At 36.3% G+C, this 63,495-nt stretch overlaps 2 protein-coding genes across 2 annotated transcripts; both read left to right on the forward strand.

Moving 5' to 3' along the window:
• The first annotated feature begins 15,551 nt into the window (after window positions 1-15,551).
• Window positions 15,552-22,567, forward strand: LOC108368973 (WD repeat-containing protein 78-like). The gene is made up of 5 exons (XM_017623943.1): window positions 15,552-15,566; window positions 15,641-15,994; window positions 18,516-19,903; window positions 21,967-22,179; window positions 22,348-22,567. The coding sequence occupies exons 1-5, from the start codon at window positions 15,552-15,554 to the stop codon at window positions 22,565-22,567; spliced, it is 2,190 nt and encodes a 729-aa protein (XP_017479432.1).
• Window positions 22,568-49,808: 27,241 nt separating this feature from the next.
• Window positions 49,809-50,657, forward strand: LOC108368974 (zinc metalloproteinase nas-4-like). The gene is made up of 2 exons (XM_017623944.1): window positions 49,809-50,022; window positions 50,110-50,657. Exons 1-2 carry the CDS (start codon window positions 49,809-49,811, stop codon window positions 50,655-50,657), a joined length of 762 nt encoding a protein of 253 aa, XP_017479433.1.
• Window positions 50,658-63,495: the final 12,838 nt, after the last annotated feature.

Raw genomic sequence — 63,495 nt, forward strand, 5'->3', positions numbered from 1 at the left:
TAATGTTCGGCTCCGCCCGAACTTAGACTTTCTTACTTGTTATTTGTTCGCTTGAATGCAACAAAACACAACTGATAAATAAATAGAAGTTTGTGTAGTTGTAGAAGGAATCAAATTCCCCAGCAGCCAAGTCTATCCAGCAGTTTCTAAGAAATTTAATATAACTCTATGGCGGTGAAGTTATTTGTATGTATAGTTTTTTTTTGTATTTCCTTGTTGCTATTTTACTGTACCTATTTATTTACCCCGGCTTATATTCGTTGTGAGAAACTAATTACAATTCCGGGTGTGTTGCATTCTTGAGTTACGCTTGTTATTTCATTGGCAGCATGTTATAGTTGTTTTTTTTTATTATTGTTGTTATTACTGTTTTTATACTTCGCCTTAGGACGTTTTTTGTTTTGTTTTCTCACTATTAAGTTTACAATGTGCCATTTGTTGGCGCGCACACATACAACTAAACATACAAATTTATATTCGCACACAATACAGCACAGCTTTTCCTGGGTTGAAATTTCTGATGCCTTGGAATTTTCACCCAATTTCAAAAGCTCGTCTTCTCTTTTACTACATACACTCATCGGCTCAACGCCAACAAGTGCTCAGCACAGTAATTAAATCATACGCCAAACAAGTAACCGAGCACGAGCAATGAATGAATTCGCTCCATGTGCACCTAAATATTCGTTGTAGTTGTGTGGTGTAGAGAAGGAGTTGTAGTGTTTTCTTACTTTCATGAAGTTAAGTGTTGAATTGTTTTCAACAAATTGCCATTTGAGTTAGTTTAAACTGTCTTTATTTCAGTTACAAAGGAAAAATAATAGATTTTATTCACTGAGACATAAATTGGTTGAAACTAGGGAGGAAATTCGAGAGTACTTAGTTGAAAGAGTTATTTGAGGAAAAAACTGCATGTACACTTTAAACTTTTAGCGGCTTTGTCTGACATCAGATTAATGGAAAAGTCAATAAAAGCATTTTAGTACATCATTCAATTCAACCTTGTTTCCGTTTCGGTGGCCTTGTGTGGCGCAGCGCAAGTTTTTATTGTAAAACTGCGTCCGCTGTGATCTAGTGGTTAGCAGTGCGCACTATCTTTCCACAGCACTGGATTCTAGCCTAATTACCGACCAACATCAAATATAAATAAAAAATAAAAAAGTGTTTTCTAATAGCGGTCGCCCCCGGCTAGTGGACCGTCTATATTTTTGGTTTGTTCGTTTTCTGCATAAACATAAATATCAGAGTGGTATTCATGGAAGTACGTCCTGCCAGGAGGTTATGAGGTCGAATTAGAATTGTCGCTTAAATTAGATTGTTATACATATATCGACCACAGCAGTACCTATAAAAAAAAAAAAATCCTGCGATTTTCTTTAAATTTATTTGAAGACAAACTTGTCCTGCGGGTTTCAGCTACTTTTGAGTTCATCAATAAAAAACATACCCGGAAAAACAGGTAAATTTTTAAATGGGTCATTCCATGTAAAATAAAAAAATACAGACATTTTAAAATGCCTTAATTCTCTTTATTTCCGTAGTAACCTCTTCTTAAATGACTACATTTCATTTCCTTTTCTAAAAATACTAAAAAAATTAAAATAAGCTGTAATTTTTAACCGACTTCACAAAAAGGAGAAGGCTATCAATTCGTCGGAATTTTTTTAATTTATATTTTTATGTTTGTTACGACATAACTTTGGACCACGTTAACCAATTTCTATAATTTTTTTAAAGGAAAGGTGTTACCTCACAGTTGATCCCATACTAATTTTATTTAAATCCGATCATTGGATCATGAAGAAATTAACGATAATTTTAAATTTTTATATGAGAATTGAAGTCGGTTTTATTGTTTGCTTAATAATTTCTCGTTGTATATTGAAACTTTTACTTCTCAATTTGAAATAGTTTTAAATATTTCTATGGAGACTTTATCAGCCCAAACTTTAATAAAAACGAAAGAAATTTTACACAATATTTATCTATCTATTTTGAAAAATATCGTTGACTGTTGTTTTAGTGTCGACGACATAGTTGCAATTCACACTTGATCACATTCTTGAGTAAAATGTCCTACTAGTCACAATTGAACAGATTAAGTACTTGTAATATTAATTTTCGTACAAATCTGTTAAGCATATTTGTTTTTTCTTTTCATAATTTGTGCCTTGTTTGATAATATTTTTTTTTTTAATAAACTTGTTTGTTTTTGGAAATTTTTTCTTCTTGATTGGCACTGTAGGGGATCTAAGCGATTTCGGCCGAGTAGAACAAAGTACGCCAGTCGTTTCTGACGCCAATTGGATCAAAAGAAGAGAGTCTCATCCCAGGCAGTCAAAAACTTTCCACATTTTCGTGGACTTCTGCGCACTCAAGAATTCTCTTTTTGCGAATTACCGTTATGTGAAAAATTCCCGCAGTTGTTAATAAATTTTAATATTAAGCATTCTTATATCTGCTGAGTTTCATTGAAATATTCTGACTTTTAATTATAATAATAACAATATTTTGGCGCTTTCACATTTTCATATAGTTTTTCTCGAATTCCGAAATAGGGTAGGGGCAGGAAGGGTTTTCCGCGAATGCTGAAGAGTATCCAACAATGATCCAACATGCATGTTTCATTGCATACTATCCATTGATCGACGGCAATATCATCCGTTGTTAGGGTTAAGTCCAGTACCTCTTCTCATCCCGCAAATCTTTCGGAGCTGGGAAATACATATAAAGGTCGGACTCACTCCTTTATTGCATACACTCCGGTTAGTATTAAATATGAAGTATAAGAGAGACTCACCTCTGTTGTTTATTGTGGAACTACTCCTGTAGGCCGCTCTCTGGTAGAAGCTTTTCATAATTTCGTTCAGGCAATTTTTACGCTTCGTTTTCATCTCTGTCCCACCGTCGTTGTACCATAGTTGGTACTACCGGCAGCTTTGCAGGAAGACAGAAGTTCCTGGCTGGTATGAGTGCCTGGCTTGGCATTCTTAATTATATTTTGTTGTGTTTTTTGTGCTCCCGGTGTACTATATGGTTGGTACTACCGTGAACACTTCTGATTGTCTTCTGGCTGGAGATTTGCTGAAGGCAAGAAGGGTGTCCTCATCAGACACCGTAAAGACGGAGCCTGGGTTCCGATAAGGAAGTGTCGGAAGTCATTTGTCCAGTGTTCGTTGTAGTGTTCGTCATCAGTTAAGGTTCTGTTGGTATTTGTTTCTTGTTTTTGTCATTCATATTTTGGTCCCACGAGTATGCACGAAAAGGGTTCGTCACTGGTCTGTAGAGCCGGCATACGTAGAGAAGGCAATTATACCCGTTCGCGTTCTATATACTCCCGCTGACCATTCAGCCATCAGCTTGGGTACTTCAATATCTTTTTTTTTACTTTTAGTACATCACGATGTGGGCGCTCACTTTGCGGAATTTCCATGTCGTCATATAAGCCCCTTCGCCACGGCAAGATGATCAGCATTGAAAGAACCGACCACTCCTATTTTTGTCCATTGTTTATATGAGATCGGTGCAGTGTGACACGAAATTAATTGTTAACGCAGAGTCAAAAGAGTGGTCTTACCGACTTTCTTTTTGCAGTAAGAAAAGTACACTATGTTAGAGAGGTTAGAATAACTGAAATTATTTTATCCTTTCATTTTAATAACCTCAAACATATCTCAAATGAGACAACTTTTCTATGTATCTCTTCATAAACAGCTCTATGTACCAAACGAAGACTACGAAAAAACGATTTATGTATATTATTTATTGCATGTCCCGTCGTGACAAAACATGTCTGCGACAAGACGACAAACCGTTTGACATTTGCCAGTTATAAGCCTAACAAAATAATACCTGAATATGCTGGTATTTATATTTGTCCTGAGATGCATATGTGGCACATACATACATAAGTACGTATGCACAAACTTATTTTAGTATTATGACATTTCAGTTGTTTTCTTCTTATTTATTTGAACTTTTTTCTAAGCTCAATGATCAAAAGCTATTTAACATAAACTGCGCCTGGGGATTGCATAAACTGCTGCAGGGAATGGCAGTGGCAAGACGTGCAAAAGTACATCAAGCACACAACACTTCAAGCGCACCGCACGACGAATAACTAGCAATCCCTTAACAGTGGCAGCAACGAGAATTGACTTTAGTCGGTTTCAAATGTGATGCCATGGCAAGTGCATGACATGTCAACTTTGGTTCAATTTTTTATTTTTATTTTTTTATTTTAAGCATACTTTTTCTTTTCATTTTGTCACAGCAGGATATGTCATTTGTACACACATGCATACATACATACATACATACATATGTATGAGGAAGGACACTGTGGTAACTGCTTGATTTTTATGTGTGTCGTGCTGTCGTGTGTTTTTGTAAGTTAACGTAAAAGTGCGTTGTAAATGACTTTATTGTCTGTCTTAGTTGTAGCTTTTGGGGTTTTTACACTGCTTTAAGTGTTAGCTGGAGGATTTCGAAAATCCTTTTTCATAGCCAATTTTCACTTACACATAAAATTAGATGAACTGATATACATACATACATACATATATGAATAAGGTCAGTTTGCGAAATGCTTTTAAACTTACCAATCGTCGGTGGCTGCAATATCGTATTGACCTTTTGCTTGCGTTGAGATTTTTTTTAAAGCCTTTACTGCAAAGTGAATTTTTATTTTATTACTGCGCTACTAAGTCTAGTGATGGGATTATATGGTTGTTGAAATTGCATACTTGCAGTAGTCTTATATCCATTTTACTTAAAGGGTCAAACATTTTACAAAATCGATTGTAATTTTTCTTATGTTTTTTAAAGTACTTTCCCCTGACTGTTGAAAAAAAAATTGTTATGAGATGGGTCAAATACATATTTTTTAAATTTATAGACATAAATACAAATGTTTAAAACTTTATAAAGCTCATTAAGTATACTATTCAATAGTTTTGAAAGAAAAAAATGTTTGGCTGCTGAGCACAAGTTCTTCTCCACCTTCAGAGCTGATGTTATAACTATAACAGTGATGTGTGATTCGAGACGAATATGCTCTGGCTATTTGTCTGATGACAGGAGATGTTTCGCTTTGTCCTTATTCACCAGCAGCCCACGCGCTTTGCTTCACTATTTCATTTCGAAAAAAAAAAATTAGCCCTAGTGTCAGTTATGCGACTCTAATTATAATTAATTAATTAAAAATAATTATCTTTTCCACCATTAAAATAAAGAGATCGTTTTTCATCAAACGGCTCGGCGAGACCCTTCCCAATTCTGAAGCAGCTGGTGGTATTCCTTAACGCCATTTCCGCGGGCAATTTCTTTTCGTACTGTCGAAAGCGGTTTTGAACTGGAAAAATAGAGTATTTTCCAATATTTGGCGTAGGGTGCATGCCTGGTCTATGATTGATTTCCTAGGACTAAAGCCGCCTTGTATCTGATACTTTGAAGGGTGATCTTACGTTAGGCGGCGCGTATGGCGGTGTCACCTTTCTTGTGAATTGTGGAGGTAAAGCAGCAGTGTTGTTTTTCGAAACTCGTCTTAGTCAGATGGTTGGGCATCGCTTTCGTCATCATAGGCTAGAGGTTCAGGTTCATATACTCCACTACTTTCAGTGCTGCTACCATTCAATAGGGTGGAAAAGTATTCCCTACACAATTTAAGCACGCTCTGGACATCGGTCACTTATTCGCCATGAGCGTTATTACTGGTATTTAAACCTTCTCTAAGTCGCGGACGTTCATGAAAGGTATGAAGCCTTCGGCATAGCCGCAGACAGCGCTGCTCTTACTTGTTTTTTATGTATGATGCCGCAAGACTTTTGGACCATGTTAACCCATTTCTATAATTCTTATTTAGTTTAGATCCGAACATTGAATAATGAAGAAATTAACGGTACACTTGAATTTTTATATGAGAATTGAAGTCGGTTTTGTTTTTGCTTAAAAATTACTTGTTATCACATAAAACGTTTAGCTTCATTTGTAAAGTTTTAAGTTTGTAATTTAGATTATTTTGCTTTAGTGCCGTCTGGTAGCTAAGTTGAGCACCTCGACATTATTTCGTTCCTACACTCAGTCACTTAGTTAATTTATCTAAAAGCTTTCTGCAGCATTTATTTTTTCGCTTCACTGCAAGACCAACAAATGCACAAATTAAAATGGAAACAAAAACTGCAACTTTAACTGAGGAAAGATAAGCAACAAAAAATTACGTTTTTGTCTCGACTTTTCGTTGCAGAAACCTTGAAAAACTGTGAATTTGGAACATAATTTCACTGTTGGTAAATAAGTACTACTGGTGCATACCTTTAGTTCTTTTAGATAATAAATTTAAATGGAATAAAATTGAAGTGGTATGTTGCTATAATTAAATGAGAAGCGCTCAAAAGTAAAATTTAGCCTACCAACTCAAGGAAGATTTGGGGAAAAAAACAATAATGCAGGGATTAATACTCAATAAATAGACTCAATAATAGAATAAAGTGCATATGTATATGTTGAAAAGAGAAAGAATTTGGGGTGCTCCAGATTATTGCATCTTATTTCTAGCTGCATCAAAACCTGCCTTCTTTGGTGACAGTTAGGATACTGGCAAGGCTCTGGGACTACGGGAACGCTCAGCTAAACAATATTTTCGGAAGCATGTACTGGGTTCCACTAGTGTGTCCCGGCATCGCAATGGGTCCTTGCGGCCTTCGAGTATGCTTTCATAATAATATTTAGAGTTACTTTTCTGACTTAACCTAGAAAGAGCTATACCTCGGAACAGCAAATCTCTGCCTGTACGGACAGTTCCGTCTCTCCGCCACTTGTGGTACTAATTATGAATACAAACTGGAGAGCTTCAACCTCAATACTTCTAAAATGGATGGTTGGCGGTCAACAGTAGAGGCCGGCAGGAGTACGCACTTCACCGCACTCAGATATTGTACCAAGGTACCCCCTGATATGAGAAGTCCAAAGGCTACTTGCTTTGGTACAAGCCGAGAAGCGAATACTGCGCACTCAGGAGATAAGTTCAGCGCCCAATGAAAAGCACTTGATGAACTAGCTTCGGATGGGCACAGGGCCGGTAGCATCAAGCACTTCATCAGAGCACGCTTCATAGGGCGATACGATCAATAAGATCTCGGAAGTCTATTCAGGAGCTCATTTTAAAGTTCATGAAGCCTTAAAAATCCCATACCGGTCACACTTTCGGGTCCAGTGAAAATCTAGAAAATTGTACAAGGTTTTGGGCGATTGGAGAATCATCAATAATATCACCAAATCGAAAAAATAAGGCGAGTAGGCCTATCGAATTTCACGAAAAAGATGGCCAAGATGTGTACATATGTATGTATGTATGTATGAGTGTATTTTAAAGAAGCTCTCGTCGAACGTTCAATTAAAATTTTTTCATTGAGCATCGTGTATAATGGCAAATAATTTGGAAGAATAACAATTTACGTACGTATGTTAAGTAAGAATACTTCTGCACAGATATACTACAATGCAATTCACTTGCTGTCCAATGTATTTACTTTGACATGCATTTCTTTGCTAACAATAACACCAAAAAAACGCCGAGCTGTCACTTCGTTTTCTGATTAAAATCAATCAGCGCGCAACTCAACAAGTCAAAAGGCGATGAAAGTTGTAGTCTGCTATGTATGTTTTATGGCAGTGAGCATGCAGCTTGAATGTTTGTGTGAGTGTATGTAAAAGCCAATGAATTGAAGCTGGAAAATCGCATTTGCTTCACCCACATATGACAAACACATACACATATTTATGTATGTACCTTTATTTACCGAAAAGCTACTGTACCTCACTCAACAGAACAGCAAGTCATTTAAAATGACAGGGGCGTGAATACGATGTTCTTCTATGAACATATGTACATTAGAGTGGTCCAATTTTTGTATGGGGAAAAAATTTCATCCCAGAAAACGGGGTACACCCTTAGTTTTTTTCTTTTTTATATTTGTTATATCTATACCAGCTTTAAATTTTCTACTGTAACTAATACAGAGCGCTCAATGATCTTGAAATGTGCTACTGGATCGCTGTGAAACTGGCTAAAATATTGGTGATTTTTATAAAAGGCTACTGTTACCATGACAACTGAAGCTTGTGATATTTTTTTAGATAATTTAAATTTGAAATGCTCATAGATTTCTTAACCAATACTTCTAGAGTAAAATATGATCATCATAAGCACCCTCTAAATTTATACTTAGAAACGTAAAATTTGGTACCAGCACCTCTTTCGACAAGAGCAACAATTTTGGAAGGTGCCCAAACTCTAACTCGGAAAACATTTTATTTGGACCACCCCCTAATGTTCATACTTATATGTATGTATATTTCCGCATGACTGTAGGAATCTATGTGTATTTGCTGTGTCGAAAAGATAAAATGAAGCTCGAAAGTGAACATTAATTTTTGTGGTTTGCAACGTCTAAGCGAAATGGTCCAAAGTAAGAGGTAGCACTTACTGCGGCAATGGAATGTCTGTCAGCTAGCAAGAAAGAAAGTAACCAGGTGTAAAAGACGCAAATACACGCATACATATGTACATGCATACATTCTATATACATATATGAATCACACATACGATAGCCTTACATCCATTTCTATTTGTGCTTTTAAGTGGAAATGCTACATCCATTTGCTACCTCACGGAGCTGTGTATTTTGCCCTAAGGTTTGCTTTCGAAAAGGCCATGTGTGCGTGCGCTTGTATGTTTGCTTAAAAGTGTGAACGTGTTTACACAAAAATAAGATAAATGTCAGCGATGTTAAGATAAGTGGGAATTCCCTTTTGTATTCATGAGATACTCCTAGCAACAAAGTGAAAATGTTTAACAGTTGATAGTACTTCCTTAGTACTGCAAAGTGGTGTATCCATTCAATAAAGAAGCATTGTAGATGGGTAGGTATAAACATCTGTATGTATGTAAATATGCATGTATGTGTATATTTGGTGAGTAAGAAATATATAAAAAGAAATAATAAGCATTGGCGCTAACAGAAATAACAATCAGACGCGGAGAGAATATTGATTTTTTTTTTCAACCAACAAATGAAGTAAAATAGAACTTGAATGTTTCAGTTGAGTGGGAGTAGTACCTTGTCAGAAGGGATTTAATTTAAGGCCAAGTATTAGGCAAATTTGTGGAAAAGCAATATATGTAGTTGAATGCGAGTATTTAGGCAATAATTCGGTGGATGTTTCCTGATATAGGCAGAGATAGGTATGATGGGGGATAGCATGATTGAAAGAGTCACCATCAGTGTGGTATTTTCTTGCCTGTTTTGATGACTTTAAGACAAATTATTCGTTCTTTAGAATCTATCCGGCGTATGGCTATTTTTCCGCTCTTTGGGAACAAGTTATGATGATACGCGCTGGCAAAAAGATACAGGCCTATCAACATAATATACTCGTACTTCATGTTGAAGAGCATTAAGTGCACGGTCGCACTGTATATATCACGTCACCAGATATACCCTTTCTACGTAAGCAGCGGTATTCAACCAAATTAGGTTAGATGATCTTGGTTCATCCAGCACCGGAACAAGAAACAAAACCAATTCGAAGCTCTGATGAAGCTTTCAAATTCATAGATACTGACTGAATCCAGCTCAGCCAGACCTGTAAAATAATTGTGGAGGAACGAGTGTCGACGAACCCTACGACAATAATCATTTGACTGCATACCTATTCTAATAGCGTGGATTCCCATTTAGCAGTTCTCGCAGTAGTCGCTTTATGCGGAAGAGATGGCAAAATCCACGCTTCGCTCTGGCTGCTGGTCGGACTTCTTTATTTGTTCCTGAACCATTGGAAAGTAGGACGAGTTTGCGTGTAGCCGACTTTGTACCCGTAAAGGGCTTGTGGTCGGTGGTGTTATCCGCGCAGGTCTTCCGAGGGCCAGTATCGCCTCCACCCGGAACCTCTTCAGATCTGCCCTTAAGGGGTTTTCTCGTAGCTTCGTTGCCCGTGCTTGGGACCCAAAACTCCGCTTGACACTGGACGCAACATCTGCAGTTGTAAGCCGTTTAGGCTCCTGCTGGGCTGATTCAGCGGCTACCGAAGATGTAATTTAAGACTGACTTTACCGGTACTCTCTACTTTGCCTTAAGTCACCGAACGGTCCACAATTATATCTACCGGCTCCCCACGATGCTTCGACTGCTGCTTCAAGCCACAGAATGATCCACAAGTCACAGATTCTCCACCGACAACTGTCAGCGGTACTAACCGTCTCGCTCCTGTCGCTTGCGAGCTAGCTCTTCTACAGTCTCTTTATAGCGTGTTCGACGATAATACACTGCAATTCAGTGCTTTGTTTGGTCATAATTTTTGTTACCTAAATCCCCTTAACATGAACAGTGACATTTAAATACACTGCAATAAAATCTTGAGGCTTTAAGTAATCTACTTTCAGCAGCAACTTCCCTCCTTTCAAGAACAAAAAAAAAAAAACATTAAAAGTCAAATGAAAATCCGAATGCGGGAAAAGTAAGCAAATGCAACGACTAAGTTAAATAATTGCATCACTTAAAAGTAAATCAACAAGATATGAGAGTTGTTAGCCGAGATGGCAAACGACAAACGCGCCAATGCAAATGCCAGACGATAGTCGGTAGACATGCTAAGGCAGGTAACTGGAGGCTTTTGAAATGAGTGTTGCAAGTACCATAGAGAAGATCCTTGGCTGAAGGTAAGCTGTTGCCTACAAAGCCACCGCAAACCAAACCAAAGTCACTTAAAACGATGCAGAAATTGCTTTTTGTGCCAACACACGAACACGCACACACACACACACACACACAGCTATAAGCAAATGAACGAAAAAGTGACATTTTAGTCACCTGGAACATTGCTTGCAAGAAGCCCGCATGCAAGCAAACAAGCAGACGACTTTACCGGCGGTGGCGGTGGAAAAGTGAAACCAAATTCTCAGCAAATAACTTCAAGTACCTGAGCACGGAAATCCCTACAAAGGCTTGTTTGTCTGGCTACGTTTTCGCGTATATGTGTTTGTATGTATGTATGGAAATATGCAACAGAGTTAGCTGGATATGCAATTGAGGCTTTGACGCTGCCTGCAACACCGTACAGTACAGGCATTTAGCTGTGGCGACAACTCGGTGTCACGAGACATTTTATACACGCGCGCATCGCTAAGAAGGTAGGTGCCAAGAAGCAGCCATTTATTGTTGCATGCAACAAATAGCTAAACAAGCGCAAAGTGCCGGTGTAGCAGTTTTCACATTCTACACTTGGCGAATATTACAACGTGACAAATATTCGTGATAGTTGGTAAATGTGCAAGTTTATAAATATGTATGTAGTACATCGTGTATTTGCATGTTCATGGCGGTACATAGGTGTATTGAAATGCGCGCAAGGCGAGATGACGCGTTAAAATGTGTTTTGTAATGTGTTGCAAGTTGGTTGCAAGTATTCGTCCGCTTGTCTGTACTTGCTGCTAAAGCATATGTTTGCTTTACGATTTGAAGGAGTACATATGATTATGTGTATAGTGTTTCCATATTTGCGACAAATTGTCACCTCGAAATGGTATAAACGCTTTTAAAGTGGAGGATTCATGTAGAAAATACGAGCGCGTTTGAATTGATTGTCGTCGTGATTTCTTTGAATATCATGCGGCTTTCTCCTGTTTCTCCCACTTTGCATAGATAGTATGATTGCTTGAACATCGAAGGTTTGAGGTCGGGTTTGTATGTATGTACAGACATATATTAGGGTAGGCCTTAAATGTATGTATATTAGGGTGGTCCTTAAATGATTTCCTAACCTCAACCCCTACGCCTATGCTACTATAGTCGAAGATATCTATATACATATATAATACGCGAAGGCATTTTTTCTCCAAGATAAAAGATCTGTACCGTTCGCCAGATTTTCAAAAATGAGATGTTAAATTAAAACGCTTGGCCTGCAGATGTGCAAACTGGTTTTAGTTTTTCGAAAAGAGCTGCCACCTGTTAAAAAAATTAAATTATTTAATAGTCTGGGCCATCAAATCCGCACCGTTCGTTTAAATTTTTTGAAAAGAGTTGCCACCTTTTAAAAAATTATATTCAAATTATTTGAAAAGCTTTGTTTCTTAGCTGAACTATAGGAGGGTTGCCACCTGTTAAAAAATCATATTAGGTAAGTGAAATATGTATCACCATGTGGGTGGCACACGAAAGGTGCTTCAGACAGTAGTAGTTTGAAAATATTTTGAAGAGGATTGCCACCTGTTTGAAATGTCGAATTTAGTTTAGTTATTCACAAGTTATACGAAATATCAAAATTTGGATGTCAAACGAAGGAGTCTTAAAAAATCTTTAGTTGGAACCCTACGAATATTTTCGAGGTGTTGGAAGAGGGTTGCCACCTGTTTAAAAAGTTAAATTCAAATTATTTTATATATTAAAGGAATTATTAAAATATGGGTATCAATCGAAGGGGGTTTGAAAGATTTTTATTTCTGTAGCTCGTTTATGTAACTCTTCTCTACCGATTATTTCTCTACTGGTAGAGAATATACGTCATTCTCTACTACTCTTTAGCAGTAGAGAACAGAGCGGCGAATTCATATCTCAATTCGCCTTGGTAGAGAATTGTTATAGAAACGAGCTATTGAACTGTATTTAGCGGGGTTGCCACATGTTCGAAAGTTAAAATTCCACTTAATTCATCAGTTAATAAAAATACTGACTAACATTTGGAATATTTTTTAAGTTTTTGAAAAAAAGTTCTGATTACCCTATGACGACGTCTTAACCGACTCCAATCGGGACCAAAATATGTATGTCATTTCTACGACTTTAATAGTATCGATTTTGAGTATTAAATGAAAAATATAAATATTAATTGTTTGAGTCTCCATAGAAGCATCTGGCCTTTGGTCTCCAATCGGGACCAAAATTTATATGTGATATCTGTGACCGTGATATTACCGATTAAGGGTGTGAGACTGAAAAAAATCGTTCAGATTTTTTAAGGACCACTCTAATGTATATGTTCCCCTGTTCGTACTCGTTGCGTCCACGTTTTTGCGCCACATAGGAAGTGTGTTTAGGGTTTTATAGAGTCCGATTGTTGCATGCTAGAAGAGGGTGATACTTTTCCACGGGTGTAGTTTCACGGTGCTAAACCGAAACAGAAACCGTAACACTTATTTTGACATGACAAGAACGAAACCGAACCCGTTTCAAGTACAGGAACCGGTTCCAATCGAAAAAAAACTATAAAAATGAGCTGCAGGATCTGGAAGTTATAAGCTTGTTTTTCTTCAGCAGCAAAACTGTGCCGTTACACGATCAAGAATTGGCTTTCAAGTTGATCACACATACTGCTTGTCAAAATTCATTTGAATTAACAGCTGTGACGTAAGCTGCACGCAACTTGATAGTAAATTTTTGTTTCAAGATGTCGTCATCAAGGAAGCAACTTAAACTTCTCGCCTCGTTCCCGTACACAGATTTTACTGACTGAGCACTGGAACACAATAAATAGGATCAGATGTTTGACTTGACTATCAAGTTGTAGAAGTGCGAGTGTGTATTGTTAAAAGAGTGTGAGTATATTGCAACTTGGAAACAAGTACAGAAACAATATTTTAGTACAGAAATTGTGTATGTAAAGCTTTGGTTTTGCCATATTTTATGCCACGCAATTTTAAGCTTTGTCGCGTCTTTGAAAAAAAAAGAATTTAAGTAAGCTTTCCACCCGATAACGCGAAAATCCGCTACGCTTTACCAGCGCGAAATTGTGTTTACTTTAGCTGGGTGAATTGCTTAAAGTGCATTTTGGCAGCTCAGTTTCTGGCTTAACTATACTAAGCTGATTGTTGACGTTTGCTGTTACTGTTTGCTGGTTGCTTATTGCAACGCTTATCTACTAAGATTTTTTTTTGTAGTATTTCAGCTTGAAACTGCCGCACAGTACACTGCCAAGCTATTCGTAGACAAAAAACCCAAAGCTGTGGGGCAGAAGGGTGAGCGAAATAAACTTTAAGGAAATCAATGAAAAATTGGAAATATTTAAATATATGTTAATGTTAAGAGCCAGAGGTTGCCACCGACGAAAAAGAAATACAACCATGGCGCCTAGACATTTGCAGTAGCTCCGACTAGCGATCAGAAGGACTGACGCTGAGTTTAACTCTAGTCCAGTAGCAGTTAACAGGTTACTACAGGCATTCCTATGTCCGCCCTCTCAGTAGAAATACCTCAAGGGTCCCCTGCATAACGAATTCATCAATTATACGTGAATGTGGTTTGAGACCTAAATCACTGGTCAGAGTGCACTGCTGGCATTCTACGGCCGATATCGAACATACCATAAGCATTCTCAGTGCCCTGATTTTCGCTTGTCTATCAGAGTTGATATTTACCATGTTGCGTAGCCCCCTTAATAGCAGCCATCTCTGCCAAGAATACGCTGCAGAATTCCTGCAAATGCTGAGTGTTCGTTAGGCGTGTGGTTGAAGGGTAAACCAGCGGACAGCCTCATATGGAATGTTTATGGGTACGACGCTAAAAATAGCGTTAGGCTATTTTTGCAACGTTTCGTCCTAGAAGACGCTCCTCTATGCTCAAGGGTTCAATATGGGGAAAATGCGAAACACGTCATGTTTGTTTGCCCACGTTTTGAACAGAAAAAAAAAAAATAGATCCAGCGTTTATTGATGATCCACTCCGACCAGACAACCTACATGGCATCATGTTCCGCTTAAAATATGCTTGCAATGCATCAATTATGGCCCTTGTATAGATACACGAGCGGTAAAGACGGGGAGAAGCTCACCGCAGAGCACCCGAACGGAACTTTTACGGGTGGGTACAAACGGACCCGGCTAAGGTGGGTTTTCTTATCAGGACTGCAAACTAGCTCCCGACAATATACCTAACCGCAGTGTTGAGGGATTTATTTATACTTACACGGTAGGATTTTCAGTTCGGGTTAAAATCCCATGCTGACAGGATTAGGCATTCGATGCTTCCTTGGTTGTTCTGATGGTTGAGTTCGTATCTTTTTGGGAACACTGCATTTCTGCCCTAAAGCAAAGATGAGCAAAATCGATGTGGGTGGTTACCAATGATTTTAAAGTATTTAACTCAAATGCTATACTAATGATAACACGAGTACGCAATTAACGCAACATTTTACTTTCTGCTAAATAGTTGATTTCTTGAAGAACTTTCTACCAATTCCCTGGCGATAGATTTTGTCATTCATACCCAAAAAGAAAAACACGCACGCGCTATCGAACCCAAGACTAACCAATTCATCAATGTTCAGACAAACAAACGAAAAAACCACCGAGGCGAAAAGTCAACTGATCTGGTAACACCACCTTATATGAATTCGGCTTGCTTGCTAGTTTCCAATATTTCGAAAATATTGGAATATTTTTTGCGCTTACAAAAACTTCAAAGGCATTCAAACAAACGTTTGTATATTTAATAAATTTAAAGAAAACGTCTTTCTTCTTTGATTGCACATTTTTTTTCCAACGAAACGCAAGATTAACAATGTCACGCAGAGTTGTATGTATAGAATTACCTATGGCGCAAACTTGTTTCTACATAAAGGATATGCTCTTACATACTTATGTCCATAGATGGGGAATAAGAAGAAAAGTGCCCACATTTCACGGATCACCTACATCATCACGTTCAACAAAGAGATCGACTATGCAATTCATCAGCGCAATTCTTTGTCTATATTCGACTTTGTTGATGGCAAAAGTAAGGACGTGACGCCAAAGTTTATGGAAAATGAGTCGTTTGAGCTGGAAAAAGTCCGCTATCTACATCGCTATGCCGAGCGCTATGTCTCAGAAATTGCTGAAAAGCGTAGCATTGGCAGTACTGGCTCCAGTGTCAAAAGAACTAGCATCAGCTCTATAAGGGGCAAATCCAGTGCTCGATTGGTTCTCGGACTTAAATGGTCACTAGATGATATCATTCAAGCGGTATGTATTAATGTAGCTAAGTATTTATTGAAGTGAAGTACATACTACATAGCCTTAAACAGTGCACGCCTGTGGCTGATTGATAGTGTAGACAAAGGTTCTCTTTGGCTATCTCGTCCGCTCTATTATTACATTCAAGGCCTTCGTGTCACTTCCAGCGACAACCTTCTTATTGCTTACTTACAACCTACAAAGGTCTTCGCGCCTTAACGGTTACCTGGCTGAGAAGATATGTAAATGTGTACATTAGGTTAGGTTAGGTTGTCGCGGTCGTCTATAAGACGCACTTAGGCTCAGAGCCCATTGTGATGCCGCATGTGGGGTCAGCAACTCCCAATCCCCCTAAAACCAATTTGAGCTTAGAACGAATTTTAGAAGATCCCTGATTTCGACACATCTAAGGTCCTCCAAGTTGTCGAAGAATTGCCTACCGAGAGTGGAGAGTCTACGTCTGGATAGAGCAGGGCACTGGCACAACAGGTGCAGAATGTGTATATTACAATGGTTCTTCTTCATCCACTACTCCAAATTGATTTTACACTACAGTTTGATGTCCAGGATGATTCCAAGATACTTAGCGCTTGGCTTTAGAATGGTCTTCCCTAGTTTAGGTGCTGCAGACTAGAATATTGCATTTCTTACCGAATTCAGTCCTACTTCCATTGGCCAGTTGCTGATGGCTTTCAGGATATGGCTCTCCACAGCGCTGTTGCTGATGATAACATGAAACGTCCATTTCCTCGGAACGGTGTGCACCCCTGCCGTGGCAGCCAAGCTTTTAAAGCTTGCTTCAATATATTGTTAAACTCTCCTGCTATAACTGTAACCTATTCCCCATTTTCCATGGCTGCTTAATGCCGTCCAACGGAATTGTGCAGAGCAGTGTCGAAGAAGTTAGACTGATAGGCCCTTGATCTTTGGGATACATTGGCTATTGGCAGGAAGACCACCCCTGCAGTTCTCCAAGATTTTTTTCATATACTTAGGTTAAGGTCAATGCAGCCTTCAAAAATGCTATCATTCCGAAACATTTATTCTTGCTTCTAAAACAGTGATTTAAATTCGTATTAGGTACTTAGCGCTCATTGTATCATTTGCGTAGCTAGGAAACCTCCGACAGTCAGATCCGATCCTTCGGATTCCATCAGTATGTGGCCTGGGATTCCTGTGAGGAAGTTGCACTGAGTAACGCCTCTAGAGATTCTTGTCTATTCCGTTTTCAGTTTTAATAGGGCCGTGTACGATGGTCTCATTAGATATGGCTTTCTTAACCATACAATATTGGATTGTCTGATTTCCGCTTGCCTCATTTGCTTGAAGAATTTGCTCACTTGGATTTTGGGAGCTCCCTATTCAGGATTCCAAAGGCTTTGATGTGAACCTTCTCAGAGAATTTATCCTTGGTTTTTTTTTCAAGCGGTCTATACATATATCGCTAAGATCTGTGTATCGCAATCCTCTTTTCAATAATTTTTTCTAGTTAGTTAGTTTGGGGTTTCTAAACCAGTTTCGAACTTGTAATATTTCTAAGAAATCTAATTAAAAAGCTCGAATTTTTTACGAGTTTGTGGATTTTTTTTTAAATATTGCTCAAAGATTAAAACTTGGCTTTATACGATTTTTTTTTTTAAGAGTAGCTTTATAACAAATACATTGTAATTAAAAAATAATTATATAAATAGTCAAAATTAGTAAATATGGGAGTGTAGTTATGATTAGGAATAAATCGATACCATCAAAATATTCCTCAAGCCAGTACTTGTACTTGTATCAAACAAGGTATCGATATGTACTCAGTATAGGAAAAATATCGAGTACTTGTATATAGAACTACGATTTTCAAAAGTTATTGTATTTTTTTTCACAAAAAATATGAATTTTTACAAGATTATTTTTCTTCTAATATTTTTTCATACAAAAATTTAAGACAGCAATTATTTTTCTATAGTATTTGATTTCAAAAACAATAAAATACATTTTTACAAGATTAATAGATACATTTTTTTCATATAAAATAAGTTTAAGAAGAGAGCTCCTTTTTTGTTATATATCCCAAAAATATCAACTTTTCCAAGTGTTTTCCTGAAAAACGGTTTAGATATTTTGAGATAGAAGTTGCACCGGTTTTTGAGAAAAGCCTCTCGCGAGGGACAGATGACCCAACAAACGTTATATATATACGGGGTTGCTTATATAGCTGCGTAAATGTAGTGCGCATATCTTCCAATTCCTCTAATGGGTTGCTTTTCAAAGAAGATGCAGAAGCATAATAAGTTTTGCGCTTCCGATACAAGTACTGTTTTTTCGATACCTACTTGGATGGCAGTAAAAAGTGTCGAGTACAAAAATACTTGGTAAATTGAGAAAAGTATCGTGTATGTATTTTGATACACTTGTACCGATTCATCCTTAGTTATGATAAGCATTTTTTGGACATTGCTTATAAAGATTTTTGAAATAACTAGAATTTAAACTATTTTTATTTCTTTGGGTATTGTATGTAATCGCTCTAACCCTGCAGATAGGCAGCATGTATTTCATTGGCCGAGACTTGGATGAACACTCTATTTTTAGTTTAGTACCTGAGGCAGAAACTTATAAGCTACCATTTATTAAAGTGAGTTTGCGTAAAACTGAAGAGATTGTACTCTTCGAGCAAAGCAGCTGGGCTGTGGTAAAGGGCAGCGAAGAGGCTGAGACTGTAGAGCATGACAATCGTATCTACGATTATCTCACTGTAGGTAGAGGAAAAGTTCGACGTCGTTCCGAAGCCGAAACGCAAACAAATTATTTACTGACAAAGACACGCAACGTAAATACAGTCGTCAAAAAAAGCAACGAGAAAGATGCGTATGTGTCCTTTTTCGAAATGTTCGACACCTATCAGAAATTGCTGCAATACAAAGCGTCTTGCCAGTATAAACATCTATCGCTTGATGCGAGCAAATTGGACGCCATCGCCAAGAATCCGAATTTCGCCTATGCTGCCATGGTGTTGGAACGCATATTGGCCAGCAATTGTTATCATCAAGAACAACGTCGCTATCGTAACATGATAACAGTCGACAAAATGGATAGAGTTGCCAATTACAAGTATACGCTGAATCTGTTATACCGCTTAGTACAGCCTGTCTTCGAACCAAGTCGATTTCTGCAGAAAAAGCGTAAAGCAATAGCAGCCATAAGTTTCTGTTATGGCAATGGTGATCTGATAGCTGTCGCATACGGCTTCTATTCTCATTCGGCAAAGGTAACAGTGAACAATGGCAATGTTTGCATTTGGAGTATGAAGAATCCACAAAACCCCGAACGCACTTACGACTACCCGGTGCCGGTAACATCTTTGGAATTCTCACCATTTATGCCTTTTCTTATTGCGATCGGTCTGTACGACGGCACTGTGCAGGTGCGCAACATAACGAAACTCGGTGGGCCGCCAGTTGCCGTTTCACAACGCAATGTTTTATTAAGCTCCGAACCGGTGACAGCCATTCAATGGATTAGTCAGCCGCAGGATGAAAGCGCGGAAATAGATCCGTTCTTGGCGTTGACACGCGATGGTAAAGTGGCAAAGTTTCGCATAATTCCTAGCCCGTATCTGTTGGGTATGCGGCAGATGGAGTTAATACGTATTGAAGGTCAACCGGAGGGTTTGCAAAAGCGTTCGGTTAATGTCACTCTGAATGATAACTACGAATCGAATCGGCATCCATGTGGACTAAGTCTGGTTATGCATCCGATGGTTAAAGATCTATATTTCATACTCACCGATGAAGGTTGCATTCAAATGTGTTCGCTCAACCACACTCATCAATATCTCGATGCGTTGCAGGTACATGAAAGCTCAACTAATCACATGGACTTTTCACCATGGTCACCGAAACTTTTTCTAACCTGCGGCAATGACTGGTAAGTTGGTGAAAACAAGTGAATGAAGAGACTAATTAAAGTTGTTAACAGTTTTTGACATTTGCAGTTAGATAGCTCAAATATACCAACGACCAGAATTGACACTAATAAAAATATTCCAATTTTGTTGAAAAAAAAATCTTTAGTGTCGATATAGTCAAACTTTACGCCGGCAATAGTACCCGTAATGAAATAGACGTCGCGTTTTTAACTCGCATCAATGTATCTGTTGTCGCTTTGCTTGGAGAATATACCCTTTCCAGACCTACAGGTCAGCGGAACTCGGGACGCATTTTACCTAACTAGTTTCAAAACAGTCTGAAGTCTGACAAGTTGCGTTGTCCAAGAGGACTTAAAGAACGGTTCAGGGTTACGAAATGCCTACTAAAGCTCGCACATCCATCAGGCCGATGTTCGTTTTTGCTGAAAACTATGTATAGGCTGATTGATTTGAACATCTAGAAAATGATTCCTCGTCTTTGCCTATTAAGAACTCTAAATGCGTTATCCAACCCCAGGCCGATCGAGACCGTGAAGATGACAAACTTCACTGTGTGAACCGTTCTCGAGGTGGTGCTACCATACATCGTAGTGTAAACAGGAGTATGCCACAAAGTGTCAAATCCCTCTACTGCTTTCCACTGTGTTTGTATACGACCAGAAGTTTCCGGGTAATTATCCCTGTGGATGACATTGAGCTTTTAGTAAGGGGTCAATTTCCACCATACTATTCATGGTTATATCTAAAAGGCTTTCAAGCCGTGAGAAAAAGTGGTCTGGGAACAGTGAACTCGCTGTAAATTCTAGGAAGGGGAACTCATCTTGTTCACTAGAACCATAATGGGAGGCTTTCTTCTGGCGCATTTCGCTTGAGTATAGCCAGAAAGTTATAGTTAGAACCTAACATTCAGAAAGGAGTCGATTAGTCAGAGTTGGGACTGCCCTCATTGGGCATTCCCCAGTGGCGATGATTTTACCGGAGGCAGTGATGTAAGGTGGCGTCGGTGAACTTTTATGCCGCTGGGCCAAAGCCTAAAGTAAAAGTTGATGACTGCTAATTTGCGCAATGTCGACCAGGAGTAGATATTTACCCATATATGTAATACTTCTAACGGGTGATTTTTTAAGAGCTTGATACCTTTTTTTTTAAAAAAAACGCATAAAATTTGCAAAATCTCATCGGTTCTTTATTTGAAACGTTAGATTGGTCCATGACATTTACTTTTTGAAGATAATTTCATTTAAATGTTGACCGCGGCTGCGTCTTAGGTGGTCCATTCGGAAAGTCCAATTTTGGGCAACTTTTTCGAGCATTTCGGCCGGAATAGCCCGAATTTCTTCGGAANCATGTATTTACCTACTCTAATAGCCAAGCGGAAACCATTACCTTGCCGAGCTCGCTAATGGTGCCCTCTAAGATAGTAAGAGATAGCACAACGAACGGCGGGGGAAAACAATGATATGTTTAACTGAATGGTCTTTCTGGCCAAGGATGGACCGAAGGCAGTCAAAGGATCTTACTAGACGCAACGCTCAATTCTAGTGGGTATATTGAGAGTACACTATTTGGTGAATTTTCACTTGTTGACACTAAGCGTCACACCGCATCCTTATTTATACAACCGCTAAGGGCAGAATGTGGTGGATCATCTAAACACCTTCTCTCGATCTGTCCAGTTGTTTCGAGACTACAGTAAAAAACAACTTGGATCGCACTGTTTACATTGTCCTAAAGAGCTCTCCGCGGACCGACATTTGCGGCTTGCGGGAACTTCGTTCAAGGCTCAAAGCTTGGGTCGCTATAGCTTAGCAGTTTCTGTTCGAAGTGATATTGCAATGTGTATGGTCAAAGTGTGCTCCTGTTTGGGACCACCATCTAATCCTAATCTTACGATAACTACAGTAAAGTATAAAGTGAATTCAACTGAGAAGCCAGAGCGATGTATCTCCAGTCGCGTGCAATCAGCATAAAGTTTAGCCAACTTTCATTTGTTTTACATATTTGTAGCTTAAATTTTACACTCTATTTCATAATTACATACAAATTTAACACATTTTTCCAGGACTATTCGCATTTGGCTAGAGGGCATTTTTCAGCCACTTATAACTCTTACTGATCGTTTTGCGCCAGTGCATTGTGCCATGTGGAGCCGTACTCATTCGACTGTGATCATATCCCTTAATCGCGAAACTGTCGATATTTGGGATTTGCGACGTGATTTGTTAGCGCCTGTATCATCGAAAAGGCTTGAAACATCCTTTATGACAATAGCCAAGTGAGTAGCTACTAAAACAAAATTTTCCACAAAAATGTGCACTCATTCAAACCACATGATCCAGCCCCTAGTAGATATACACGTTATACACCTTAATGCCATTTTCCCAGGAAAGCTTTAACAAGTGATTCCTTATTTGTAAACTATATATGTGCATATATCCCACAGATTAAGCTTGTGTGGCAGAATCCTTGCAATTGGCAATGAACGCGGCAATGTGCTTATGTGCAGCTTTGATGATATGCCCTTTCCTCCGCATGCCCAGTATGCTGAGCTAGAAAAAGCAATGTACAAGGCAGTTGACACATCACCAACCCTAAAGTATGAGTTGAAAAACATTGGCTACTTCGGTTACGAGAAGAATGAACGTCCAAGTAGATTTGTTTGAAAAAATGAAAATGGTCGAATGGGAGCTTGAGTTCTTTGTATGCTATTTGTAACCGTGTAATGCTTTTTGTTTGAATTTATTGCACTTTATTAAATTGTTTTGAATGTTTTTGAAATACAACCCTATTTCAGCACATTTTCAATGTATTTTCATTTGCGATAGGGCGTTTTTCAACCAAATTCTGAGAAAGGGTGTTTTTCAATAAAATTCTGAAATAGGGCGTTCTTCAGCCAAATTCTGAACTAGGTAGTTCTTGAAAAGTTTTCTGAGATAGGGCGTTTTCGAGCTGGCTGCCAAGATAGGTCGATCTTCCACTCAGCCATCGATCTGTTGCGAAAAATTCTCTGGGCAAATACTTTTGGCCGTGAGTGTACATACATCGCTTTCAGCAAATAACCTTATGTCATCAAACGTATTGCCAAATCATCGCCTCATTCGACGTTTGACATATCATCGATATGTCTTGTCATGTCAAGTCGTCTCATGACGCTCGACGTTTGCCACGCCTACGCATTCAATTGTTTAAATGATACACCAAAAAGTGTAGGAGAAGCCGAGTCTTACCCGCTCGTCTATGTATTCGCCTGTCATACGACAATTTCGTTTGTAGGTACTTAAACACCAGCGCTGAGATATTAAGCAGTAACCCAAGCAGCTATTCCAAGAACTGACAATGACTTTGATTTCCTTAAAACGATGCAGAAAGTATTAAAGAAAAAAAGTAAAAGAAAAAGAGAAAAGGCAAATAAAAGCAAATCAAACACGCGCAATCTCATAAAGGAAATGCACTCACTCCATTTATGTATGTAAATGTCCCACTCCCCCCTCCCGCCTCTTTTCGTGTTCGCTAACCTTCTCCACAGTTTGCGGGTAGCGAGTGACATTGCTGACAACAGAAATCATCAGGGGAATGCAATAAAACTGTTGTCGATATATGTGTGTATGTAAGTAGGAGCAAAAAATAGTAAGGAAGTTTTCAGTGGAAGTTTCAGCGTACAAAAAAAAGTACACAAACAAACATCATTGACACTATCTGCGGTGCCGCTATTTCTTTTACTTGGCTTTTTTTTTATCTCTGTGCAAATATCCTTGATTCACTTACTGTTGCAATGCGAGCTGTCGAATGTGTCAAAGATATATACGATTACTTATCCATGCATATGTAGGTATGGAATGTGTAGCTTGGAAACGGATATGGTGACGATTTCTTGGACGGATAAACAAGCAAGGCCATAAAAGTCAATCACTGGGATTGAACTTTATTTGTGTCGGTTTTAGTTAATTGAATGTTTCACTTTGAACCTTTAAATGTTGATCGGTGGGTTACAGAAGGACTAGAAAACTTGTGTAAATGTGAAAACGTAAAAAAAAACGGATCTAAAATAATATTTTTATATAAAATGGGAATTTCATATATCGCTAGCTTAGCGTGAACATTTGTTAAGTGCAGTTTTCCAAATTTTGTAGGAGAGAAGAAAAACTTCCAGAAGTCATTTTCTTCAAGTATGTATTTTGCAAAACTTCGATAAAATCATATTTGCACTTTTAATGAAACATTTTGCAATTATTTCGAATTTATCGCAGTTTTTTTCATTCTTGGACTTAACACGTTTTCGTTTCACTGCATAAAAGTGTACTCTTTTAATTTTCTTGCTTCTTGTATCAAAATATTAGTTTTAAGGTAGTTTTAGTTTCGCTCTAATATTGCGATATGTATTACCTCCAAGGGTGGATTCAGATGTGCCTTTTTATGTTTTATCTTTATCTTTATCTTAATTTTAATCTTAATTTTAATCTTAATTTTAATCTTAATCTTAATCTTAAACTTAATCTTTGTCTTTATCTTTATCTTTATCTTTATCTTTATCTTTATCTTTATCTTTATCTTTATCTTTATCTTTATCTTTATCTTTATCTTTATCTTTATCTTTATCGTTATTTTTTTCTTATACTTGGCTGTCTGGGTCTCTGAACGCTACTCAACGCAGCCATTCGTTTTCTGTTCCCCTCGTTCGCCATATACCGGCTTCACGTGACGCAAATATCTCCAAACACGATTGAGAAATTTTACTTAAAAAATTGTTAATCTTTAATTACAATTATAAACAAAAACTCCGCGAAAACCAAAAGTTGTTAATATCCTTATTCAACAAGCATGTATGTACAATTTCCATCTGTACATACATACATAAATATGTATATATGCAGCTACTCGAAATCCTACAATTTATTCAAATATTTTGGTGTTTAACGTCGTTTTGTTAGCCAATTGCTGTAGTTAGATTTAACTTGCAGTATCCGTTACAAACTTTCGATGGCGCAAAGTTATTACAGCTTGTTTTTATTTATTTATTTATTTTTTTTTGTATCGGAAATGTTGGTGATTCCCGCACAGGAAGTCGAAATTTCCGATTGTATGGCGCGATCACGCGAACTTCTGCTCTCTTTCCGCTACTCTCATTTACTAAAAGTATTGTTGGTAGTACAAATAAATATTCTGAAATAAATTCTCGTAATAGTTTTGAGTTGATTTCTTGCGGAAAGACTTAAACTATTTTATCGTTGAATTTAATTGATGTAAAACATGGCATTAGTGCCAGTGCAATGGCTGATAAATTTGGATAGCAAGAAAAGGAATTAAAATAAAACGATTTGGTCAAAATACAAATACAGTAAAAACAACTAAATAGTACTTCCTGATATATTTTCCTACATATTATTTTGTGGTCACTTATTTCGTCAAAAACTTTTTCCAATCTACTTAGAAACACAAGCGCTATTTTACTCTTCTTATTTGGCGCACTAACACCTTAAGCTATTTTGGCCGAGTTTTTATTAGTATCGCATCTTCAATATAGAACCATGGTATTAAATTTACTACGATAGACAGGTTCAGATTTTTTGCTGGTCATAAAAAAATACAAAACTCTCACTTCTTTTGATAACGCCAAACCCCTATTTGGAAAAGTGCCTCTGCCCTTCTACCTCATGTCCATGGGAAGACAAAGAAAGACGCCATGTTCATCCAATAAATGTAATGACCAGGAAAAGGTAGAACACCCATGGGACCTTGGGTCGTTTTACCAAAGCTGCCATGTAAAAATCCGCAAACAACGATAACCTAATGGCACACTTCCACTGTTTTGGTTGAACGCACACTTTGAGGACCAACCATCAACTCCGACAACTTTCTAGTAGCCGTAAAGCTACATGTTGCTTCCTGTGCAGCAAAAAATGTGCACCCAGCAATGCAGGAGAAGCTCAACGTCGGAAATCGACAAACAAAACTGATCGTCAGCATTATCACTACTTGACTCCTAAACCTCCTGAGTTTATGCGTGAATGAGATCAGCTTAAAACCGGTCCAATAGGTAGAACGACCAAAATATTTATCAGAAAATAAGCTGGCAGGCGACTTTTCGCAAGAACAGCAACAAATTTTACTTTAGTTGTATTAATTAGTTTTTAAACTTTAATCCTTAATTACATTTTCCAGCAGTGTAACCTTTGAGAGAAAAGTTCATTTGGCATGCAGGTCTTCGTCAGTTAATTTATTCCATATCTTCTGTAAACGTAGGCAAATTTTCTCCATTTTGAGTCCCTTATACTCCCCCTTTTGTCCAATATAAGGCCTCATACTCATAAATCGAATAGACTCGGAACTGGTGACTAGGACGGCCATTAATTCGACCAACCTTATACAGTTTTTTTTTTCTTTTTTGTATTTTTTTTTATTCAAAGCTTAAGAAAAAATACACCTGAACAAGACTTGCGTGCCAAATGAAGTTTTCTCTCACAGTTTTAACTGCTGGCATATGTAAATAAGGATTAAAATTAAATTTGCCGACAAGATGTACTTTGAACTAGTAGACACTGGGAAGTAAAGTCTCGTCGTAGAAAAATCACCTTCTATGGGGCATTCATCATACCTCTGCTGGTATATGGCGCTGAAGTATAGGCAATATACAATATCCGATAGGGCGATATTGGAGTAGTCGAGATTTTCCGGGTCCTTGCGCGTTGGCGACGGCGAATATGTACCACTGACGCGGGGACGATGAACTTTATGAGCTTTACAACGGTATAGACATAGTGCGGCGGAATAAAATACAGCAGCTCCGCTGGCTCGGCCATATCATACGAATTTACAGAAACGCTCCCGCTCTGAAAGTATACAACGGGATCGTCATGCTGGTAGCAGACGACGAGAAAAGCATCTGCGTGGCAAGACCAGTTAGGGACTTCGTTTGGCATTTCCAGTTGGCTTCACTTAGTATGGAATAAAAGCGACTGGCGTACTTTATTGAAGCAAGAAAAAGAATGAAACTCGATCGAATCGGCACATTTTGATTTGCAGCATTGCTTTAGTTTCATTCCATAGCTTCTCAATTCATCTTTGTGCCATTTTAATTTAGTGCTGAGATACTTTGATATGTATTTGGTACAGAGTTGAAATTAACGAATTCAGTACGGCTTAATAAAATTTTCAAAAGGGGCCTTGCGAGAAGAACACAAAAGGAACATATCGAGGGCTTATATTCAATACTCTCTATCTGACAAAGCGTCAAAGGGCAGAGAATGTGCATCTTTTGCCTTACAAGAGTGTGCCTTTTTAAGAAACGAACACAACACTTTCTAACCGTATGCCTTTATTTTAGAATCGAACACCAAAAGAGAAAGGGCAACATTTTTTCTTAAAAAACGAGAACACTATTAATCAAAGTTTCAACCCATATTCACAAGTAAATAGTACGTTGCTAAAAAATTTTTAATAAAAAACTTTAAATTAAATTTGAAATATTCGCCATTTACTAAAATATTGGTAATATTTACATATATGTAAGTACTTTGTGTTGTGTAGATTCATTAAAATATACAAGAATTTTGCTTTGTTCACATTTGACCTAAAATCGCTTGAGGGCATCAAAGCGAAATCGTTATTATGAACTCATATTTTTAGTTGACAGATGAAATGAGTTATCATTTGGGCACGGCCGGCTGACAGGAAAAGCAAACAATAAATAAAACAACCACAACATAACCCATGAAAACATTTACAAATATGTATGTATACTTAGTAAAAAACAAAAAAAAATACAGAATAGCAATAAAAGAGATTGTCAACAACAATAAAATCATCGCTGTTGAGTGGAAAACAATAGCGAGGCGAAATTGCAATTGCAATGGCAACAACAAAAAACAAACGCAATTGAAAGTACAGTGCCAAGTGATACACTTGTGCATATAAAAAAAAAAAAAAAGTGATTCTAAACCACCTCCTCTGCAGCTGCCCAATAGCGCCTTTCATCCGTGGAAACAAATCTCCAAACGCCATCATAGTCGCACGAATTTGTCGTCATTTATACTGCCTAGCCAACGCCATGCCACTCTGTCAGTGCGACTCTTTCTGCTGCTCTCCGTCATCTGTTGCCGGAATGAAAGGAATTCAATGCATTTTAGAGAATTTTAGTCTGAATATCACAAATGTCACTTTCCATGCCCATTTCGTAGGCAAACAAAAAGTGAGCCGCTGAGCCGCTAAAAGCCGAATTGCTGGACTATGCAAATGTTGTTTGTCTTGGTTGACAGCTGCTGTAAAATATATTGCAGACAGTAGTGAGAATTTTTTACAAATACATTTGTAAGTAATAGCGGAAGTGATGTTTGATACTATGGAAGATTAAGGCTTTGACTTCACCACTATTTCCTGGAGGATTAAAGAGCTTCAGAAATTTAGAAGTGTTTGGAGGAAACTTTTCAGCTGGTTCATTAGAAAAAGTGCTGAGATGGTCTGGAAACGCTACCGCTGCGGAAAAAGAGAGTATTAGAAGCTAAATCGCTCTTCGAAAAGAGTTTCGTTCAAAGAATACTGCAGCGGCAATGATGCATTGAGTCAAACAGCTAGGGTAGTGATTGTCCTTAAAAAAATAGCAAATCCCTAAGCCACGTTGAATCAGGAGGCCTCTTGGTTCATTCGTGGAGACAGCAAGTAAGACTCTAAGTTTCTTTAAGGACTCTTCCTCGATAGAAAGGAAATGGAATGTGGGAACCACAGATTCAAGATTAAAACGATTTACTCCGGTAACTGAGGACGCATATAAAAGGTATATTATTGAATCTTTTGATATTTTTATGCCGGCTAGTCCGGATGGTACTTTTCCTATTGCATTCAAAAATACTGCAATGCTGAACTTTTGTCGATGACTTTGAAAAAGACTTTCACTGAGTCGCTTGTACTCGCTAAACTACTTCATACAATGATGGCGATAAGTGCATAGTAGCCCTACGAGTAGACCCAATGGCTGCATGCCTACTAGGTAGCTTGAGGTCCTTAATGCGAAAATGTCTATACGTAGATGTCAACAAGCCTATCAGCTATCGAAAGCTTGTTAAACGGATTAGGATTCGTTTGTAGAACACTTTTTCTAATGAATGGTGGAGGTTCCTTTCTAGCTGCTTTTTTTCTTTCTTAAAAAATATATACATGCTTATTGCAAAATTTGTTTTTCACAATTTCAGAATTAGTCTAATTTAAATACAAGATAATCCCTACGCTCACAACTGAAATATTTAAATACTTGTAAAAACATGTTAAAAAATGTCGATGATATTATATATGTACAAACACAAATAACAATAATAAATAAACCGATAATAATTTCATTTAATATTTGTCAAACATATTATCCACTCTCACCGACAAGTGAACAGGATTTTTCTATACGTCTGGGTAAATTGATAATACCAATATTTAATATTTAATGGATGGCAATGTGCTTATTGTTTATCAAACAATGGCAGGCATTAAGCCGAGAACTAACAAAGTAATAATAAATAAAGCCTGCTTACAACCCTAATATACGCGATAAAAAATATTACATGAATGTTGAATGCCTATTTTTATACCAAATTTATGGCGAGTAATCGTAAAAACATTAAAATGGATTGAATAGAAAAATAAAGTAACACTGTACCCAAAGGAAAATATAAACGTGCATACATATGTACATATTCATATTTATTATGTGTGAATAGATGTTAGTAGCATTATACATACATATATAATAGTTTCATTTTACAATGGCACTGCAGTGAAACTTGTAAGGTAAAAATAAGTTGTTGCGTGTGTAAACCTTTGAATACATACATACATATGTATGTATATTAATTTTGTTTAATTATTTTTTTAAAGAATTTTTCGAAAAAAATCTGTAGCAATGGGTTTTTCATTAAAAATTTTTCGTTGCTTCTGAAGTTAAAAGAGGTTCAGAATATTTTTTAATATTGGAGAAAATAGTAAACGTGGAACGATTTCGATGTAACTTGACACTTTTAATTAATTTAATTTTTTTTTGGGGAATAAAGAATTATGATATGCTAGCAAACGTGCTTCAATGCGCCTTAAAAGTATTTTTTGTGCTGTTAATCCCTTCAAAAACTCTTATGGCCTCATTCATAGAAAATAAAAAAGCTCTTTAAGCTTTATGAAGTGAGATTTTCAAATAAATTTTCACATTTGATTGAGGCCACCTTTATGAAGCATTCTTTAATTTTTATGAATGTGGATGTTAGTTAATATTATTATTATTATTACTATAAGAAAAGGGGTGCGTAAATCATCACTTTACTTTCCTTAGTGTCGTCACCTTCGGGTACACTTTGGTTAGTATACTTTGGTTAGTATATTTTCGCAGGTTTAGTAGGTAAATTATAGACTTCCTCGTGGAAATTTAATTTATAATCTTATAACTCGAGTCTAGTCTACATATCCCGCACTTTGTTCACAGATGTATTAAGTAAATATTTACCTTACCTTATCAGTTTTACTGAATTCAGTTTACCAAATAGGTGGCAACCCCATTCAAAAATATTTTCTACAGTAAACTTATTTTAAAACTTTTTATATAGTTTGATACCCGAATTGTAGTTTTCGTTTATTTTATCAATTTAATTGAATACATTTTTTCAAACACAAAAATTTTTTCGGCAGTAAACTTTCCTAACAGCCGGTCTCACCAGCAACTTAAATGGAAAATGATTTTTATTTTCTGCCAGTTTCCATATAAAGTTCAAAAAAAAATATTAAAATAATTTTTCATTTAAATTGTTTTCGTGAAATTGGCGGTAACCCTTTTTTCTTTGATACCCTTATTTTATCAATTAAATGTAATTAAAATTTTCAAACAGGTGACAACTTCCCACAAAATTATTTTCGCCTGTAAACCTTCGTAAATCTCTTACTTTTGACACCCATATTGCAATATTTACTTTATCTTTTCAATTTATTTAAACTGAAATTTTCAAATAGATGGAAACTCTGTAATTTTTTCTATATTTTAAGAAGGACCTCTAGCAATACATACTATATCGGTGAAAACTGCATTCAATTCCATGCAATATTTTTCGAGTGATGCGCATAGAAACATACAGACAGAAAGACTAAAATTCTAAAAATTATTGACTTACCTGCAAACCATTTTTTCAGAGTATTCTGCATTGTAAAGAAATTATGAGGAATTCGTTAAGATTTAATTAGATTTTTTGCCCAATTTTCTAAAATGAAATAAATTACGCACACTTCAATTCTTTTACGAAATTTCGGAAGAAAATCTGTGAAGCAACCAAAATAATGGTGCTATCCCTGCAAACCATTTTTTCAGAGTATTCTGAATCGTAAAGAAATTTTAAAGAATTCGGAAAGATCCCATCCGATTTTTTGCCGAATTTTCTAAAATGATATAAATTACGCACACTTCCATTCTTTTACCAAATTTCGGAAGAAAATCGGTAAAGAAATTAAAATAATGCTGCTATGTGAAGAATTTCTTACAGATTTTTTTCAGAATTTTCTTTATTTTTCGTACAGAAATTTCTTTACGAGTTCGTGTCAACCACTTCATATAATTTTCTTTGAAAATTCGTAAAAAAATCGTTACAGAAATGAGATACTCCTAACGATTTCCTTAAGATTTCGGGAACTTTGGTTCGCAGTTTTGGCTTCTGTGCTCTAATAACATAACCTAACGTTATATGTAACTTTATATGTATATACCCTGCAGGGAGTGACGTTAGCTTATACCACTACTCACTTTAAGTTGGTTTTGTCATAGCTAATTAAAAGTGAGGTATTTATCGAAATCCCGCCAAAGTTGGTTATTTTTAACAATTGATAATTTATCACTGCGAGGTATGTGCGTTGGTATATTTATTTTTCCTTACTCGTCTGCGCTTGAAATTCCAAGGTAAACTAAAACACTATCCTTTGAATTGTTTGTTCTATAGAACATCCCTTTCAATTTTCTGGCTTTGTTGCTTGTTTCTAAAAATAAAAGAATCACCTAATTTATGAGAAAAATATTTCCCAACTCCCCGAGTATGTACTTAATATCACATATGCTCAATACCACGCATCAGCTGCAGACAGATACTAATGCACGGACATACATATATGTACTTACCTAATATTACAAACAATATCGAGTTTATAAATACGCAAACACACTACATGTCATTCACAACGGCCCATTTAGAAACAATTTTAGTAAACGATTTCTAACAAGCCTCTGCTAAATAATTTAAGCGCGCATATGCAATAACAAAAACAAAATAAATGAATGTAGAAAATTAGTTAGTGGGGTTTAGGCACAAGAGCAATGGCAATGGATAAGTAAAAATTACAAAGCAGGATAGGGTTGTCAATGAAGTTTGTTTTGATAAAAAATAACAAAAGGTCTAAATTTCATACAGGTGGCGCTAAAGTAATCCTCCTATCAGAAAATGCTATAAATTTTGCGATTGGCCCCTAATGTCAGTTCTGTTTTGACATTTGTGTAGTAAACACATGCGAAATACACGTTAATAAACAATGTTACGCTACACTGCTCCAGAACGCGGAATATTGCTGACTATTTATTTGACCAAGAGGAAGATGATTTTTCATCAAAAATAATCATGAGTGATGAGGCCCATTTCCATCTTAGCGGGTACGTAAATAAGCAAAATTTACGCTTCTGGGGCACTGAAAATCCGCGTGTAACCCACGAAGAGCCATTACACCCGCTCAAAGTCACTGTATGGTGTGCTGTTTTCGCTGGAGGAGTCATCGGACCTTTTTTCTTCGAAGACGTCGCGGGCCAAACGGTTACTGTGAATGGTGAGCGCTACAGAGCAATGATCAACGAGTTCTTTTTGCCGCAACTTGATGAATTGGGATTGGAAAACATGTGGTTCCAACAGGACGGTGCAACGGGACACACTGAAGCCGGAAGTTTTGGCCAAAGTGATGGAAAATGCCATAAAAAGGGCTCAAATGGCAATCAACTGTGGCGGCGGCCATTTACATGACATCATATTCTCGACTTGATGTAAAAAAAATTAAAAAGACGAAATAAAAATAATCCACAAGAAGAATCAAAGTTTTTCATTTTTTTTTTTAATTACAGCCAAAAAACATCGCTAGGTTACTTTTGCGCCACCTTGTATAAATACTAGAGGAGAAGCTAAACTATACACTAAAGCTGCTTTTACACGGGTCGATGTTTTTTTTCGTTCCACCAAAATCTTCCAGTGTAAATGGTAATTCAACCATAAAATGTAAATGTTTTCTCAGCCGATTTTTCAGTCGGCAGAAATCGACGCCTGTAAAGACAGCTTAAGCCCAGTGGGTGAACCCCAAATACGGTCAACGCTCGACAAAGTCCCCAGGGACTTTCCTTATTAACATCAAATGCAATGCGTGTCATTGGTTTCTTTTACTCAAATAGTGTTATAACAATTTTTATGATCCTATATTTAGTATAATAAGGTTAAGGAATGTTATAATAAATTACTTGAAGATCCCTAGAAAATCCCTGCGGATTTTGTAGAGCATCGGCGTTATAATGAACTCAGTATTCTAATAGCTGCTGGATATTCCGTTATGTCGCTTCATTGAAAACTTCATAGGTCCCTGGCGGCCTTGCGGCGCATCCCAGGGTTAAATAGTTAAATTTTTCGCCGGTCAGCAATCTCAAAAGTTGTCAGCAGGTAGGCCCACTGAGATTAAAGCAAACATCAGTTTTGGCCACCTGCTGCCCACGGCCGACGGGGGGGAGGCAGCTGGGGTATTCGCGCGGGTGGATTTTTAAAATAACTTGTATAAAAGAAAAGTTTATAAAAATTTCATGAAATAATATTTATTTGTTTTTAGGAATTCTTTTAAAAAGTTATAGTATTTTACAGTTTTTGGTCCCGACGAGTTAATTTTTTGTTGATTTTATTTCTACCTCAAACTTACGCTAGGTGACGATCTTTGTTCATTGTAAAACTTATGCCAGGCGATGTTACAAAAATTAGCTTCATTATTTTTGTTAAAAACAAAAAAAAATAACAGCATCATCAGCAACAAAATTTTATGTTTAATGTGTTATGGGAGAAAAATTGCATTTTTATAGGGAAAATATTTTTTTATTAAAAATAATATTTTTTATTACAAAATATGCTTTTTATTTATCTTTAATAAAATTGTAGAATGAAAATACAACAATATTGCGCAAAATGTATGAAAATAGAAGTTAAGTCAAGAAAACATTTTGGGCCTTTTTTGCACCTAGAATTTTTTTTTTATAGATGGATATGTATATGGATCATACATACATGCATATACCATGCCGTAATAGTGAGTAATAATTAACTGTTTATATTTCATCTACATACCAGCTTTCGTCAAGTATTAAAAAAGACATTTATGGTAACTCTAGCCTGCAACGGACAACAGACAGAGATTATCAAATACGTTTTTAGCACACAAAAACACATACATATGCACCTAAAAATGTTCGCTTGCAAGCCGAAAACAGACACAATGTCATCAGCGCACTTAAATACATTTTTTGTTTGTACATAAATACTTATGGGAAGTGTGGTGGTGTGAGATACGGGTAACCATTTATTACGATATTGAAATGACAATGTCGCCGTAACTTGTTCCGTGTGTTTTTAGTCTACTTTCCGGCGCACAAATACCGTCACACAAAAAAAAACAGAAGCGTGCAAACAGCAACGCAACACCGGAAAGGAAACGGATGTGTGCGATAAGATTGCGCGCAAGCACTAAACACACATATGTACATACATATGTATGTATGTAAATGAAAGCCAAGCCAATGTACACACACGTTCATAAATACTTAATGCTTTAGCGCACTATACGATTACATACATATAAATTTGCATATAAATGCGCACTCAATGGCTTTGAAAGTTCCCATACATTTTGGGTAATTTTTCAATGAAAATTTGTGCCTGTGTGTGAAAGTTATCTCCTCATTTGAGCATTCGCCAACTAGTTACTCGTACAACGCATAGCCGCCATGTGTGTGGGTGTGCGTTAATGTGCGCGGAATGCGTGGCAATAAACTTTACAAAGACCCCACCGCCGCATCCTTAATCCTTAATACCTCCTTGCCTTCGTAAAAAAGTTCGCTTAAGTACTTCATACCCTTCAATCTCACTGTTGCCTTCTTCTTGCGTTGGCTCAACTTTCACGCTTTCAAGATTGCGCTATAAACTGAGGTAAATTTATATTCTCTAAATTGTCGCTCGCTTTTGTGAGCATGCGGATATAAATGTGTACACACATTCATACATGTTCTTTATTTGTATGTATGTGTGTGTGTGTGTGTGTGAAATTGAAAGTGAGGCGCTTAAAAGCGCACATTTGTCCTTGTTCGTGGTGGCTTATTTGGCCTTTTGACTGCTGGAGCGTTGCTGCCTGCCGAAGTTCGTCAATTAATCGAGTGAATGAGCTGCGTTTAATTGAAATTTTATGGTTCCGCCGTAAGTGCAGCTGTGGCATTTAATGCTGCTTTTTCTTTTACAAAAATGAAAAAATAAGGGGATTTTGCATTCATACATACATATGTATATGTTAGTAGTACATTATATGGAATTCTTAAGGAGTACATTATATAGGAAAGCTCAGAAGCAGCGTAATTTAGGAAAATGAGCAGGGCTCCAGAACTTTGTTGAGGTGAATGAGCGTTTTGTGATATCACTCGTATCCGGGGGTCTATTCTCTAAATCGGTTCGTGGAGTCAACGATCCTGAAAATCGTCCGTGTGTTCAACTCTTCTTCTTTTTTGGCGCTGTAACCGCCTAAGCGATTTGGCCGAGTTCAATGAAGTACGCCAGTCACTAATCGACTCATCCCCTACCTTTAGATATCTTTATACTTTATACCTTGTACTTCAAATAAATATCTCCTCACAAATCTCTTTGTACTTTAAATTTGGATTGAGGATTAGAATACATATTTAAAAGTTGGTATTGAGAGTAAAGCTGTGAGCGAGTATTAAAGATGTGTGATAACAAAATATTACGATTTGGTTTTGGCGATAAAATCACTATTTTTTGTACTTAAAAAATTAATAGATTTTTCTAAAATCTTAACACTACTTAAGCCTATTTTGGCCGTGTTATTGGGGAATAAAAGTGAGTTGATAGTGTCAATAGTAAACTATTTACCTTTTGGAGCAAAGAAAAAAGAGCAAATAAAGGGTTATTTAAAATTTTGTTTTTGCAGAGGTTTTTCATTTTTTCTTTCCGGCAGCTAAATTAAGAAGGTCTGGCTGGCTTTAAATTGAAACTAGTATAATTTGGCAACATTTTTCTAAAATTGTCACTATATAAATGGCATATTTTTGTTACATCATACAAAAATGTGAAAAAAACTGCATTCAAACTTTTTTAATAAAACTACAAGTTAAAAAGTGTCACCCTTAGACCCCTCGGCCATCAAGGGTTAAACTTTTTTTAAACGACTACATATGCATTTGGGACTGTTCATAGCAATAATTTGAAATAGTAGAGCACTTCGTTTATTTGGAAAACTAGAACTCTTATTTTTCTACAAATGTTACACTCTCTTTGTTCTGCCCTGATCAATTCGTAGGTAATGGCGTCTGCCGCATACGATGGAACGATGAGCTTTACATATATCAGACTTTGAATTAATGAAATTACAAACGTATGACCTGCTCTGCGGTGGAAATACCAGCTGACGAAAGACTAGGTTTCATTTGACATTGCATTAGTTTAAGTTTATCCGACTGTACCAGCGTGTACCAGCGTTCGGTCCCTAGAGACAACAGATGCAGATCGAACCTTAAGTACACTTATATTAGAATGTAAGGGGCGCCAGGAGTCCCACTTTAAAGACATCCTCAAGTTTTATAAACGGCGTTCCCTTAGCTTCAGGCTTCAGGTATTTTCTACATTCGTCGCTACCAGTGGTTCCAGTGGCGGATATACTGGAGTTTTTCGGGCTAAACGATCTGTCTATATATTAAAGATCTTATAGATCAACTATACTCTGGAACACTTTCTCCTAATTAACATGCGGAATCATGTATCACCCAAATTTCTACGGCCCATTGAGATAGTTGAGAAGTTGCTTTGCGAGTACCCTGCCGCCACCAAACTAACAGCTGATGCTGCTGCTAAACTCCTTAACTCGAAGTGTATTAGCGGAAAGTGCTGTAGTGTTTCTAAAAGCAGATGTAATTTTTCCAATCGCTTAACCGCCATACGATGTTGACCTTTTTTGTTCTTCCGATTACCTAGTAAACGGGTTACGCTTTTTATTTCAAACTTTGTGAGAAGTCTAGGCCTTGGTTATTGTTTATTTTTGGCTTTTGACACTTTTTGCTTTAGTGGTAGGGTGAGAAGACGGACACCGAAAACTTTCTTTGACGTAGATTTCTACGAAAGTACGTTTTACGTGTGCTGCCGCCAAAATTGCATGCAAATAAGCTTTCTCGTCGACTATAATAACTGTTTTTTTTACAGTTTGTGTACAGTTGTGGAAAACACAACGAGAAGAAGCGATATATACACCAAGGAAGATGCTGCTTGTGCCGCTTATCTTGTTGCAAGGGCATTCACAGTCGCATTGTCTGCATCAAATTTATATCTGATCGGCTCGTATAATTAATTATTTTATTACTAAAATGGTATTTTATTATTCAATCCAAATATACAAATAACAATTGTGAGAATTCCAACCCAAAAATTTGTTTAACATGTGACGTAAAAACCTACGTCAATGGAAGTTAACGGGCCTAAATTTTAAGGTCGTATGAGGGTAAAAATAGGAAAATTATTCGATGCGGCCTTCCGGACTACTGTTCTATAGCAACACTCTTATTATCCAATAAAAAGGAATACCGAAAATCCCTTCTGCTACATTATTGAAGCAAACTATGTAGACAGGTGAAGTGTAAGCCTTTTTTATTAAACTTATTATTTTTTTTTTATATTCAATATCTTTTTTATCCTTAACCAATTTTTCTTGCACTTTAATCGTATGCCTGAAGTTAAAATACATATTTAAAATTTAAACAAAATCACAGACGGCTACTTGAAATAACTGAAATTATTGTTCTTCATTTCAATTTTCAAATTGAGAAAACCGCAAAATGTAAGAACAGGCATGGATCTTTGTAATAATATGCAGTAATTCTAGCTAAGTGTGTATCTATGTACATACATACTTTTGCATATCTTCGAATCAAACAAAATTAGTGCAACATTTCACGCTGGCTCCACTGATAGTTTTCGCCTTTTCCGTGAAAATGTGCTCTCTGACCAAACCAATCAGTTGCAGGTTATTCCCAGCAGTCAGCAGTGTCAGTCAAATTAGTATAAGTTATAAGCAAATATTGAAAGACGTAAGAGATATTGTTCAGAGTACGTTGAATACCGTCACAACGTCCGGATATTAATATCTACGTATCCTCTGGGTAGAGACCAAACACCCGTTTGGGAGGGAGCTAAAGTCAGAAGACGGAAGGCATGCTTCCATTGTTTTAGACCTACGTACACCAGGGCGAACTCCTGTAACAACAACAATGGCAACCTAGTTACCGATGTCCAGATCGTAGTACTTAAAATATAGAGGGAACACTTTTCAACCCTTATTGAATGGCAACACCACTGAAAGTAATGGAAACGACGAACCCGGGCCCCCAGCCGATGATGATGGAGATAATGTCCCACCGCCTGACTATGACGACGAATAGCGACTGTGTGGCTGAAAAACAACAAAGCTGCTGGAGCTGTTGGCCTGCCAGCGGAGCTATTCAAGTACGGTGGCGAGGAGATGATGAGGTGCATGCATCACTACGCCAAATCTTGGAAAAGACCCGCGAGAAAAAGAGCGACACTCACCACCTATTTGTTGACTTTAAAGCCGCTTTCGACAGCACTAAAAGGAGTTGCCTATACGCCGCTATGTCTGAATTAGACATCCCCTCCAAACTCAAGAGGCTGTGCAAAATGACGTTGAACAATACCAGCAGCTCCGTCAGAATTGAGAACGACCTCTCCAAGCCGTTTCAGACAAGGTTTCTTTGGTCTAATATTGGAAAAGATCATTAAAACCGCAGAATTGTTGCCAACAAGTGCTACTTTAAACTGAGTAGGCAATCGACAAGTAAAGTGCTCTCTCGTCGCACAAAGATCACACTCTATACGGAGGGATGGACAATGAAAACATCTGATGAATTAGCTCTTGGAGTATTCGAGAGAAAGATTCTTCGAAAGATTTACGGGCCTTTGCACGCTGGCGATGGCGAATACCGCAGACAATTTAACGATGAGCTTTATGAGCTTTACAATGATATAGACATAGTGCAGCGAATTAAAATTGAGCGGCTCCGCTGGCTTGGCCATGTCGTGCGAATGGACACCGACGCTCCAGCTCTGAAAGTATTCAGGGTCGCAATGCTGGTATCAGAGGAAGAGGAAGGGCACCCGAACAGACAACTGCTCGCAAAAACAGCACTCGCCAAGGCACGTCAGTAGACATCTCTACGAACTGACGGACGAAGTCCAGGAATTCATAAAACAACCTCTGGACCCAGCTGCATACTGACAGGCCTTAAATGGCATTCACAGGGAGTCATTCTCGAGTTATATAGACTCTCGACATGTGAATGCTGTTCTGGGCACACAACCACCTGACGTGGACGGTACAGAACTTTGTCTGCCTCGGGAGACCCGCGGTTTAGGCTGGAAACGGGTGGAATTTTTTTTTAATGAGACACACATGTTTTTACCACAGACCGGGTATTCCTTAAAGCTTGCTAAAGTTAATCTTTATGAGAAAATCTAGACAACAGCACTGTACCAATTTAGTAAGGGATAGCATGTGTCCAGATACTCTACCAGCTTTTCTTGTGCAAGGATATTCATATCTCCACATGGTTTTGTAAAAACAAATTTATTTGTACAGATACAGTTGTTCATATATATATGTAAATATATTTAATTGTTGCATGCTCATATGAGTTCTACTTTAATGTGTGGTCAGTTGTGGTTATTTTGCTGCAACACCAACACAACTATAGCCACTGCCGCATACAACAACTATTTCACAAGAATCCCTTCCAACTATAACAAGAACAGTAGTCAGGCATTACAAACCACATAATTTCCAGCTCTGTAAGCAACGTTACAATTTTCTTTTGCTGCAAAGCTACTTGAAGCTGCCTGTTAACTGTTTGTGTTAATGTTGTTGTTCTTTTGGTGTAATAGTAGCCCGAACATTTTGCGGAAAGTAAAGAAATTTGTTGAAAATTTTGGAAAATTGGCTACCAAAAGCTATGCCACTCATCGCAACTATACATACATAAATACAATTTGCCACACATACACACAAGTATGTTAATAAATACATACAGCATCGGTCATATCTATAGCACGCCATTTCAAAGTGATATTGTGTGCCACTTATGTTTATTTATTTATTTTTAAGAAGTTTCAATTAAAATATAGTTCTTTCTCTAGCAAAACCCATATAAACCCAAGTTTAAAAATTTGTAGAAAACTACAAAAAAGTGCAACAAATTTTCACCTAAATTTCAAACTTTTTTTTCGGAAGTGTGAAATGGCGTGCTATAGATATGACGGATACTGTATGTATGTAGAATAGGAAGACTTACAAAACTATACAATACAAAAGCATTTAAAGATGTGTGCATACATGGTTATTAAAGGATACATTTATTTAGGTATATTCCTTCGCCTTACTGCCTGCCAGACTACTGACTACTTACGAAATTTTACTCTTCTAACCACAAACATTTTAATAAGCAAAATTATCCGTAGGGAATCTGAGTAACAAATTGATATAAATTCTAACAAAAACATCTCTGTCCACTTGGGAGGAGCCCTTGGTATGTTGGCAGCAGCAATCGTGCACTCACATTAACTTTGATTGTGGAGTTTTTGTATGGACAATTTTGGTTTAGGAAATTCTAGGTTTTGGGTTTTAAATGCGCTGAGTATTATTTTAATTTAATTTTATGGCTGAATTATTTAAACATGTTGCTGTTTTCCAAATGTAATGTAAATGCGTTTATGTTAGAAAATGTTAAATAATAAAATATTAACCGTCAAAATGTATTTAAAAACGGAAATTCAAACGTTTCTGGATGCATTCATATCTTAAAGGACTATTTTGAGACCCTTTAGTTGCTCTCCTTCCTATGGCCGTTAGTCCGAAAGATCCTAAGGAACACCTTTAGTGTTAAAAAACATTATAACCAAGAAGTTTGAAGTCTTTTGCTGCTTTGTCTTCAAAACATATAACGGAATGTCTGAATGTTACAAACACCTTTTTTCTGAGGATGAAGTAAATAAGAAAAAAAAAACAAGTATGGCAGCTTAATTCTTGGACACCCTGTATATCGCAGCTAGTATCTCTTTTAAGAGACCAACAGTAGTTGGAGAGCATACTAATTTTGCTTTTTCCAATGTAACGCTGTTCAATCTTCATCGCCTAAATTTGATGGAAATATATGTAGTATACAAAGTCGATACTTTACCTGCTTTCTAAATACCATCGAAAATAGGTAAATTAACTGACACCAACATTCATAAAAAAGAATACTTCATACATAGATCGAAATTTTGTTTGAAAATCTCACTTCATAAAGCTCTTTATGTCTATTTTATTTTGTTTTTATAAATGATGGCGGAAGACTTTTGGAAGGGAGTAACAACACAAAAATACTTTTAAGGCGCAGCGAAGCACACCGGGAATTTGCCAGTTAACAAATGAGTTAAACAGTTGAGAATGATGGTGTGATATGAGAAGAATCGGTATTACTAATCGCGAGCATCCCGTCTAGAGGAGAATGGCAAACGCCAAGACCATGGAGACGGGGGGAATTGAATTTTTACACAGATGGATCCAAGCTAGACAATAGGGTTGGCTACGGAGTTTTCTCTAAGGAACTAGGACTGGAACTATCCGTCCGAATTCCGGACCACTGCAGTGTCTATCAGGCAGAAGTTTTAGCCATAAAAGAGGTGGCTGTGTACCTTAGTACACATGCCGTAACGAAGACTACGATTAATATTTTCTCGGACAGCCAGGCGGCCATTAAATCAATGAACATGGTAATGCTGAGGTCGAAGGTTGCGCAGGAATGCCTCGCAGCTCTAAACGATATTAGCACCGTGTTCAAGGTCAGCCTCATATGGGTTCCGGGACACAGAGATATTGAAGGAAACTGCAGGGCTGATGAGCTAGCCAGGAAAGGTACGAATCTACCCCTATGTGAAAACAGGGGCACTATTGGGATACCCATGGCAACCTGCAAATTAGAACTTCGAAATAGCATGATCCAAGAGGCCAACAGGTCATGGCTAGAGGAGGGCACATGTAGAACAACCAGGCTGCTTTGGCCGCAAATAGAAAAGAAAAAGACGAAAGAGTTGCTGTGCCTCTCAAGAGAGGACATTGCGAAGGTCACGGCTTGTGTAACCGGTCACTGGCTATTTGGCAGGCACTCTTCAAGACTAGGAATTTTCTCCCACGAATATTGCAGAAGTTGCAGAGATGAGGAAGAGGAAGAAACCGTAGAGCACTTCTTCTGCAGCTGCCCAGCTTTGGCCAAGAGGAGAGCAAGCTTTTTAGGCAGGCCCTTCTTTAGCTCTCTTACGGAACTATCACGCGTAGGAATAAAACCGATTCTACGCTTTATAAGAGCCTCAAATTGGTTCTCTGAAGAATAGTCACCGAGGTTCACGTGTTCTGCAGTGGTACCACAATGGACCTTCAAAAGGTCTAAGTGAGTTGGTAAATTGAACCGACTGCCACATCAACCTAACCTAACCTAATCGCTTGAAAAAAATTAAAATCTAAACAATTTCAAAAAATGTTAATAGCTATAACCTCCAAAGTAATTCGAATTTCGAAAAATTGTGAAACTTGTATTCTTCTTTTATCGTTGTGAAGCATAAACAGATAATTGCACAAAAAAAGCTCGAGCCTCGAAAAAATGGTTGCACACTTCACAAATTTTTACTGAAATAAAGATATTGAAAATGCGAAAATAAAATACTATAAGACACTCAAGAATTTCATCAGCTGAAATCCTTTCCGACATCGAGTTTATTCGATTTTGGAAGTGTTCTGTCGTTATTTTAATTTTCCACGCGTCTAAGATAGCCTCACTCAATTCTATATTATTCCTGGGACCTTCCTTGTTCAAATATTTCTGGAACATCGCCATACAGTGCTCTATCGCATTCAAATTTGGGCTATTTTCGGACCACATCAAAGTTGTTACTTCCTTTGGCCTCAAATATTCCGCTACCTGGTTTGAACAGCAGCCGGATTCCAGCATTCACTATCGCTAATTTCGATCGGTAAAAACCTCCAAACGAATAGCAGGCGCACCTAACAACTTAAAACATCTAGCTACATGCCCCTCATATTGCCAGATTGCATACTTTTGGGCCCCACTACTTTTCATTTACAGAATTTTAGCGATGGAAATTCAGCGTAGCGATTATCAGAAAGGGCTTCAATATTCCTGGCATTGTTGTTATTTAACGCTAAAAGTGTTCCTGACATCTTAGTGTGTGAGACATCTTAGAAAATGGTACTAACGGCCCAACGAAGCAGGGCGTTTAAATAGGGCTCTAACAGTCCGTTATGATGTCAATTTATCCAGAAACGTTTAAGATTCCGTTCAATCAATGCCAATTCACTAACTCATTAAAGTAAGGAATTCAACCTTAAAGGCCTGTATGCAGCTCTCAAGAAAACGGTCAAGAAAAATGTGCCATTATTTCGCGTGTGTGTCCAAGGAATTTTGACATTTTTGATACTTCACAGCCTGTTGCCTCACTCTTTCCTCAAGAAATAATGGAACGGGCATATATTTCTGTTGCAAACCTGGGTTGTCTTGTGCTCTTTTTTCACAAAAAAACTTTAGAAAACCGTAGTAGAAAGCGTAGTAAATTTCTTAAGAACTGCGTACTGCCTTCAGGAAATTTGACTCAAGAAAATTTCTTAGCCATTTCTTGTACGTAATTTTATATGGAGTTTTTGCTTTTCTTGAGAGCTGCATACAGGCCTTAAACAATATGATTTTTATCGCACCTAATGCGAACACACTAGGTTGTAGTAGATGTATCAATTACCTGACTACCACTGTTTGTTGATTTAATATAAATAATAAATAATTATAACAAATGATGACTCAAGAATTTCTTATATTTTGAAAATTTATGGTTAACACTTATAGTATTAAAAATATATTCCTCAGTACTAATTGCGACGTTAATACCGAGGTGTTTCCTTTATTCGATTTACATAAGATCGCTGCACATTGATCAGAAATCCAAAAAAAATCTGGCGAAAAATCTAAAAAAGTGATTACAATTTTTAACCAATGAACGTCCTTAATCCGTAAAGTAGAGTGGTCTAGGGATTTTACAGTTTTTATACGGTGAAGCCTGCACATTTTCGCGTTCATCATACGCTCTGGTATTCGAAAAAATGTGTATCAGAAAGCAAAATTAAATTAACTTTGAGTTAGTCGATTTGTGGGAAAAAAGCGCCGGTATTTTAAATTTAATTGTGATTATCGGTAATTTATGTTACTCAAAATCTGTAGGTGATATTTGTACAATAAGAAAAATTTTAAATTTTTTGCAGTTGACGAAAAAGCCTTTTCAAAATAGCCCAAACGCGTTTCCGGGACATTTCTGAATACGCCAATAAATCTCGCATGTTTTTTACGTTTGACTTAAAATTTTGTGATGGAGATGTGCCGGCATGAAAACTAACGGAACGTTTTAAAAAAATATTTCGCAAATATGACTTGCGACCCTTCGGATTGATTCCATATGCACCAACTTAAAAAACAATTTTTTAAAGCAAAATCAATTCTAAATGCAAAATATTTTCTTCACTACTATACTTTATCCATTTTTCTCCACAAACCTAGCGCTATATTTACTCACACATGAAATACAACCAACATCCCACTCATCAATACGTTTACTCCTACGGATAACTTATCCTGTTAGCACTGCGCATGTGCAAAACCTGCATATACTGACTCACACATTTTGAGGTGCCCGGCGCTATTTCTCCTGCTGAATAACACCCACTCCTGCCTACGTATCAACGTACACAAATACATCATTGGACTGAGCCATAGTGCTGTAAAATTTTCTGTAAAAATAAGAAAAATAAAAAAAAAAGAGGACATAGTTCACATTTTTCTTTCTGTTATTTTTACACCAATGGTAGTGCGTCATACTTTTATTTTTCAATGAGAGGCGCGTGTGGTCACTATTTACTCTACGGGGGTGGCGCTTAAATATTAATTTAGTTTGGACGGGTCTTCGTGTGGATACATACAAGTTTAAATATACATACCTACATTTGCTACATATGTATGTATGTATTCATGCGAAATTAAATTAACGAACCAACTGTTGCATTTGTTTTCTATACAGTTATATTTATGAATTTAAAGATAACTTTGACCTGAAAATAGTTTACTCTTATATACATATTTATAGCATTTTGAGTTTAAAAGAAACGATTTTCAAATTATGTGAAACCTTTTTCAAATTAAATTAAAATGTTTTCAGATTCAATGCAACGTCTTGGGTCGGAAGTGGGTTAAACAGACCAGACTTTAACCATTTTCTGATAAAACTAAAAACTCTTTTTTTAGTTCTGGCCTTGGCGGTCTTTTCCAAAATCTGTTCCAAGTTTAAAAAAAAAATTATTCAATTCGGTTAAAAATTTACTCTTCGGCGTATTTTGAACAAAATCAGTCGATAATTTCCTACTTTGCAACGGCGTAATCTCCCTTCTTGTGGATTGTACAAAGCACACTGAGATTCCAATCTTCACTTATGTATTCCACAAACCAGCTTTTGCTTAAGAGCTGGTACATGCGCCCCACCAACTCTTCGCCGTCTTAATTTTAAAAACGGTGGCAGCTCTTGAAATATATGTTTCTACTCAAATTTTCTTAAAACTTTTTATTTAATCGTAGGGAGCTTTTTTAAAATTTGTTAGAATTTTTTGATAAACAACTCTTTCCTAAAACATTCTTTTATCAATTTTAAAACTGGTGGCAACTCTGCTAACTCTGCTTTTTTTCAAAAAGTTTTATGTGGTGGAATGGATTAGATTCTTTTTTTGATTTTATTATAATTTCATGGCAGGTGGCAACTCTAAAAAATTATATTCGGTATCATTTTTCCTAAGAAGTGGTTTAGTTTTAAACCATATTAAATGAAAGTTTAAACTTAATTATAAAATATCTTACTAAAATATCGAGCCCTAACCGCCAAAATAACGTAAGCGACATTTTCTTCAAAATTTTTTTTTGATGCAGAAATGCATCTGGATGCTCTAGGAATATTTCTGCATCAAAAAGAAAATTTTGAAAAAAATGTCGCTTACGTTATTTTGGCGGTTAGGGCTCGATATGTGTTTGGATTCACATTTTTCTAATATATTTTTGGGGGTTTAGTTTTATATTAATCACTTATTAAATTCGTTTTATTTTGAAGACAGTTTGCAACTATACTTAATTAAAAAAAAAAAAAAACATCTTTAAGAAACTTAAATCTTAATATGTTTCCGAAATATTTTGACGGACGTCTTAAAATATAAAAGGTTTTATAATTCCAGTGGAAAAGCAGTACCGATATTTTTTTTTTTTTGTATGCGGAGTGATGCAGTCTAGTGTACATACATATATGGGTGTTTCCATAAAAATGAAAACCGAAGAGGCAAGTAAATGAGTTCAAACGACTTTATAACTTTAAATTTCCTATTCAGATGCCGAAAAAAGGTTATGAAAACGCAAAATGGTGGGGAGAAGAACTAAAAAAAATATAAAAAAAAAATGTATTCATTATGTGTTACTAGTAAAAATATTGTATGGGGAAAAAATCTGTCGCTTCCGATATGTTACGTCCGTTATCACATTTTAATTCAAAACTATACCAACAAAACGAATTGATTTTGATTAAAAATGAATTCTGCTACTGCTATCAAGTGCTGCTATCACTTTCTAGCGCTTAGACTTTGTTGCTTTTTCCATTTTTCCTAATAAATAATCGTGGTAAAAAGCTCAATAAAAAATATTAAAATTATATGTTGATAAGCCACAATAACATTGACAAATACAAATGTATTTTGTTTTGGTGCGATACTGGTAATCGATGCAGCTATGCAATTTTTACACAACACAAAAGAAACCCCTTCTTCGGTCATTTCTGCATACTTAGCTAAATTTTTGTATTTTTTATTTATTTTTTTTGTATTATGACACTATTTAAATAAATCAGCGATATGTAAAAATGGGGTGCTACTTAGGGCCGCTTTTTCAAGTAGGTTTTCAAATTTATCTGCCCTTTAGTTAATCACAAATTTTGTACTGAAAAAATGTGTTTGAAGGGCAGATAAATTGTATACCTACTTGATAAAACGGCACTTATAATGACTTAGTTTTATATGTGTATTTACTTATGTTACGTGTGTATATTATCAGTCGATAGTAGCAGTGTGCCAAAGCTATAAATTTTCTTTATTACTGCCGCGAATGCTTTTCGAAGAAAATATAATTTGATAACTAGCTGCTAATACCGAAACCGATTATGCTATATAGTGGGAGACCAACAACACACAGAGTTGTGGCTACGACCTTTATTTTTTGTTTTTTGGAAACTTGAAGACAAGAGTTGTAAAATTTTCTAAAGTAAGCACTTAAAGCGGACAGCAGAAAATAGTTACACATATGCAATCACATAAACTTCCAATGGCAATTTTATTTACATAGCTTTGTATGTAAATTATGGTGTCTCACCATAAAAAAATTGGCAAATTTATTAGATTTTATAACTCCTGCCAACTTATTACGGTAAGATATTAAGATTTCCATGAGCTGGATCGATTTGAAAATATCTCAAAAAATCAAATTTTTTATAAGTAAATTTCTTTTTTCGTAAAAATCTCCGCAGATGATAGAAGAATTGCAGCTTAAAAGGAGTGCATAATTTTACCCGAGCGCACTTGTGCACCAGAGTATATTAACTTTGTTCACATAACGGTTGTTTGTAACAGCCTAAAGGAATCGAGTAAGATATTGACAAATGTATACATAAATGCTCAGAAAGAAAAGAGAAGTCTATTAAGGCATGTCTGTCTGTCCGCCCATCCGCACGTGTAGGTGTGTAGGTTGTCCTTTTCCAAAGTAGGTTGGTATTGAAAATGGGTGAAATCGGACTGTAACCACACCCACTTTGCATAAAACGGTATTTTCGAAAAATACAAGAACTACGATATTTGAGTAAATATTGGATCCAAATTGTTGAAAATTAGTGTGTGAAGTAGCATTGTGTTAAAAAATATTATTATTATGAAATATTTGAAAAAATGGGCGTGTCCACGCCCACTTATAATGAAATGCTGTATCTCAGTAGCGGCCCCGCCCATGCTTACCAAACTCGATACGAGCCTTGCCTAGGGTCTACCTAAGAAACATGTTGAAAATCTTTAAAAACGGGCAATAACTACACCAGGGGCGCACCCAGGAATATATTTTAGGGGGGGGGCTTTATATTTCTGAAGATATATTACCGGAAAATACTCAAAATTTGCTTCAGATAATACCCTCTTTAAAATACATTTATGCAAGTTTTATGTACAGTATGTAATAAATAAATAAACGTTTTAAAATTCATAAACTGCACTTTATTTACAGATTAACAGAACTCAAACGCTTTTACCCGACTTCAAAAAAAGAGAGGTTATCATCTCGCCGGAATACATAACTTTGGACCACGTGAACCGTTTTCAATAATCCTTTTTTTATTAGAAAGATAGTACCTCAAGGTTCGCCCCGTAATTTGTTTTAGAGATCCGATGATTGGATCATGAAGGAATTAACGGTACCCCTAAATTTGAATATGAGAATTGAAGTCGGTTGTGTTCTTTCCTTAAAAACTACTTGTTTAATAAAAAGTTCTATAAACTCAAGATGCGCTCAACTTTAAAACCCCAAAACCCACCCTTGTGTGCGCTAATGAACTACACCCACCCACCATATAACGGTAATATACTGAAGCAAGTAAACTGCGATAAATCAGTAACTACTGAAGCTAATGCACTTAGAATTGATTATTGCAATAACCGCTTTGCAGAAAATTAGATTATTATAAATTTTTGGATAATTGGCGTGGGGCGCCGGCCACTTATGACCACAGATGTGTAACTCGGTAACCGATTTATGAATTTCTACCAAACCCTGTGCACTTAATAAACCTGGTACGGAAAAGCAATTCGTTGAAAATTATTCAAATCGGACTAAAATTACACCCGCTTCCCGTATAACGGTAAGCTTCAGACGTACGAAAACTACGATATTTGAATAACTGATGCCGCTAATTTACTCCCAAGTTGAAAGTTGCAACAATATCCTAACAACAAATGAGGCTGCTATAGTTTTTTAGCAATTGGGCGTGGCACTGTCCTTTTATAACTACAAAGTCGTATCTCGGTACCCAGTTTATCGATTTCTACCTCAGCATATTATCGAAAACGTTTGAAATCGGGAAAAACACCGCTGCTTATCATGCAGAGGTACCCAGTGTTTTTTTGTTTTATATGGAGAGTGATGCACCCTAATGTGCATATCTAAGCTTTTACGCGAAACATAAAATACAAAGTTGAAGATGTTTGGCATAAAACTGGCAGAATTTTTTTGGGCTAAAAATTTATTAGATATTCTCAAAGTACTTGTTACGTTTTTTGAAGTACATTTATGGCATTACATTGTAAAAAGAATTTAACTAAGTCAACTGCCACTGAGCATTTAGTTACGGTCGACACCTTCGCATGTTCGAATTGTGAAATTACAGTTAAGCAATTATGTGCATTGTTTGGGTCTTTGCGCTGCTTTCGGTAGTTGGTGCCGGTTTAGCGGTACCGCTTAGCCAGACCATTGGAGAAGACCCTGAGCTGATAGCTGGCTACTTTCAAGGCGATATTGTGTTGAGTTATTCGGATCGCAATGGATTACGTAACGAAATTCGACGCTGGCCAAACAGCACTGTCTACTACAAATTCAACGATGGGGTTTTCGGTATGTGGGCGTGATTTTTTTGTATGACTAAACATCAATATACATAAGTATATGTATATATATGGATATGTGCTCTTATTTGTTTAGATGCGGCACATCGTAATCATATTTTACGAGGCATGCGAATCTTGGAGGAGGTTTCATGCATCCGCTTTAAGAAAGCCACTGCAGACCAGAAGTATTATGTGAATATCACCAACAATAAAGGCGGATGTTATTCGAATGTTGGTTGGTTGAACCGCATTCAAACGTATAATCTTCAGCCTCATGCTTTGAATACCGGTTGCTTCCGTCTCGGCACAATCGTACATGAGTTCTTACATACCCTCGGATTTTTCCACATGCAGAGCACTGCGAATCGTGATGAATATGTGCGCATCGCAACTGAAAACATTCGTCCTGGCAAAGAGAAAAGTTTCAAAAAATACGAAGAGGGCTTTGTCGATGATTTTGATGAGGAATACGATTATGGTAGTGTACTACATTATTCAGCGTATGCGTTCTCGGTAAATGGTAAAATGACTATAGTACCGTTAAAGGATGAAGCGGTCGGTGTTATGGGTCAGCGACGTGGTTTGAGCAAAAGTGATATCAATAAATTGAATAAAATGTATCGCTGTCCGTTAACAATTTAAAGTAATAAAACTATGAGAGGAAATTTCTAAAACTCTAAAATGTTGTGTCAGGTTAATTTTATTATTATTTTTTTTTTTGCAGATAATAATTAAGAAAAGTGGGAAACCCCCCTTAAATTAAAATTCAGTACGAATATTTAGAAAACAAAATTTGAAGAATTTTTACTCAACATTTTTTTCCACTGTGCGACTTCAAGTGATAGCTAGTTGCCCTGTTTGAAACGTCGTTTATTATCCACTGCTGCTGACTTTAATGAGCCTTTAAAGTGAATAAGTGGCACCACCGTTTCTGCACTTTTTTTTTTGCTTCGCGTAGTGAAAGATTTAGAAGTGGGAGTGGTAGAACGGCACTGAAAAGCGGTACATGTTATATTCTCCGCTGTTCTCGGAGCGACCTTTTTTCAAATACATAGGTGGATACACGGCTCAAGATCTACTGGACTGATTTTGCTGAGTTTTTACCAAAAAAGTTCTTTATATCATCGCTTAACGTTGGGATTTTTGGTTCGATGTTCCGTGCTTATCAATTTTATTAACTAAATATTTTCACGAGAATTCGTATCGTTTTCTTTGAATCACTGCCCTTTTTTGCAAAAAAGAGCTTAAAGTTTCTTCCCTACGAAGCGCCATAGCTACTACTACCTTTTTAAATAAGAAAATCAATTCTTTGTGTAATTTTCAGATGATGTCCAATAAGAAATCTTGTACACTATATTGGAAAAAGGGGTCGGTAATGGATGGATGCCTAATTAGGGTGGTACAAAATAAGTATGTAAATCGGAGTTTTAATGCTCTCATCCCTTATATCGAAAAAATTTACCCCCACTTATTTTTTGAAATTTAAAAATATTCAGAGGTCGCTTAAAGCGCTCGAAGCTTTTCATGTACTTTATATGGTATATAGAGTTCTTGAAAATCAATATTTTTCGATCAGAAAACTCTAGTTCTCTTCATGTTTGCATAGCTATTTTTTAATACTAAGGATTTTTTATTCATCCCCCACTGCCTTTTCTGGCATTTCCGGACTTCACTTTTTCACTTGCGATTCTGATTAAAAAATTTGAATATTTAGTGAAACGGTGCAGAATTTTTATAATTGTTGTGCAAAGTTTAAAATATGAATGTATGTATATGGTGTTTGTTGTATAATCAGCTAGGCTTTTATAAAAAAGTAATAAATATTAAATAAACCAAAGACAAATGGTCAAAATATCGCACTGCTATTATTTTGTGGACAACTGTAGGCTGTGAGCTAGATAAACATATAGCATATTTTTAAGAGAGTTCCCACACTTTTTTGAAAGTAAGAATTAATAATTTAAGAGCAGATCCTTACGATTTTTTTTTATAAAGGTTGCCACCTATTCGAAAATTTAAAATCAGTTCAATTAAAATCTCCAGCGAAATATTTCACTATGGGTAATAAACGAGAAAGTTTTAACTAAGCTTTATTTCAAAAATGTTTTCAAAAAGGTTGTCATCTATTTGAAAATTGAAAATCAGTTTAATAAACAAGTTTAACGAAATATTTGAATTTGGGTATCAAACGAGAGGGGTTTTAAGACACTATATATATGCATAGGGAAAAAATTTTTGACAGGGGTTGCCGGCAGCTTAGAAATTTAAAATTAATTTAATTGAAAAGTTTAAAAATCTTGCTAATGTTATATGTGAATGTTTTAGATGAGTGTGTAGGTATGTTGGCTGCTCCAGCTCGTTTTTAAGAGGATTGCCACTGCTTAAAAATTTAATTTCTAGTTCAAGTGTGAGAATAAAAAAGTTTTGGTATGAAATTTTTTTTTAGGCCGACTCCGAACGGCGATTGTATTTTTATGACAAGCTTTTTTATAGCAGAAATACACATCCCAGAACTAAATTTTAGTCGTGACCAACCACCTCTGCCGTCCGCTACCTTCTTTTGTCGCTTTTTCGCGTGTAAGTAGAGCCCACGAGTGTTTCACTTTTTCGTTAGATCGATGTTTGCATTTACTACCAACCGAACGCAAAAAAATTTTTTTATTTCAAAAATGTACATACACACCATACATAATATTATCATGTACGCATGCAGTGTAAAGACTAGCTACGAAGTGTAAAAAATTGGAACTGCCGCCAAGAGCTACCCTGCAGGAAATGTATCTAACTATAAGCTAACTGTAAGTTGGTTAGGAAGGAGCTAAAAGTCACTTATTATCTGTATAATTTCTTTGACGAAAGCTAACTATATTTCTATGGCGATGGCCGCGAAATAGTCAAGGGTGGTTTACCTCTGCATTTGATGTACATAATTAACTTGTAACTAGCTACTTTTGGACATAAAATATCAATAGGAAAAACAAAATATTTTTTTTTATTTTTATTTACTTTATATTACATTTCATATTTGTTTCCATATTCTACTGTAGATGGTCCCATATTCGAACTCCGTCACACATAACTTCAAAATGATAATATGAAATTTCGATTTCCTTTTATTTGTCCTCAATTCGAAAACGTATTTGCGAAGTGTAGGATATTTAAATAGAAACGCGTTTGAAGAAAAGAAGCTCGAACTTTACTCCTGCATTACTTGTCCACTTGCTTCAAGCTAGCTTTCTGTAGCTAACTACAAGTTATATATTTTATAGAAATCCCGCAAAAAAGCTATCTACAAGTAGGCTATTTTTTTATCTATTGATAATTTTTTTCTACAGGGTAGTAATACATTCATACATACATACATAAATATGTAGGTATACTCTTTACTTAACAAAAATTGTGTCAAACCTCAAGTGAACAATAAATTACCAAGCTAGATACGTGTGTATGTATGCTTTATATAGTATATATCATTCAGCTATCAATATTTTAGTGGACAATGTTGCAGTCAGTGAATCATTCCACGCATCGTTCCATTACATCAAATTGCCCCTCGCTTTTCAACCGCTCATAGGTACTCACAGTATGGCCACTCATCCCTGCTTTGCGCTTAAAAACAATGCGTAATTCCCAATGCAATCAAGTACAGACAACAAACAGTAGTACCCGCATCAGCAGGCAAATCAAAGCGAAGAGTTGCAACAACAGCAGTAGATGAAGGCAATCATTGTACACAATGCATATGCATGTATGTATTTACATATACATACAATACAATAAACCAAAGGAAGAGGACAATTAATATATTTTCTTTTTTTTTCTTACTCTTGCTACTTATTTTTAAAGATTTTATTACTTGTTTATGATGACACTTGTGCCGTGAATGCTGCTGCTGCTGCTGTTGCTGTTGCGGTTATTGGTTTACAAAGGCGCATACAAGCGTGCATTTGTTTAAGTGCCTTTATGCTGCTGTTGTTGGCGTTGATTTCTTTTGTTTATTTATGTTTTTTGTTTTACTTTGTCCCATTGGGCGTTTCATGTGATGCGAAAAACTTTTACAAGCACGTAATCGAAAAAGTTTTTACGTTTATTCGAACGCAACAACTCTTACCTTCAGATTTCATTTCACTCGACAAGAGGGTGTACTTATCCAAACTTATATGTATATGTATATAGTTATGTAGACATATGTGCATAGGTACATACATACATACATACATACATGTTGTGTGCAGAGCTGCTTGCTACTATTTGTTAGCTTTCAGGGGGCTCCGGGTTCGAATGCCATTAGACGGAACTTATATGTAATTTTGGGCGAAAAATTCTCCAAAAATAAAACTGCTTAAAGTAAACAAAAGGTATTTAGGCGCCGAATGATATGTGGTTTAATTTGAAACAGAGCGGATATTGTTTTTTTCTTTCTTTAGAAATAGGAGAGCAGGAGTATACTGGGAGCAAATAAATATTTTAAAATTATTTGTATCGTTCAGTAAAACTATGTAACTATATTTTTCCACTTTGATTTTTACTTCAAACTTAGCTCAGAACCCGATGACAATGCAATATGAAACTGAATTAATCCGCTAGGTGGCACAGGTGGCGAGGTATTTGCCAACCCCGTATTTATATTCCGATATGGGTCAGATTTAGATCATATGTTACTTATATGAAAAGAAATAACACCTTAAAAATTTTTCCGGTAGGTGGCGCAGGATACCAGTTATTTGACAAACCCGTATTTCCTGTCTGATTTAGTTCGTATTTAAAATATATATTACTTACACGGAAAACAGTAAATCCACAAATATTTTGCCCGATAGGTGGAGCAGCCGTCGATATCTTTGGAAAATCCGTATTTGTTTCATATATAGAACATATATTAATTATATGGAAAGCAATACCTCCCCAAAAAATTTAGCCGTTAGGTGGTACGCGGGCGAGTTTTCTTTTGGTTACTTACAACTAATAAAAGCTTGTCTCAAGAAAACCTTTTTTAAATTACTTGTTACAATAAGTTTGCTCGAAATTCATATACACTCAGTAAAAATTCGCCCTGGAAAAACTCAAAGATGCATTGATCTTCGAAATCGAAACCAAAATTGAATCGCTATCGGCTTATTCGGACGCAAACACATTTTTTCTCAAACCGTACCGGAAAAGTAGTAATTATTAATTTAAAAACACCACCAACTTTACTTCTCATATAACTATTTAGGAATACCGGTAATTTCTTCAAACTTTTTGTCAGACGGTGCGGTCTAATTGCATAAGAACTAGAATTGCGAGCCAACTGGTTTTAGATATCGAAGCCATTAAGCTAAACCATTTAAAGTTCAGTTCAGTTCAAGACACCCTGTACTGCCCTGTTGCTTTTAATTTGCCAGTAGTCTTAGCAATGTCCTTGGCTTCTTAGACTTTACATATTTAAGTGCCGATTTGCCTGCCACCGACTCGACGAAACGACGCATTTTCCTTTGCTAACTAAACTAAATCAGCTATTTAGTACCTAAATCACATTGTACTATAATGTGAATCCACGTCGATTTGTGTAAAAAACGAACTTAACAGGTATTTGATTGACTCGCCTTCAGTGCCAATAACGTTTCTTAAAAATTTTTAATATATTACTTTTTAACTTTTTCATAACTTTTTTTTCTTTATTGTTTTTAGTTGTTTTATTTTTCATGTGGCGCGGACCTCCGGCCTTGCGCCAATGTAGCCTGCGCTTAAATCCTGCCCTGTATACATATTTTCACTAAGTAGTATTTGAAACTACAAAGTACCTAATTTTAGTAAAAGTCACAATTTAATCACATCACTTAACTACCAATTTATTAATATTAGTAGATATTTTAATTGTTGTGCCTACATGTATGTAATATCTATGTACATATATATTGGAGCATGTGTATAAGTATAACGACTGCAAAAATGAACAATGACAATATTGATGGTGTAATTATAAATTTATTGTTGCATTAATTAAATTTATCACGCTGTGGTTTTAAGCCATTCACTGTTGTTGTAATCTGCCAAAAATCGCATTTAGTGACTGCGCAAATATGAAAAAGTCGGCTGGTATATATGGGTTATTTCCAAGCAAAGCGACATGGCATGTATTGTTTTTATTTTTTTTAAGATAGATAAATTAATCCTCTGAAATCATTTGCTGGCGTGAAAATTTGTGGAAAATACGAAACTGCTTTCAGGCTCTTCAAAAAATATTTTTTTTATTATTTTTGCACTTTTGTAAAATATTTTCCAGAATGTTACTTTTTTAAAAGTAATGTAAGTTTATAAACTGTTAGGAAAAAGTGTACTAACCGATAAGCATTGTACTGATTTTTAACATAAAATGCTTGCTTTTAAAACATTTGCATATCACTTTGAAACTAATTTATCAGATAAGCTAATTTTAAAGCTCTTTCCACATTCTTCATGACATTAACGTGGGGCTTTTCTTGGGAGGCAGGCTTTTTGTTTAATCTTTCTTCGGCAACCACTTCCCATATTTATTTCCATTTGAACACTTCTTCTAGAAATAAGCTTTTTAAATATAAAAATACTTTCCCATCTTAAAGTGACATTCTGGAAACATTTCAAATTTTTTGTTTTTTTTCGAAGAGTCATATTTGACGAAAATATAAAATCAAGGGAATCATTGAAACTCCTGAAGCAATACACCGATATTAGTTATTGGTAATTATCATACTTTACGTATTTTTTGCATAAAAAACTGGGTGACATTCAGGAAATATTCAGCCGTACTTGTCATGGTGCAACCATAAAAAAATTTAAAAAGTGGGGATAAAAAAATATCACTTTATTTGGAAACGCCCCGGATACATAAGTACTTACCTTAAAAACACATTGGTTACATATGAAAGCCCATTACCACAGCAAATGTTTGAACTCAATTGGCTGTTCTGTAGTGGTTGCTTTAGTTGACAAAAAATTAGTGTGACGTTAATGAAGTTGTGGTAGCGGTACATTGATGGCATTACAGAGTCACACAGAATTTTCCTGTGGCCTTTTTGTAAGTAAAAATTTAATTATACTATATGTATGAATACAGAGTTGTTTGTGACGATCAATTAAATACTTTGATGGTTGCATACAATAAAGAGCTTTTGAATATGTTGGAAACAAGCAATTTAATTGAATTAATTTATCTGCCCGCTAACACACATTTAGTTCTGAAAAAACGTGTTTGAAGAGTAGATCAATTTAAAAATGAGAAAACGGCTCTAAGAGTTTTAAATCGGTACGCGAAACAAATAAATATATGTACCTACCTTTTCCGTCTAAATATATCTTTTATGTATTGTATTGTAATATCTATTTTCATATTGCTGCTAAAAATTGGTAAAAATTTTTCGATTCGTAAATAGCTATGTGAAAAGATATTTTTCGTCTTTCGGCTGGTGTAGAAAACTCTGAACGCTGATACGTTTCTAGCTTTCTTGACGTGCGACCTCTCTGAGTAGGCAACATCGACTCGCGCCGCTACCTTGTTGTCGATAGAGTCCGCATGCGCCAGCCAGCACGAACTTTGCAGTCACAACGTACAGCCGAGAAATTTCGAAATCGAGTCACAATCCCGCAAAATCTCTACAAAACCAATATGGCTGTGTAGAGTAACGTTTAGTATAACTTTCAACTTCATACAAAGAAAGGGGAAAGACTTTTCTGAGCCATTTGAGGTTCAAAGAGGTTTTAGATAGTGAAGGCGAGTCACTATCATGTCTTCAATCTAATACTTGAAAACTGAAAAAGAGCAGTAGTTGATGTTGGCATCGTCAGCCTGAAACCAGGGACTTCAGCGATACGTTTTCCAGTTTAGAAAAATAAACAAAAATGGTTGGTCTGGGAAGCACAACTTCCTCTCGACAAACGAAAACTACGCTCTACAAGTCTCTGGCCATGAGCATTCTTTATATATCGAGCAAAGTGAGAACCCTTTTGGGTGCTATTAATATAACTATTCTACGGCTAAGTGTTCCGCCTCCTTAGGTATTTGAGTCGCGGCAAATGTATGCTCCGACATTCGCACCGATTTTATTTATATTTTTTAATTTTTTTGGCGAACTTGGGGTCGTCTTTTTACAATATTCGTTACATTTTCAGCACAAACAGTCTACCTATATCGATGTTCTTATCTTGAGAGGAAAATTTTTTTTTTTTGTTCCATAGTTCATTAAACTTATGTTCTAGTATCTACTTACCCACCAGATCTCGGTTCCTACTACTCTAGCGTACCAATGCAATGACAATAAAATAAAGCTCGCTAAAAATCATTAAACTTTTGCTAAGGAAGTATTGCGATCCGAAGACAATTTCGATTTTTTTTTTCGCTGTCATATCATCGGCATTAAAAGTCGGATCTTAAAGTTGTGTATATCAATGTTCTTGTTCCGGAAAGGCATTTTTTTTCTTCCAAAGTTCATTGACCTGAAGTACTCCGTTCTATTAATTACCCATTAGCTCTCACTTATTAGCACACAGCAAAAATAGTTGCGTTTAAACTCCGGGGTGTGTGGCGAACTTTTTCTTTTTTTTCTTGTTAGGTGGTACGATGTAATGTAAATCTGACTCTAAAGGAACGTGCCTTCCATATATCAAAAATTGTTCGATGCCTTTACATCCACCTTTAAGTGCTTATATCTTAATTAATTTATAGTTGTTTTTATTATTATGTTTTTATTATTATTATTAAAATGTCACGCTATGTTATAAGGACTTAGATTTCAAACAATTTAAACAGATTTGCTCTCTACGATTAGTTTGTTGTAAATGTGATATTATGTAACAAGGTTTTGAACATGATTTCCCACTTATAATTTGTTAGAGCAGCATTCATAAATAAAGAACAGTAAGCAATGTAAAGTGTGCCAGTAAATCTCCTGAAATGATTGCAAATTTTTCAACTTGCACAAACTTAGCAAAAAAAAAAGTACTTAGATACTTAACACTTTTACTAGCATGTAAAGTGTGAAAAACTTTTAATTAAATTCCTTCAATGTCAATTTTTAAATTTATTGATTTCAAATCAGCAACTTTTCGCGCTAAAGGCATGCGTCGTCGAAGTGATTTCAATGCTAATTAAGTGTGTACTCCAAGTACAAATACATGCACATGTACTTACGTAAGTACATAGTAAAGTTATTAAAGTAAAAGTTTTATCGGAAGTGTTGTTGCGCCAACGTTGATTGCATAAGTGTCGCCTTGCAATATTTATGAAACGCGCGCGCAATGCTGTCAGCTGCAGTGACAGCGAAAAGAGGAAGAGCGAAAAGAAGCACAAGTAACAGACAACTTTCACAAGTACTACATCCTACATAAGTTCATACGTACATAGCACAGCGAAAGCAGTGAAAATGAAAATCAACTGACAACTTTTAGCAACACCAAGAAGTTTTCTTAAAATTATTAATGCTTTTTTGTTAATATTTTCCCATTTTTACTATTTTTTTTTTTAATAGAAAGTTGAAAATTTGCCTGAAAAAAGTCGCATGCAAACTTAACGAGTAATGCGAGCGCCTTGAAAGTGTTGCTGCAACGCCAATAAGCTGTTGATGTTGGCTACAAAATTTCAAGTTATGAAAGTTAAAAAACGATTGTGATTGAAATAACCGACAGGCGCGAAATTTCCGCACATTAATGCCAGTGCATTGTGCTGAAAAATTCGTATTAAATTCAATTCGTTCAATTTCATTTTAATTAAAAATTTAAAAATCTTTTTAGCACTCATTACGGTGCGATTTATTTGCATTTATGTGTAAATTTTCGTACGCCGGCACTTTGTGTAATTGATTATTGCGTTGGCGCCGGCAATTTGTAGCAAATAATTGTTGCACTTTCCACTGCCAGCATCGCGTTTTAAAATGCCGTACATGTTGGCAGCTTATTGTTTATCATTAAATGTAATTACATTTTAATGAAAATGGTAAACACGTTTGTTATTGCACAGTGGCCAAGCGGATGGCGGGCAGTTCCTTTGTATACATATGTACATACATATGTATGTAAGTATGAATGCTTGTAAATACGTATGTAAATATACATACATATAGTACATACATACTATATATATATGTGGATATCTTCATGGGAGTTTGCACTAAGCTTATCTTAAATTCAGAACTGAAGTGAAACAGCAAAATGTTAAGACTTTCATATTACAGGGGCGAAGTAGGACTCAGTAGGAACCCGGTTCGATGATATCTAATCCTCGCCTATCGTTGGCAAATCTCCAAGTGCGTTTAAAGGAGTTTTATCATATATAAATATCAGCGTGTTTTTGTTTCGGCGACAATTCTTATTTTTTTTACACCCATCTCGAAATTTTGTGGGAAATACTTAAAAACAAGTCTCCTGAAAAATTTGTCCCTAAATATTAAGTGCTCGACCAAGGTCTGCGAAGATTTCCCGTTCAAAATACACGTAAGCCTTGATTGTTTTTCTTCAAAATTCTACAGCTCAGAGGCATTTTATGGTATAATCTTGGTCAATGATGGTTTTTCTTCAGATTTGAATGCTCTACAAAAGTGTCCATTGCGGCTTAACTCTAACTCCCAGCGGGGTAGTACTGGTCACTAAAATAAATTTGTTCATGAAATTCTCGTTTTTTTGCCCCAATTTCATAAATAACAAGAGCTACAGAAAAAATTAAAATGATTCGTACCAAAAAGTTCAAGATTACTAAATCGCTAGCATCGATATTTCTTGAGATTAATGGCTTTGAAGTTCATCAACAAGTTCTACAATTCAATAATCTATAAAAATTTCGCACTACCTCATTTTCAAATCCCGATATCTCCAGAAGTATCGTTGTTAACGAACTTTTGTCGGGAACTTTTTTGTAGGAAATTAAATTTTCTACAAGTTCGTTAACTACAATTTTTCTATAGCTCTTGTTATGTGCGAGATAAAGGCAAAAAAAAAAAACGAGAATTTCATGAAAAAAATTGGGTTTAGTGACCCGTACTACCTCGTCGGTGGAAGTAAGGTTGCACATCAATGGACATTTTCACACACACAAATTTTCAGGGAGCTTGTTTATAGGTATTTTCCACAAAATTTCGAGGTGGAAGTAAAAAAAATTTTGCCGAAAAAAGCAGCCTAATAAATATGTAAAATATTCCTAAAAATTAGCCATATTTGTAAGTGGAATATTTGGCAATTTTTACAATATTTGCAAACTTTCGCAATCAATGGAAAATAACGATTGCATAATCTCGGAGATGCTGTGCGTATGTATGCTTATGCGCCATGGAGATGATCCTTCAATTCTGCATCCATGAGGCGACAACGAAAGCAAAAGTGCCAACGAACGATGGAAGGACCAGACAGAAGAATATGTTTGCACTTGGGATGAACTACTGGCTAAGCTTTATAAAGGAGGAAGGAAATTGGAGAGGTTTGTTAGGCTCGATCCAAGTTGACCAGTGGTTGCGCAAAATAGCAAAAAAAAAAGGTACCTCTAACCAGTTTCTACTCCCATCTTCTGCTATTCGCCTCCAAAAAGGTTTATTACTTTGCAAAATTTTTCGTGATTAAAATAAATCGAAATTCTAATTGGAAATTCTGAACAGCTTCCGCATACAAATATGCAAAAATATGTTTAAAATCCCACATAACAAAATCTACACTGTTGAAACCACAAACACAGCCAGAGTAGTAACAAACAAAAGCAAAACTATTGGCGGGGCGATGCTATGCTTTATTTGAATCACCGGGAAAACCGACAGCAAAATGACAATGAATACAATGAAAAAGAGAAGAGCAGGAAATGCCGACACGCTCAGCTGACAACGGGCAGACAGCATGTGACGGTTATTTGCTTAGAATGTCGGTACAAGAATGTAAATCATTTATTATGCCAACACCTGCAAGGTATGCAACAAACTCTAACTCAAAACAATTACACAAACAATACGTAGTACATACAAAAGAGATGTAGAACAGTGCCAGCGCAATGCGAGCAAACACATCGAGAGAAACTATGTGAGTGATTTTTTTTTATTTTTTTTTATTTTTTGCCGCAACAGGAATGGGTGCAAAACAAATTAAATTTTACCGGGAAATAGATAACCAACTAACTATGAAAATATTTTCGAAAGGCTTTCTGCTTGAATGCAGGGTAACCGAGGCAACGACCTAAGCAGCAACACGCGCTCTCTCACATTCCCAGCTGGAAGGAGATGTGGACGCATAACCGGTGTGTCCAAAGTGTAAACAACATTGGACCTTTTGCCAAAACATACTATGTTAAAACAACAACAAATATATGTATGTATGTGTGTACATAACATAGGTGTGAGTGTGAAGGTGTTGCTTTTGCATACTCTTGCATACCACTGAGACATTCGTCGGCCACATAAAACAAATGAAGCAAATGTAAAGAATTTGTGCACTAAAAACGGTAGAACAAAGCAATGTAAAGGTAGAAATGAAGTGGTGAATGGGGAAGGGGAAGTGAAGTGTAGAGTGCAGAGTATGGGACAAACGGACACTATATTGTTTGTGTACCTACATACATACAACAAAAACCGCAAGCCACAAAGCGCAATAAGGAAAGGAAGGAACTATGCAATTCTGGTGACGAACAGTGTGGTCTGAATGGAACATCTAGCGGGACAAAATACTGAAAATTAAAATCTTCAACTTTGTACTACAACCGAATTTAATTTCATAGGAATGCCTAAAAAGAAGGCCACTCTAGGATTTACATGAATGTCCAAACTGCCGGTAGATGGCACAGAGGTGGAGTTATTCCAAAAAAATATTTCTGGTCCGATTTGCTTTAGATTCCAAATGCACGTTAATAAAATTAGGAGAAATACACATACCTGCAAAAATGGACCCGATAGGGGGCTCTAGAGTCGAGTTATTTCAACATTTGTATGAACCTCGCTCTGAATGCCTGTTTTGGTGTCACCATCTACATTTATACTAACAAGCTAATGAACTCCCATACAAATCTATCATTTTGATTAACCAGTTTAATGAAATATTTTAACAGTTTGAAAAAGCTTGATTCCGATGTTGGTTCTTATGTCAATTTGCTTGACTAATTAAATTTAATATATTACATGTGTACCAAACGGAGAAGTTTAAGACAACTCTAAATCTAAAATATTTTTGAAGAGGGTTGCCATCTTTTTGAAAATTCAAAATAAATTTAATTAAGTTAAATTAAATATTTAAATATTAGCATCAAACGAAAGCAAGCTTTATTTCTAAAATATGTGTAGAAAGTTTATTTATAAAATGTTTTTAAAGGGGTGGTTAGATGAAAATTTACAATGCAAGTGGCCAAGGAAAGACGTTAAAGAAAGTTGTTCTGCAAAGTATTTTTGTAGACGGTCGCTTAATGTTTTCAAATTCAAATTTAGTTCAAAAATTAAAGTTTTTCTTTTTCTAAAGATACGAACCGATGATTTCCAGAATTCTATGTCAAAGCTCTTCGTAACAGCTA

Source organism: Rhagoletis zephyria, unplaced genomic scaffold (assembly GCF_001687245.7).
Source record: "Rhagoletis zephyria isolate East Lansing unplaced genomic scaffold, Rhagoletis_zephyria_1.1 Rzeph_scaffold_03427, whole genome shotgun sequence".
NCBI classification, from domain to species: domain Eukaryota; kingdom Metazoa; phylum Arthropoda; class Insecta; order Diptera; family Tephritidae; genus Rhagoletis; species Rhagoletis zephyria.

Bases quoted from the DNA above. Each gene is read 5' to 3' on its own strand.
- LOC108368974 (XM_017623944.1), top strand. From the start codon at position 49,809: ATGTGCATTGTTTGGGTCTTTGCGCTGCTTTCGGTAGTTGGTGCCGGT. The intron at 50,023-50,109 runs GTATGTGGGCGT...TTATTTGTTTAG, and splicing joins ATTCAACGATGGGGTTTTCG to ATGCGGCACATCGTAATCAT.
- LOC108368973 (XM_017623943.1), top strand. The intron at 19,904-21,966 runs GTAAGTTGGTGA...ACATTTTTCCAG, and splicing joins CTAACCTGCGGCAATGACTG to GACTATTCGCATTTGGCTAG. The intron at 22,180-22,347 runs GTGAGTAGCTAC...TATATCCCACAG, and splicing joins TCCTTTATGACAATAGCCAA to ATTAAGCTTGTGTGGCAGAA.